This window comes from Lemur catta, chromosome 6, assembly GCF_020740605.2.
Source record: "Lemur catta isolate mLemCat1 chromosome 6, mLemCat1.pri, whole genome shotgun sequence".
NCBI classification, from domain to species: Eukaryota; Metazoa; Chordata; class Mammalia; order Primates; family Lemuridae; genus Lemur; species Lemur catta.
The window spans coordinates 89,757,382-89,829,470 of NC_059133.1; the positions used below are offsets into that span (position 1 = coordinate 89,757,382).

Sequence of the window (72,089 nt, forward strand, 5' to 3'; positions counted from 1 at the left end):
CAGCCTACCTTGTATTCTGAACCATAACGGCACGGGTACCCAATAGTGATGAAGTGATCAAATGGATGTATTCATCAGGGCCCTACATTACCTGTTACAAGGCAATATCATGCTCTTCTGATTTTTAACAACCTCAAAATTAGTACATTCTTTAATTCTTCTCATTATAATTTCTTTGTTCTAAAACCTTACCATAGACAGAAAACTGCCAGTCCCTGTTTCTTTCATCATCAATGATTGGAAATTATCACCTCTACAATTTTTTATAGCATCCTTGTTTAGTAACCATAGACCTTAATCTCTAGCTCTTCGATCATGTATAGCTTTTCCACTTCTCCGTAAGGCTTGAATAGCTTGATGCCGAAGGAAATGACTCCAGCAAATCAATGTCATCAGGTGCAGTGGCTCTCCGGTGCTTTATTGGCTATACTAGAATCACTTGGATATTTCTTAAAAATATAAGTTGCCAGGTCTCTCTTCCTAGGTTTTGGTTTCAGGCAATTCTGTTATGAAGCCTGGCTTGAGAATTATTACTAGAGTTTGTATAGTATGTCCTATGAATTAGAATACCTGGTTCTGGTCACCACCATTTAATATCTATGTGATCTTGTGTAATCATTTAGATTTATCTAAAAGATACTTCCATAACTCACCTCAACCAGTTCTTTTAGGGACAAAATGAGGTGATGTAAAACTTTATATAAATTCATTATTATGACATTCAATTTTGCTATGTGTTTATAACCCTATTTGGGGATTACTGCTAGAAATTTGGAACCTACCCCCTTTTCCAGTGTCTAGCTGGGTCCTGAGAGGAAAGTGAAATCAAGCAGAGGTCAGGGTTTGATGCAGAGTAGGAGATAACTCTTTCAAAATCCAGTGTTAATATCATTTGGATTACTTGCTCAGTTTGGTAATCCTAGACACAATGCAAAAAATGTCTGATCCATTAGCATACTTTGGAGGCAGTATGTCATTATTAATGAGACTTGTTCAGAGTAGAAAATGTCCTTGTCTTTCTGGGGATTCCTAGGACTGCTTCTCCATGTCTGTGACCCAAGTGATGACCTCAGACAGCTGATCATCTTTCATACTGTTTTGACAGGAATTTCTACAAGATAAGCATCTATTTCATGGGGATGTGGCAGCCAGGAACATCCTAATCCAAAGTGATCTTACTGCTAAGCTCTGTGGACTGGGCCTGGCTTATGAAGTCTATGCCCGAGGAGCCATCTCCTCTACGAGAACTATACCTCTCAAGTGGCTTGCCCCAGAACGGCTTCTCCTGAGACCTGCTGGCATCAGAGGAGATGTGTACGGTTTGTTCCTCCTGGCCTTTGGATTTCTTCCCTGCCTGACCTGGGTGTCCTCCCTGAACATGATTTGATCTGTTGCCAATTAGGTTTGCAAATGAAATCTCTACTTAGAACTCAGACATACTGTAGGCCAGTCAAGGTGGCTCACATCTGTAATCCCAGCACTGTAGGAGGCCGAGGTAGAAGGATCACTTGAGGGCAGGAGTTCGAGGCTGCTATGACCTATGGTCATGCCACTGCACTCCAGCCTGGGTGACAAAGTGAGATTGTGTTTCTAAAAAGAAAAAAGTCAGACATACTCTCAAGCAGAAATATTACGTGACAGAGTTCATGTCTGGCATCTGTCTGAAGTCCTTTTTAGTGCTGTTTCAAGTATTCTTTCAGTATTAAATTAGCAGCCTTAATTAGGAAAGAAAAAAGAAAAATGAAAAGATTACTCACATTCATATGAGGAATTAATCTAGTAGAGTCTCTTTTATCACAAGGAAGGGTTCTCAAAAGCCCCGTTAAAAAAGCATTATTAAAATAAAAAACCACCAATAATTTAACTTAAACAAGTAAATGTACACTTATCTAACAATCTTTTGAAGGAGGGGCAAGTCTTCTTTTTATGAAGATAGCCTTCATAAATGAAATTATATGTTATGTTTCCTGTATAAATAGCATTCGTAATGACTTATTTTTGAGTTCCAGTTTGGGATGATTCTAAGTAGAATGAAAAGCTTGAAAACAACAATTGTGAAATAATTTGATTTCAGATTTTTATTTTTCCCAATTTCCTACAGTTGTCTCACCCACACAAATGTGACACTACTTTCTTTTTAGCAGTGTATTTTTATGGACTATTTTCAAAGTATTCAACTTACTTTGCAGGGAGATAACACTTCTTTGCATTTATGTTTAATTTATATAATATTTGATTACATAATTATAGTTACATATAAAATTGGCATAAACAAGATTGTAAAGAATCACAATTGTTTTGATAGCCACATGACTCAACTGCTTGGAGAAGCACATAGATGTAATACACAATATCCTACCAGCATGAGTCCTACTAGTCATGAGCAGCAGAGGGAATTTAGAACATTGCTTAATATGATGAGTCAGTTAAGAGATTTCCAATGCTGCTCCAATGACATCTGTTTTTCAATAGAGATCTGGGAGTAATAAACTGTAAAATATCACTCGTTTAATAATGATATTATAGAACAGTGAAATATACATCTTTCAAGGCACACTACTTAGGCAAATACCTATTCCAACTATGTATAAAGCTTGCTCTGTCAGTATTTTTCCAAGGTTTGGGCAATTAGATCTACTGAGAAGATAATGGATAAATGATAAAACTCACTTAGTCTTGTGCTGTGAATAAAAGCTGGAATTTCAGCAGAGACGGAAAGGATGAAACACATGCAGAGGGGAATATTTCTTTATATTTAGGTAAATGTGTGTGCGTGTGTGTGCAACTGCATACACACACATTTACAAATAATAGTAAATATTTATTAATTTGAGATACAGAAGGAAAGAGACATAAATCCAGTCCTCAAATAGATTAGAATCTAAGCATATTGAACAGAAATGCTTTCTAATAGCACTATCACTTTGCTTATTTTATCAGACACTCACCCTTGATTCTCCCTCATTGCCTTCTTTATGGAGTTCTTACTAAAGGCTTCTGATATTTAAATGAGCTCTCTTTAGAATAGGCAGGAATAGAAATTAAGTAGATGGCTTTGTTTCTTTTACAGCTGGTCCTTTGGGATTCTGCTCTATGAGATGGTGACTCTAGGTAAGGATGATCCCCAAAGCAGTGTGTACCTGTATGCAAATATGCAAGTATGTTTATTTAAGTGGTGGATGACATATGCTTTGAGAAAGGGTTTTAGTTCCACTTTGAAGTTTGAACTGGGCTAACACGAAATCCAAGGCTGATTCCTGAGATAGTCTCATAAAGTGGTGCTTCCCTAGATACCCTACTCCCTCCCTCCCTGTCCTCCTCATTTTTTGCTCTCTTCCTCTTTCTTTCAGTTCCCCAAACATTACCAATTTCAAGGGATGTTTTCAATCCAAGGATAATTTCTAGAGTGATTCTGCATAAACATAAAAATGTTTTCCTCAGACTTATTCATCCATTTGATTGAGAAACTGCAGCACCTTCCATGTTATTGGGAATGGAGGACAGGTCTTATTTTATTGCTTTCCTTAAAGACTCAAGATTCTCCTAACTTATCACTTTTCTCCCCCCCAAACACCTCTCCCCCAAATTTACTAAGCTATATACTTGATCACCAGGGAGCAACTATATTATATCTAGTATTTTTCTTGTGGCTATACCTTTTGCTGGCAATTAGCCCAAGCCAAGGGAAAGCAGTGTTAGTTTCAGTTCATATTTTAGAAGACCCTAAAGTTCTCGTGATGCTGTCATTCTTTCCATAATGACAGGGGCACCACCATACCCTGAAGTCCCTCCTACCAGCATCCTACAGTATCTCCAGAGGAGGAAAATCATGAAGAGACCCAGTAGCTGCACACACACCATGTAAGTGGCTTTTAAAGGTCTATTCTTCTATCATTTCAAATCTTTTGTGCTCCCTATCAATCATGCCCTTTTCAAAGTGGCTCAGATGATCTGCAGCAGTCCTTATGTGCTAATGTATAGCTTTAGACCAAACCCATGCAGTAAAACACATCTATCATACACACACACACACACACACACACACACCCCTACCCCCCACATACACACAATGTTGGGGTAACAGAACTATATTAGGAATATAATTTTGATAAAGGGTAGTTCCACAGGAAGCTTCTAAAATAGGTAGGAATTGATCCAAACCTAATGGAAATACAGTGGTGTTTTGTCTAAATGTCAGTCTTCTGCCAGCCTCAGTTCAAAGACAACTGTCATAAAATTCACTGCATTAGAGTTACTCATTCAGAGTATACCGGTTCTTATAACTTTTAAAAATTACTGACTCCGTTTTCCCAGCTCTCAGTACGACAGAATCCAATCAGACGAAGGGGGTTAAGAAGAAATTAGAAAGGAAGGAAAAGAAGGATACAATCTTATTAGCAGAAACAGTGAACCAACCTAGAGACAGAAAATGGAAAATTTAAAATTATATATGGAATTTTATTATCAATGAAATTCAAACAGGCACTGTTACAGAACAGAAGAAAAGATTAAATTATGTACAAGAAGGCAGCAAAGAATATATTAACGTTTCTATTAGAACTGTTGCTATTCTGTAAATTTTTCAGCATTGAATGGATAAATTTCCAGCACTTGGTTTTCCCTACAAAAAACAGTTACTGTATGAAGCAGATTATAAAGTTTAAATATCTTAAGTATATATGTGTGTATATATACACATATACACACAGTTTAATAATGTGGCTGGATATACTGGAATGAAATTGTTGACAAACATTTCTAGGTGTTAAATGCTGTCCTTGACACTAGACGAGACACTAAACTGACAAAGTACCTAACCTTAAAGACCTTAATATTTTGATGAAGAGATTACCTCAAACAACATGAAATCAACATAAAGTATGCACAATATAAAATGATTAAAATCTCCATCTCACATTATATAGTAAAAAAGACATGTGTTCAGTCCTAGCCCTGTTCCTTTACTGTTCAGTGGTTACGATGCACAATAAACCACATATAGTGAAAAAACTGTCCTGTCATACTCTGTAGTTCGAAAAATTTTAAGTCATTCCCATTATAAAAGAGCACCTATTGAGAAGATGATATTAAGAGACTTGATACAAAGAGGATGAGACGGAATATCAGTCTCTGGGAAGAATATGAGAAACAAAGGAAACAGAAGAATAAGAATTACAGGGCTTTTGTTGAGGTTTTTTTTGGGGAGAGGAGACATGTTCCTTGGACATTTGGTTGCCAGAGAAGTCAGTTTCTCTTGTTTCTCTCTCAGGTACAGTATTATGAAGTCCTGCTGGCGCTGGAGTGAGGACAGCCGCCCCTCACCTAGAGAGCTACACTTGCGCCTAGAAGCTGCCACTAGAACTGCAGATGACAAGGCTGTGTTACAAGTACCAGAGTTAGTGGTTCCTGAACTGTATGCAGATGTGGCTGGCATCCGAGTAGAGAGCCTCTCCTACAGCTATAGCATCCTTTGAAGATCCCCAGGCAAGAAAAATTTAGGGGTGATTATGTTCTTGGAATCAATTCCTCCAAGAACAGATAATGGACTTTCTAGTGGGACATAAAGGCAGAAATGGGAGATGGATCCTGGATGTTCCTTTACACATTTCCCTAGATATCTGAAATGATGCTGAATGAGGCTCTACATACCATATACCCTGAGCTGAGAAACAGTCAGTCTCATTTCCACTGTCTCTGTCCTAGAGACCCTGGGTAGAAGTGGGGGACAGTGTCATTCAAGGGAGGTTTTAGAAATCTGCAATGTTTGTGGGGGCATGGCACAAACAAGTTGGTCCCTCATATCCTAGCCTAGCTTCCTCCTGAACCATGTTTTTATCTAGACTATTACAAGGTCCAGATAATTTGGGATGAAATGAGAGAATATTCGTGGGTCTTTCTTGTGCTGGTCCATGTGAAGCCCTGTTTTGAGTATTTCTTGGAGAGCTGGTCTTGTCTTGGTGAATTCTCTGAGTTTTTGTTTATCTGAGAATGTCTTAATTTCACCTTCATATATAAAGCTGAGCTTAGCTGGGTATAAGAGCCTAGGCTGGGCATTATTTTGTTTCAGAAGAGTGAGAATGGGGCCCCAGTCTCTTCTTGCTTGTAAGGTTTCAGCTGAGAAATCTGGCGTAATTCGGATGGATTTTCCTTTGTATGTAACTTGCTTCTTCTTCCTTACAGCTCGTAGAATGGCCTCTTTAGTGGAAATTTTTGTCAATCTAATAACTGCATGACGTGGTGTCTTCCTATTTGGTATGAATCTGCCAGGGGTTCTTTGAGCTTCTTGAACCTGTATATCTAGAGTTTTGGCAAGACCTGGGAAATTTTCCTCAATTATGTCTTCAAATAGCTTATCTAGCCCTTGCTTATTGTCTTCTTCACTCTCAGGAATGCCGATAACTCTCACATTAGGCTTCTTTACATAATCCCACATTTCTTGTAGGCTCTGGTCATTTCTCTTATTTCTTTGGTCCATCTCTGTGACTGACTTATTTAATTGGAAAGTGTTATCTTCGATCTCTGAGATCCTTTCTTCTGTTTGTTCTACCCTGCTCTTGAGACTTCCCCCGGTGTTTGGTAGCTTCCTGAATAAATTCTTCATTTCCAGGAGTTCAGTTTGATTTTTCTTCAATATTTCGATTTCTTTAGTGAATTTTTCTTCCAAGTCCTGGATCTTTTTTATGGTATCTTTGTGTTGGTTATCCATTTTTTCTTGTATAAAATTCAGCTTACTTATGATCCATGATTGAAATTCTTCCTGGGACATATTGCTATTTCGCGTTTGATTTGTGACAATTGGTGAAGAATTAGTAATCCTCTTCGAAGGCGAGGTTTCAGCTTGATTCTTTGAACTCCCAGAGTTCTTTCGCTGAGGCCTCCCCATCTGGATCAATCGTTAGGTCCCTTCTTTCAGCTAGCTTTAGGCTGGACAGAGGCACTCCGGGCACACAGATCTTGGGCTGTGCAGCAGCCCAGGTGAGCTGCCTCCTCTGTCACTAGGGGGAGCCCTTCGCGTGTTGTTCAGGATTTTGCTGCCTCAGCCGGGGGGCTACTCCTGTTGGGTCCAGCCCCAGAGAATTAATTTGGCCCGAAACTGGTTTGAGAGTCCCGTCCCTGGGCTGATTTAATTGCAGACAGAAAGCGACTTTTTCCTTGCCTCTTCCTCTCCTGAGGTGGTTTCTGCCTCTCTCTGCGCGAAAGACAGCGGCTGGGGGAGGTGGGGGCGGATGCCCGCGATCGCCCAGCGCCCCAGCTGCTGCAGCTCCCGGGGCGACGGTCCACCTGCCCCAATGTCCGCAAGATCCACGCTCCGCCCCCTCCCGACCGGGGAAGCACTCAGTGTTCACGCAAAGGCGGGGCTCCTAGTGGGGGTCCACGGACCAGGGGTTGGAGCCGCCCGGTTCCCAGTCGCTCCGCAGCGGCTAGGCTGGGGACCCCGACAATGGCGGCTGCCCACACGCTGGTCGCTGGCGCTGGGGGTGAATGTTCAGGGTCCGGCAGGGACCCGGGGAGCCGGGATTGCGGGAGTGCAGCCGCCCGCGTAAAGGAGACAATTCGGCGTCCCCCAGGTGTCTGTCGCTGCAGCCCAGCGCGAACCCTCCACCGCGGGTCACAGTCCGCCCACAGGGCTCCGGGGTCCGAAATGCCCCCCGCTATTGTCTCCTCTCCAGAGCCCCGCGTCTCCCGTGGTGATTCCGCACCGGCCTCAGGCAGATCCCGAACTGAGTGGGAGTGGGGGTCAGTGGGGACACAGGCCGCTTTCCTGTGGGGCTGAACTCCCCTCACTCGCCGGTGAGGCGGGCACAGCCGACCCGCGTTCCCCTCTCTATTGTCCGTCCGGCACTCTCCAGATTTTCCCGATCTGATTTCCCGTTCACCTCAGTCTTTTCTTGCTCTCTGTGTCCCACGCTGATTCTCCGTGGATTCACACCGCTGTTCTGGTGGGGGAGCGATCCTCTAGCGTTGTGGCAGACTGAGATCCAGGCCTTCCTCTCCGGGAGCACGAATCCAGGAGGTCACCGCCACTCCGCCATCTTTCTGAAATGAGAGAATAGAAATCCAATAAAGGAGTTGAAAAAAGAGAAAATTTAAGGTTCTACTTGTTCAGGATTATAGGTGTGGACCAAGACCTCCTTCAAAGAGAAGGTGGAAGGACATAAAGTTCTTCAGTCCAGGTCCCTATGTGTAGAGTTAGAGGAGAAGTATAAAGGAAAACTTCTGAGTTTCCCCTTGGATATAGATAAGAGAAAGATGGTTCCCTTCTATCTCATTCTGAGACAGGTAAACCCTGCTTGGTACTACTTTGAATTACAAGCTGCAGGAGTCATTTCATGATTAAGAACATTCAACATGTATTGTTCATCAGGCTAGCTTCCCAGTTCCTATTAGACTAAGAAGACTAAGCCCAAGGAGTCAGATCAATAATGAAAATGTGTGTGTGCGCACACGTGCCTGTATGTGTGTAAAAACAGGAAATGTGAAAACCAAGCAAGAAGGCTTAGTACCTCAGATGATTTTTAACACACCCCAGAAAAGAATGTAATCTGATACAGGATGGTAGCTTCTAATTTTCAATCATGCATTCATGTACTATGAAACTTACTTCATTAAATTAATATTTATTGAGTAGAAGTAGGTTTTCTGGTATACAGCTGCCAAAATCTCTACAATAGGGAGGATAAAAGTAAATAAGTGGAAGTTAATGTCAACTGAAAAATTCAAGAGACAACCCAAATTGTCAGAAAAGTGATTCTTTATGTGTAAAATGAGGATAATTCCTACCTCACAGGGTTGTTGTGAGGACTGAATGAGAGTATGTATTTGTACAGTATCCGGCACATAATATGTGCTCAATAAATGCTAGTTTTCTTTCCTTTGCCCTTCCTAATCCAGGACCTTTCACATCTTTTTCACTTAAAATCTACTGTGGCCAAGAAGAGAACCTCGGTCTGTGACACTGCAAGGCAGGACATGCCTAAGATGATGGTATGCTAGAAATACTACATGACTAAAATGATGAACTCATCATTTTGGTGTGAGCTTTTTGGTGACAGGAGTCCACTACTATTTCACAATATTGAAACTATCATGAGGGAAATCTTGTTGATCATGGTGATCTGTGATTTTAAAGAATATTCTGGGTACTCTGGAAGGGACATCTAAGGCTGCTGTAGGAAAGATGATTGGTAGCCAAAAAGGTTACAGAAATTGGAATCCTGATAAGTGATAGAAGTTGGAGTCATGATGAGTTAGCTAAGTGAAGAATACTTCTTGCTGCTGTGGGAATACCACAATGACCAGTCAGGATTTAAATGGGCAGTAAGAGGCAGTAGGAAGAAGGGAGATAGCGTGGCTTCACACAAAATGATAAAGTCCTACGGATTCCCACTGTTGCCTCTCAGCTGTTCATTTAAGTCAAATTACAAAGTATTTACTTATTTACTTGACTATTAAAAAAAACTAAATGTTAAGGCTCACTGTGCCAGAGACTGAGCCAGGTGTTGAATAAAAGAAACAAGGAGCTTTGGATTAAAGTCTAGAAGGTAAGAGACATTATCTATTTATTTGTGAGGGTACTTGTGCATTACAAATTCTATTAAGTGCCATAAAGAGAAAGTATAGGATAGCAGAAGGAAATATGAAATGAAGATCTCCCTGAAGAGAAATGGCATTTAACCTAAGATCTTAGGGATGGGTAAGTAAGCCAGACAAAGAGTAGGAAGAGCCTTCCATCAGTAGAATATACATGTGAAAACTCTGAGGCAAGAAAAAGCATAGTTTGTTTGAGGAACTGCAAGGAAAAATATGGGGTTGGAGCATAGTGGGTTAAAGGGAAAGTAGCATATAGTGAAATGGAGGGTTATTCTTTCATACTTTATGTTCATATTTATTTTGCTAAAGGCAGAGAAGCAGACAATAGGTATTTTAAATTTTGACATCTCAATTTTATTTATTTTTCTGGATATAGGACTAGAAAACTGGATACAGTTATTTTTACTCTAAGAAAATTGGGTCTTTCACTCACGTGGCCGAACTTTTTCCAGAAGGAGGATTGTATTTCTGGCATCGTTGACCTGTCAGCCAAACTAGGTATTTCCAAGCCAATGAATGAAAAAGGGGATTAGGATATTTACTATTTAATCAAGTTGAGTCCAAACAGATTTTATTGTTTTGATTGTCCCCTCCTCTAGTCTTGTTTTTCCAATCTATGCTTTATTGTTAAAAAAAAAAAAAATACCAACAATTAGGAAGTGAGCAGACATCCACCTAGATATAATACTCTGAACCAGCAGTTCTCAAATTATGCTCATGCAGAACGCTGTTTTTCACGCTAGATTTAGGTATTCTATTATTAAAATTGACTAATAGTGGTGTTTTTCACCATTTTAGAAAAAAGAAGCAAGTTAATGGATAGAATTTATCTTAACCACGTATTAATTTTAAAAAATTTTTGCTTTACCTGTTTTCTGGTTTTTAATCTAGAGTAAAAAAAATGTTGTTTTACCATACTCATTTAAATAAATTAACAAGAGGCAAATAGAATGGAAGACTGGAGGATAGCCTATTACCCTTGATTTGGCAGACTGTGTGTTTTGGGCATGAGAGTTAGAGATTATGCTTAAAGCATGTGTTTAAAGCATATAATATTGTCATATGCGAAACAAGTTCTTAGATTGAATAATGAAATTAAATGTATCATCATGTCATGATAATCTAGAAATAGCTCCAAGTGCTCACCATACAAGAACATCTGATATACAATGGAGTGGAAAGTTTGGTGTTTCTGCATGACAGTGATTCTCTTATTTAAAAAGTAATACCAATGAGTGGTAAAAACAACAGACATGGCTAAAATTCTTAAAGAAGTCCATTACAGAATAAAGGAAAGAAAGGTGAGTGAATAGATTTAGGACTGAAATAGACTACCACATTCTGGATTCTTAAAAAAATGTAAACCACTTAAGCATGCCCTTTTAGACCATATAATATGCTTATTCTTGACTTACTACTCTGATCCATTTAACTGCATGAGATAGCCCTGACCTTTGTTCTGTAAAAACAAAATGAGAGCTAATCAAAAGTTACTGATAAAGAAAATAAATAAAAAACATGAGACTATTATCTTTAGTATTTACCACAATAAAATTAGACTATGTTTCTGAAAACTGGAAGTAGGGATGATTTGATCATTTTAAATAGAGAGGCAAAAAGAGGTAGGAGGATGGTGCATAAAAGAGAGATCAAAGGAAGAGAGAATTTTAGATGCAGGAAAAATCAGCAGAATATTTTAAAGATTAAATTAATAAATATAAAGAACTATCTCTGAACATAGCTCCCTGACAGTTTCATCACCATGAAACTGAAAGAAATAAAGTTAAAAACGCTAGTGGGAAATCACTGTTTTGTCAATGAATATAGTGAATAAATCATTAAGTTTCAATTTCAATTGGAATTGGAAATGTTTATTTTTGACCTACTTCACTTAGGGTTTTAAAGGTGACCACTGTGTTAGCAAAGGTGGAAACAGTACTTTGGCTTAATTTAAGCAGCTCCAACATTTATTTTCATACGTAAACTGTGGTGATATCAGTAAGTATGTCCTAATTTGGAGCCTATAGCAACTGATATTGAAAAATGTTCACAAAATATTTTCACTATTAAAAGTGTATGAAAAGGTTCTTACATAACTGTGCTGACCAACAGGGTAGCTGCTAGTCACATGTGGCTATTTAAATGTTAATGTAAATTAATCAAAATGAAGAATTCAGTCCCACAGCCACACTAGCCACATTTCAAGTGCTCACTAGCCACCAATAACATTTCAACATCACTGTTGTGTAGCATCTGAGAAGATCACAAAACACAAATGCTTTAGCACTTTGTAATCCTTGTCACAATACAAGAGGTACATATTTTGGCACATTTTTGGCTTAAAATATGAAGACCTAAATAAATATAGTTTCATATTTTATCTTAAAAACAAGTAGGGTTAGAGAGAATTAGTCTTGAACCCATAATTCTTTTTAGGGGATCAAGAGAATAAGTGGCCCACTTTGTGCACTTCTAATCTCTATTTACATAGTCACAAATTCTGATATCCATAGCTCTAACTAAGTAAACATGAACACTGGCACATGTGCCAAAAATCTGAAGGAAATACATTAGGGGATCTAAAGTATTGAATGAGGCTTCCCACATAATTCAACGAAATGAATTACAGCCAATATTTTCAGTGATACTATGGAATACTGTGCTCAAATTTCAGTGAATTATTCTTGTGTTAAGTATGGTGACCACCTCATTCCAGTATTCCTGGGACATTCTAGTTTCCATTCCAGTTTTGTGGGACTGAAAGTCACACATCCCAGGAAACTACACAGTCCTGGGCAAAATGGAATGGCTACTCCTAGTGATAAGGCACAGTGTTTTATGTTTCTATGTATTTTCCAAAATGGCAGCCTACAGTAGGGCCTGGTTAATTTTTCTATATTAACAGTTATACAACTTGTTAATATAAACTCAAGATAACCTGGCTCAATTGCCTTTCTAGTCATTTTATGTCCATGAACCTCATGTTCTAGCTATGCTGAATTTCTTGGCTTTTCCAAAACATGTATTTTTCACACCACTGTTTTTGCTCAGGCCATTCTCTACCTGGAATGTTTTTTCATTCCGCTGAACATACACAGAGCTTACCCATCAAGGTCCAATTGAAAAAATACCTCTTTTCACACACTTTCTCCTCTCCGATACTCTCCTTTTTTTCAAATTTTCCTACTCTGCAATAGAACAGCTCGCTGCTTCTGCCGCACTACCAGCATGTTTTACATATATTTATTATAACAATTGATCCTTTGTGCTGGTATTTGCCTCACATGTAGACTACAAGTGCAAACGGCTCTATCTTTTTATTACTAGTGTTCAACTATTTCTGGCACATGGGAAATGCTTGTTAAAACTCATAATGTTGAATAAATTTCAAAGCTTATTTTACACATTACCTCATTTGATCCTCTCAAATATTCTGTGAGCTTGACAGAGTTGATTGCTCTATATTCATTTGGTTGACGAACAAAAAGGCTTAAAGACAGTGGCTTGACCAAGGATAGAAAGGATAGTTTGGGTACTGAATCCAAGGTCTTCTGACTACCACTTTCTGCTAAATCCCACCGAAGATTATCATCCAACAGACAGGATTGCTCTGTGTGTTGGTAACAAAAGGGTGATCAATAATGTTTTACATGCCGACTTTGTGTAAAAGCCCACCCTGTCATTGCCTGTCCTTCAAAATCATCCCATGGCGGACCCTTCTTTCACTTTCCCAACTTAATTCTATCAGGTAAGAAATGTCGGCTAAACCATCATTTGATCTTAAGTCAAATTGCCCAAACTTCACAGGCTACTAAAGGTTAACCCTTACTGAAGGAATGAAGCACCTTAAAAGTTCTGCTGTTAAAAGGTCCGCTTTTATATCATGACTGTCACGGCTTTTCAGTCTCAGGTGCTTTTTAAAACTTCAGCTGTCTCGTCTGATGGATTCTCTTTAATCTGTATTATTATAGGCTTCTAGCTGCCTGATAACTTGCAATCATTATCCAAAGGGGAAAGCCCCCTAAGAGGAATCAGGAAGAAACAGGTTATAATCCAGCTCAGCCATGCCGGGCTTTGTCTTTACTTAGCTCACCAGCTAAAGGGGGATAAAGCCACACCCACTTAGAATGCCGCGAGAATTGGGAGACCCGAAGAGTAAAAGCGACTTGCAAACCTTACTTGTAAGTCCATAAAAAATGCTATTATATTTTCACACTTCTGTTTTTTGCTAACAAACAATGCAATCTACTTAATTTTGAATATAATGTGTCTCCAAACCTAGCAAAGCGAAGGTCACGTCACCGCAACGCTCTCTCCGGGGACGCCGGGCTTCCACGTGAGAGGCCGAGTCCACGCTTTCCTCTGGGGTACCCAGGAGGCGGAAGGGAGGCGCCTGCAGTGACGCACTTATCTTGCGCGAATGACGTCACTGCCGGGCGCCAGGCGGCACGTTGGCCGGGATTTCGGCGGGCTTCCTGGGGATCAAAATGGCTATGGCTAGTGATTTCTACCTGCGCTACTATGTAGGGCACAAGGGCAAGTTTGGACACGAGTTTCTAGAGTTCGAGTTTCGGCCGGACGGTGAGCAGAGGCGGGGCCTCCGGCGCGCGGTGCTGGGAAACGGGAGGCGAGACCGAGAGGTCGCGGGGGGAGGCGAGGTGGGTTCGGGTGAACGAGCCCTGGTGGGCTAGGGCGGGCGGGCGGAGGCTTCTGCTTTCGCTGTAGTGTAGAGGGGCTTAGGAATAGAGGACGCCTAAGTTGGTCTTGTGGACTACCGGGAAAGTGATTGCTGTAAATTAATTTAGAAAAGTCAATCCAGCCACATACTGAAAAGTTGAACCTATGGCAATCAGAATCCTAGAGTCAGCGCACCAGAAGGGACTTTAAAGTTCTGTAGGTTATCGCCCTAATTTGAAATGCTTGAACGTTTTAAAAACACTCCCACCGAGCGGTGGGTCAGTGGATGCTTAAAATCTTTTAGTGACCAGTAACTTTCGGCCTATTCATTCATTTTATTAATTCAAGTTGTGTGTATTTTGAATGGGAAGAGCCCGACGTGTAAACAAATTAGTGTAATAATATGTTTTAGGTGCTTAAATACAGTTGTTCACTATGGGGTGCCTTAAAAGTACAAAAAAAAGGGGAGAGGTTAATTCCACAGGAGGCAATCAGGAAGAGTTTCCCAGAGGACTAGACTCTTGAGATGAGTCTTGAAATGAGAAGTAGGTATTTTCTTGGCCTCTGGGGGGGGGGGGACAGCGGTGGGGGGGGCAACAGACTGTGAGAGCAGAATGAGCACAGGGCTAGGTGAAACTGCTACCTGTGTAGTGTGCAATTCTCTTTTGACAGCTGTCTCTTTAGAGAGTGTTACAGTGCATTGAACTCATCTACGAGGAAGTTCAATTGGATAGATTTTTTTTAATGCGCATTATGTGCTGGGGAACATGTATTAATACAAAAATTGAGGGTACAGTAATGAGTGAGACTTTAATTTTCTTCATGGAGTTATGTCTTGGTGGGAGACAGAGACATGTAACTATAAAGCAGTATGCATATTAAGTGCTATATGCATGCTTTGGACAAGGTTCTATGACAGCATGAACAAACAATTAGAGGTGGATCATATATTAGGAAAGGGGAAGAGTATCAAGCATTTCACGCAGAACTCAAGGTCTACAGCTCTAAAATTACTCAGAAACCTTAATCACCTTATTCATTCTTGCTCTTCCCATGTCTCTTATGAATTTAGCTCAGGAGCCAAATTTACCAGAGTTTATCTATTCTTTCCTTATGTAGTATTGTTTTCAGTCCCCTTGCCTATGAACATCAACTTGTCTATATCAGTTTTAACCAGTCATGTCAATTAAGTACTCAAATATTATCAGGGAAATTTCATGCTAGAACTCATTCATTTATCTGCCTCCACACCATTCTGCATACTTCCATTGGTAATAGTGAGTCTCTTGACTCACTGTTATGTTTTGACTGATTTATAAGGGGTGTACCTCATTAGGGTAACCTATCATTTTAGCATGTCAACAGCACATTGTAGCTGTATCTGGGCTACTGACTAGCCGTAAGGGGAAGTGTGCATCAGGGATTACAAAAATCATGATGGATTAAAAATAAATATAAATCAGCTAACAAATTGGTCAAGTTTTATCCAGAAGTAGTACATAATTGTTTTGTATGCTTCCTTGTCATAACTCTAAAATATTAGCATTATCATAATTATATACAGTAATTTGAAGAAAAATCATTAAAAGAAAATTTTGGCATAATGGAGAAAGTGTGAGTATTGGAATAAAGTAGATCTAGATCTGAATCTTGTGTTTCCCTGGACAAGTTGTTTAACTGTGCTTTCTTGCCTGTGAATAGGTGAGAATAAAAACTGCTTTTTTAAGTTTGTTTCACAGATTAGATTAAATGCCCCAGGTAAGGCACTTAGTACCAATATAGATACAATAAACTTGAAAACAAATTTTAGTTTCTTTTTCAGATTTCATTTCTAGTTCATGACATAGCTTAAGAAAATAAGTCTTAAAATGACCTGTATATTGAAGGCATGGAATATTTAAAAATTTGGGTAGTTTCAACTTCAGCCAATTCACCATCAAATCTTTAGTTAAATGTCTGTGTCTAGTATTGATATTATACTAGGAGGGAGGAAATATGAATAAAAGTAGCAGTATAAAATGATCTTTACCTTCAAAATTGCTTACAATGACATTTATTTATTTATTTTGGCAGTTTTTGGTGTTATAGATTGACTTTTTTTCCCACTCCCTACAGGAAAGCTTAGATATGCCAACAACAGCAATTACAAAAATGATGTCATGATCAGAAAAGAGGTAAGTTCTTTTTGAATGTCTAATTTTTTACATTTAGTCCATTTTCCTTGAGTCTGTGTTAAATTTATAAAACTACATGAAAGGCTATATTGTAAAGAAGAAGGCAATTTATAGATTGAAAAGTGTTTCCATTTAAATTATAAGCTATATATAGAAAATTATTTTAAAATATTTATTACAAATGTATATATTTGCTTATTTATTACAATGTATATATTTTCTTACAATTTATTACAAATGTATACATTTGTTTATAATAAAAGCCTTTTGAAGTACACACAAAAAAGTAAATAGATATAATTGTGGCATCTAACAGCAAAAGTAGCAATCTGAATATATTAACTTGTCTCACATTTGGGTCTATCATTTAATTCATTTTATAATTAACTTTGTTTTTTTACTCTATTCACTGTTTAAAACTAATTGGTAATCGTGATAGTATAACTTTTAAATGAAAGGCCCAAAAGATAGGAATAAGAAAGTTCATTTTGATTCAGTGATTCGAGAAAAGAGAAATAAAGAATTAAAAAAAAAAAGAAAGTTTAAAGCACTGTGATACGTGCTTGCATTTGTTGCTGTTTACTTCATAGATCTTGTGTTGTCACCAATAACCATTTGGAGATATTTGAGTCTCCATGTTACAAAGGCAGAATATGGGGTTTTAAAAAGGGGCTAGGGATGAAAAGAGGGAAAAATATGTATTAAAGGAAAGAGTAAGAGATGAAAACTAATATAAGAAGGATGAATGATTCTCTTATTCTGTACTTTTGGAATCAGAATTAAATATTTCTGTGAGATTCTATGAATATTCAAGGTTTGTAACTTTTATTTCCTTCCTAGTTCTGGGAGACATAGGCGGGCATTATGAAATTTTATTATAATTCATTTTCAGGCTTACGTACACAAGAGTGTAATGGAAGAACTAAAGAGAATTATTGATGACAGTGAAATTACAAAAGAAGATGATGCTTTGTGGCCTCCCCCTGACAGGGTTGGCCGACAGGTTTGTATTTAGTGATTCTTTAAATGCATCAATGTTAAAAATTGACAACATAATTAATTATGTTTCCCATTATTAGAATGAATTCTCACTGATTCTTTGGTTTTCCACTTACTAGGCACCTGATAAATACTCTTGAGTTTTATTTCACTTAGCTTCATTTTCAGTGCTAACTCCTTGTAGTAAAGGAGTCAGTGCATAGCTCTAAATTTAGACATCTTTCTGAACAATCTTCTCTGTAGACATCCCAGCCAAAATTAGGATATTTTCATGCTGTTATGAGTAATTTCTATTGTATGTTAGTCATTTTTATTGGGAATAAGTACAAATGTTTGTTAAATTTGAGACTTCATATTCTCATTGACTATGTAAAATTCACTTTCTCCAAATTATAACTTTCAAAATTCTTATTTGCATCCTTATGTCCCAGAGAGACACTTGATTGGTGGTTTCTTTGTTCAAACTGACCGTTGCGTTTGCCTCTCGTGTTTTCTTCAGAATAATTGGTGTTTCTCAAAAGGCTTCTGAAGAACTCTGAAGGCCTAATTTCACTGTGTATAAAGAAATTTTTGTTTCTGAATTGGGTCTTTTCAACTCTTGGAGAAATGAGATACGACCCCTGGAAGGAAGAAATACTTAATTCACTTTTGTATATTCCTGAGGATTATACTTTTAGAAGAAAATGTGGAGAAATCTAACAGATGCTGACACTCTGTAGCAGTAACTTAACTCTTCTATTTAAAGAAACGTTGTTTAGGAAAGCAAAGGTAATAGTTAATAGGATTTATTTTATGCATTGTATCACTTTTAAGAAGTAAATTTAGACCCCAGTTTTATGAATTTATACATATGTACTAAAATACAACAGCAATTAACCTTTTCTATCTTCTACACTCAGGGAGAGCCTAGTGTTTCATGTAACCATATGATAATGTGTTCATGGGTTTTGGTTAGTGCGGAAGAGTAGGCATGTTCCAAAATTGCCCATTGGATCATTAAGTCAAAGATTTTGTGATTGTTAGAGAATCTTAGTTAATTCTCCATTTGGTGTGTGCCTTAAACTGCATAATTAGGTCTTTTGATTTAATATATAGCTAGGACTATCTTAATGGTGTGTTTGTTAATTTAACTTGAAAATGTGTTACAAATATAGCCTCTTAATTATTGGTTTTAGATTTGCAGATAAACAATATAGAGAAAATTCTATATCGATTATTTTGGGGAGTATTTATCTTACTCTTCTGGGATCAACTATCCGTACCATGACTGATCAGTGGTTGTAAATATCAACAAGTATTTTCTGCTTTATGAGTTTTGAATTACACATTTGTAAAATAGACTAATAAAGCCTACCTTACAAGGTTATTTTAGGGATTGCAGAAAATGTTTGTTAAGGTCCCTAGCAGCAGGGCCTGACATATATAGGTGCTAAAGTGGTGGCCATTATTATTATACATTTTGTTTGTGGAATTTTTGGAAAGGGAAAATGTCTTTGTATTATATTAAAAATAGGTTTATACCCATATCATTAATTTTTACATGTGCTTGGAAGAAATGTCTTTACTTTTTACTGACATTATAAGAAACATTTCTGTGTCATTTTATTTTATAGTGTCTTCTCTGATGTCACAGGAAAGCAATTCTTGGTTGGTAATAAAGTTGAGGGTAGTGCTGTAAGCAGTTGATAAGGCTTTTATTTTAAGGATATAGTTTACGTCTAATAGATCAAGTGTCTTGCCCTTCACTCTACCCCCTACTGGAAAACTTGTGACTAAAATGGGGACCCCCTTTGTAGCAAGAATATAGATATCTCTGGGATAGATTTTTATATTAACTACATTTCTCTGCTATTTTATTTTTTTCAGGAGCTGGAAATTGTAATTGGAGATGAGCACATTTCTTTTACTACATCAAAAATAGGTTCTCTTATTGATGTAAATCAGTCAAAGTAAGTATGTTAAAGCATTTTTGCGAGCCCAGCATTATTAGAGAGGCTAATTTTAGAACTGTAGTCAGTTTTTTAGCCAAGATTATTTCAGTGGCATCCTGTTGGTTTATTATGCAGATGCAATTTTGATTTTTACAGCATTAAAAACTTGTTATCTCTCACAGAAATTAGCAGGGTATTTCACAGATTGTTAAAAAACATCTTATTCCAACACCTCTGTGTAATAACACTCAAATTTTATTAGCTATTTTGTGTGAAAATCTGGGTACAATTTCAGAAAATTTGAAGAAATCCTTATTGGATTTTTATTAGCCTCATTAGCCCCATGTCATATCACTTCAATACTTGAAAAAAATTGAAAATATTTGATACAGCTTAAATATTCTTTCAGCTACCTACATTTTCCCCAGATCTATGTCTCTGGGCCATTGTAGCATATCCCATTGTCTTGGCCTGACCCCTCAAAATATCCCCATAATGCTCTCACTTTCCCCTGTCACATGAAATTATAATAATGTATTTGTGGGCTCTCTAAGAGCCTTGCTGTATCTCCAAAGTTAGCACAGTGTCTGACACATAGTAGCTACTTTATATAAATATTTATTAGAGGAAAGGAGAAAGGCATGAATGCATAATAACTATTGGGCACAAAACACTGTGCTCATAAAGACCAACCAGTTACTTTTAAACTGTCAAATTTATTTTCCTACAGTTGATGAGGGTGTGGCATTCAGACCCTACTGTGATTGTAAATTGCTAGTGTTTTCTGGAAAGCAATTTGGTATATGTATCAAAAACTGTTAACATTTTTATTCCACTTTGACATAGTAATTTCATTTATGAACATCTAGGGAAATATTCTCAAATACTGGAAAAGCTTTGTTATGGATGAAGATGCTCATTGAAGCGTTATTTATAATAGGAAAATAATCCAAACGTCTAACAAGGAGAGAATTATTTAGTTAAAATTATTAGTGAGTTATTTTTTTAATGCTGTGGGAAAAGTAATATAAAAAAGGGCAAATGGAGAATATTTATAGTTATTCCATGAGAGTGAGGCATTACAGTATTACAGGTATTTTTTTCTGCTTTATATATCTTTGTGATACAGTTATTATGTTCATAAGGAGATAAACACTTTAAATATAGAAATGAATATTGATGAAGAAACTATATTTTTTCCCCTACAGAAAAGATAGAGATATTAATTATTCAGTCTGTTCATTTTAGTTGTCAGCAAAATCCTTTCTGCTAAATTCTATTAACTTAATTGTTACAAGCTTTTGATTTTATTTGTTTTAGGAATTTATAACATTGTTTCATTCTAGAAACAAAAAAGTAACTTTTACCTTTTTAAATTTTAGGGATCCTGAAGGCCTTCGAGTATTTTACTATTTGGTACAAGACCTGAAATGTTTAGTTTTCAGTCTTATTGGATTACACTTCAAGATTAAACCAATTTAAATTTTATGTTTCTGAAGCTGTTTGTATATTTAATTAAGGGATGGGTAAGGGAGGGTTTATTTGTTATTTACAATTTTGGGATTTTTATGAATTTGAAGCAAATACTTTTTTTGTATGTAAACTGAAAATAAGAAAAATACATAAACAAGCTTAATGGTTATCATTACTTGGGTCCAACTGGGTTGGACAGTCCCCACACACATTAAATTCTGTAAATAAAAGCCACCTTTTGTTGAAGATTTGCTCCAATAAAACATCAAAGCCTGGATGGAGAGTGGTGTTTGTTTTGTTTTGATTTCAAGAGGCTATGTGTCTTAAGAAATTGTTCTATTAATAGTTTGGGTGAAGATGTTTTAGGTAGAAATTTGTAACCAGATTCCCATCCAGTAAAGACAATTGCAGATCTTCCCTTATTTCTTTCATATGTGATTGGATTGAATTTTTTGATGCTTACAGAAGTTGTTTACAGAAGGTTCTGGGTTTTTTACAGTTATCACAAACTCTTCAGGGATTATTCACATTTAAATATTTTTGGTATAAGCAATGATTTCTTAAGTGCTGCAAGAGTAAAGTCAGTACATCTTTGATTATGCTTTTATTCCTTATTTCACTATATATATTTTATGTGGGTGTGGGAACTAAATGAGTTCTCAGCTTTACAAATTTTCTAAAATTTAGACTTACACATATGTTGTGTATGTGTGTGTGTGAATGCATATATATTTTAATTCCTAATGAACACATCTCACTAAGTTTCCCAGTTCCCTTGAACCTCTTTCTGATAGATGGCATCTTTCATTACTTTTCTTAGCAATAACTGTGCCTTTGGTAATTTTACTCTTCCATTCGTACCCCACACTCTTTAAAAAGTTGTGTTGTCCTGGTAGTTATAACCCACTGGGACCAGTCAGTACTGACTTCAGGATGGAAGCATTAGCCTCTGAAGGCTTGCCAGGCCTCCCGAGCAGCTAGGCTCTAGAGCAGCTCTGTCCAATAACTTTTGCAATAATGGAAATGTTCTATATCTGTGCAGTCCGATAAGGTAGTCACTAGCCACGGGTGGCTACTAATTACTTGAGGTGTGCCTAGTGTAACTTATGGTGGTATTTAAGCATTTTTTTCCTAACATGAAAAATATCAAACATAAAGCTGTTGAGAGTTGTAAAGTGAACACCTATATGTCAATGTAGAATCTATACCTTTTTTACTGTGATGTCTATTACAATAAATCATCTTGATTTTTCACTTACGTGGTGTAATTGGTGCCAATTGAGTACATTTTTATGAGGTGCTATTTAATTTTGATTACATTTAGATAATCACGTGTCTAGTGGCTACTCTTTGGACAATGTAGCTCTAGAGCTGGCTTGGTAACCTGTTTGCCATGGTCCTTTTGTCTGCTGAAGAATGCATGGCCAATGCCTTCAGGTTTACTGTGGAAAGGCAACTGATCTCTACTTCATTGTGCAAGACTATACTAGCATCTTCAGGTCTCATGGAAATAAATATTTCTGTTCAAGTCGTAGACCTTGATGAATGTGCAGTATAAAACCCTCTTACACTGATGTCAACCTGAGGGAGAAAGGAACAATTGCTTTTTGAACCTCTGGGAGGCTTACCGTTTTTGTTGTTCCTCAAAATAAAGTTCATTCTGTGTCTTGTTGAATAAGATGATCCAGTCAAGACTGAGCAAGATTGGGGGGACGTAGTCCTTAGATTAAAAACTTTTTAACGTATTAATTCTTTGTCCCTATTCTCTGAATTCCCTGTAGTATTGATTTACTTATTTTGCTCTATAACCCCTAGCTATTAAGATTTGTCATATTCAAACCAAAATTGGAGAATATGAATTCTCCAATTCAAACCAAATTAGGAAAATAGTTGATACTGTTAGCTATGATTTTCATATACTTTGAACTGGCTCTTACTTGATTGTAAGCTACTGATGGAAAAATGATCATTAGAAATTAAATTTTGAATAGCACTAGTTTTATATGAAATCAGATTTTTACTACACTCGGGTCAGCAGATACATGTTCCCCTTGCTTCCTCCCTTGATAAAGAGACCTCTTGCAATAATCAAATTTCTTTTCCAAGTACTTGGTCTGCACCTCATCCCTCCTTTTCTCCTTCCATGGGATGGTGTTTCTTACCCAGAACCTAGCACAGTCTTTTCCATATAGTAGGTGCTTTTTAAGTTTGTTGAATTGTTTGTCTTTTGTTTTTGTTCTTATTGCCTTCACATTATTTATCTTGGATATTTCATTGACCTAAGGCTGAGTCTATTCATGTGGACATTTTAAATATGAATAGAAGTGATAGCTGAGATTATGTATTTTGTATATTCTATTGTTAGACTATATTTTGATTTGAAGTGTTGTGAGACCTGTGAACATCAGTTGTGCTATAAGTGTAACCTGTGATCTATATTATTTTAATAATTGGATTCCTACCATTAATAGATAATGAGCTAGAAAAGAAAATCCAAAAAATTTTACTAAAGATAAACAACAAAGGTAAATGAATGATTTGAGGGTGAGCTCAGATCTGCCTTGGGAGACTCCCCAGATGATGAACAGTAAAGTTGGAGAATTACAGCTCAAAATCTAGTGTCTATGTTGTGCCAATCTGAACTTTGTGATAAGGTGGAGAAAACACTGACTTAAGAATCAAAAGTCTTAATTGCGGATCAGTACTTAACTATTTTCATTTTCAGCCTGTGAGTGGACTTTATCCCTTAGTGGCACGGAGGCTAAATAGCTTATTTTGCCATTATTTTATCATGCTTGCTTAGTTCCTGAGGTGGCCCTCTCATTTGCTTACTTAGAAATTGGAGGAAGCATGGTTACTGTTTGCTTGACCTCTGGAGGCCCAGCTGGGATAATATAGAGTATTTTAAATGTAGAGCATTATAATAGCTTTTATTGTAAAGACAAAAAGGGCAAATGGAGTGATTAGGGGAATGTGAAATCTCAAGCTAGAGGTCATTTTAATTTTTACTGTAAGAGCCAGGAAATTTACTATCATTCAGTGGTGTAAAAACTAGGCATTAGGACAAATGGCCAGGTAGGAACCTGGCCAGGTGAGGTTACTCCTCCCAATGAAGTGACACAGCCCATCCTTCCCTGTGTGCTAGTGGTTATTCCAGACATCCTTACTTCAGCGTAGCACAGGAAGAACAGCACGCCACTGTGAAGTAATAAACCACTGAGGTTTGAAGGTGTGACCAGGAGGTTTGAAGGTGTGATTGGGAGGTTTGAAGCTGTGACCAGGAGGTTTGAAGGTGTGACTAGAAGTCGTGTGCTAAGCTTCTAGCTAACACAATTGTCAGAAAGAAATGGGGTAAAATGTGTGATTTGTCAAATAAAATAGGCTTTTGCAACAGAGCAACCAGAAAATAAGTAAGTGAATATTTTATATATACTCATGTTTGTATGTATGTGTGTATGTTCTGCACAAAAGTGAATTTGGAAGACAAAGTACAAGAACATTCAAAACTCTTCGGACTTATCTTTCTGTCTTATTAACAGTGGTTGTGATTGTTGTGGTAAAGTGTGGTACTTCCAAGCTTACGCTGCTTCCAATCTTGTTTAAAGGGCCATGTTAGGAGTTTCAATTAATCCTATCTGAAGTTACAGTTATCTTCTGGTGCTGATTGTTTCTTTGAAGAAGAAATTTTCCTTTTCCAGAGATTCATAGCATGGTAATAAAAAGAAAATAGAGCTTAGAGATAGCAACTATACAATTTGGATTCCCAATCATTAGCATTCTACCTCTTTTCAAGACTATGAAAAATCTAGATTTTATAGTCAATCCCTCTTTATCTACTTTGTTCGTCAAGTGCACTTGTAGGCATCATATCTCTTGCATGTGTTACAGTTACAATATGAATAAGACAGATGTAGTACTCACTCTTATGGACTTTATGTTATGATAGAAGAGACAGACAATACGTGAGAAGTGTAAAAGTGTGTTCTGCACTCGTCTAGCTTCCATCCTGAGAACCACTCACCCTCTCAGCAGCTGTAGGGATGTAAATCAAAATAGAAAAAACCCTCAGCATCACCACTATCTCCATGGGGCAGTAAGATCGGAGGCTACAGAATGGTCTTCCTAGAGCAGGGGTGGAATGCCTAGGGCAGGGGTGGAATGCTGCTGTGGTTCCCAGCTCCCGAACTGTGTTAGTGTACTATCCCCACCCCATTCTTCCAAACACCTGCACTCTAGCCTCACATGGTGGGATAGAGAACACAGCTCAGTGTGTCAGGACTTCTGGATTGCAGTCCAGTGCTTCAGAACCTTAGGAGAGGAGAAACAAAAAAACGAGAAAATGTGGACTTATTTTGAAGTGTAAGAAACCCTGTATGTAGTGCTAATTTCATTTAATTCTTCCAAGTCTGTGAAGTAGGTGATATTCTTATTGAACATGTGAAGAAACTAAGGCTTGAAGATTTAGAGTGACTTGTTCAAATTTTTACATATAGGAAGGATTTGAATCTCGGACTTCGGATAGCAATATTTAACATTTAATGGGAGCCTACTACATATACATATATGTGACAGGTTCTGGTTGGGCACTTTATAGACATTTAATCCACACTGTATCACCATTTTACTGTGGTGAATCTGAGACTTAGGGAAGTGAAGTGACTTGCTTGAAGTCACACACAGGACCTAGCGGCCTGCATTTCAAGCCAGATCTGCCTGGTTGCAGAATTCATGCTTTGTGGCAAGAGCTTTGTTGAAAGCCCAGGTCCTTCTGAATTTCCAGTCCTTCCACGCTCTGTAACTTTAGTCAGGCCTGATTTTAAACATGGGTCAAAATTAACAATAAAGTTTCCTTAGGCAAGTCAATGAATCTCTTCACATTAGTTTCTTCATTTGTGAAATGCAGACAGTAGTGAATACCTGCCAGTGCTGGGAGGTTTCTACATGGTTTTATACCCGGGAGGTATAAAATGACAGTGTCTCTCTCTGCCTGCCACCTTTTCAACAACCACCATCACTGCCCCCTACCACCACTCCCTGTCTCCTCTCAGCAGAAGTAACTTCCTTTATTTATTATTTGGGCATTGGGCTAGAGGGCTAGGGACCATCATCCTCTGATTGGGCTTGACAAAGCCAGTCCCCAGGATTAGGAGAAAGAAACGAAAATGCCCAGCAGCAAGTATCAAGTATTCCTGAGGCGTCCAGACTCTGCCCATGGAACTTTATGTACTTCACTGAGTTAAATTAGTCTCTGGGAGGTATTTCAGCAAGCAGCCTGCACATGATGACAAGTGGCAGACCTCAGTGGTGATTCAGAGGTTAAGGATTGTCAGGAGGCAGAAGTGGGCTGGATGACGCCCAAACAACAGGAAGCATGACCTAGACCGGGTCTTGGTGGTCAGATCATGCAGCTGGAGGAAGGGCAGGAGGCGTGAGCAAACTGAAGAAGAGGGAGGCCTTCTGAAGAATGATGGTTTAGCGTGGCTAGGGGTGGGTATGGGAAGGAAATAACAAGCAAGGGATTTGGTGAAACGGGTGGAGTTTGTCTCTGTGAAAGCAATTTCCACTTCTGTTCTCTACTTCTCTCACCATCCCACCCCATATGCCCTTTGATCCCATAATTTCATGTTTAAAAAGTTTTCCAAAGAAAATATTCAAAGGTACAGGCCAAATATTTTTCACACTAGCAAAAAATTTTAAACAACCTAAATGTCCAACATTAGGAAATTGCCGAAATAAATTATGGCACACCCATGTGGTAATAACTCTTTAAAATAAGGGAATTACTTATCCTTTATTAGAAAGTAATGGATTAAAAAACACTGTATATGGAATGAGACCAATTTTGATAGTAGACATAATGTACTGATAAACCCAGAAGAATATATACACCACAATTTTTATGGTAGAATTATGAATATTTTAAAATAATTTCTAAAGCACACTTACCTGTAATGAACATAAATAGAAAAAAGGAATAATTTTTTTCCAAATAGTAAAATATAAGGGAACATTTCTAACAGGCTATTATTTAAACTAAGAGCTAAAGAATTTAGCCATGACACTTCTCGTATATACATATATATATTTATACATAGATGTTTTAGTTATCTCTTCTTACTAGCAGTTTCTCTTAAGCATGTTAGTTTTTTGTTAAAGATATTAGTCAATTTTGAATGTTCTTTTGCAAAGAGGACTAAGTGGCTGGTGAGTTGAAATGGAGGAAGATATAGCTCACGACTGTCTTTCCGTTACCAGCAACATCAGCTTTCATCATACAATTTCCTTTTATCACTTTGGTCAAGAGGAGGGGCAGAAAATTTTGAGTTGGAGTATGATTCAGAGACAAATCATTTCTGCTTTTCATTTTACAGCCCCTAAGGGATCCAGGACTAGAAGGGCCAACGTCTCCCTCATCTCGGGGTCAGTGTTCTCCATCTGCATCACTCCGTGGCACCAGTACAGGTAATCCTCTGCTTTTATTCTCTCAGATCTTTCTACCTGATTATTAGTCCTACTTATTCTAGGAATAAGGCATTTAACTACAAATGACTTGGCATGAGAGTGGGATTGATAGGCAATCATTCTCTGTTGATTGAGTTAGAGCTGCCTTAACTCTGAAGGGTGTGAAAATTGTAGTTCAGCATTCACATAAAGTTATTTTCTCTTTCTCAATATGCTATGATTTTTGCTTTGTATTATCCAAATAAGAAAGAGAGGGAGGTTAATTACTTTTTACTTGGGTTTAATGGTTTACATAGTATCTATTTTGAAGGATTTTATTATAGAAAAGACTCTTTTTCTTAGGAAATTAGTGAAAATGTGAATAATTAAGTTTAGAAAATTTTGTAAATTAAAAAAATTAGAAAAAATATAGTCATGTGTGCAATTTTTTCCCCATATTTGTTGTGTCTTGGATATCATCTTGTCACACTGATTTATGTAAGAAGAAAGGTAAATTTTAAATATTTACTGTTTATCAAATTTTTCTATGTTGGCATCTATTAATAGATCGCATCCATTATGGCCATTAACTAATGACTACCTATTCACAAATTTTATTTTCACATAGGCTTCTTTGGCAACATCATACACTGGAATATTATTTCTAAAATTCTGATGTACATGGAATCATTTGGGATTAAAAATACAGGTATCTGGACTCTAACCTAAGAGATTTTTATTCAGTACATCTTGCACAGAGCACTAGAATCTGGAATGTTAACCAGTCTGCAATATTAACCCTCAAATAATTCTTTTGCAGATGGCGTATGGGATGCACTTTGGGAAGAGAGTAGAGTCACATATAATTGAAAGCAATGCAAAAACTTTAAAATATTTATGTGTATGTTGGAACATGTATAAGTCATTTTAAAGCCAAGATAATAATTTTTTTTAGCATGTAGATTTTTGTTTTTTGAATTGCTAGCTTAAAAGTATTTCAATGATTTCAGGCAGTACCAATTTCACCTAACATTTGTATATGTATGTTGAACAGTTTAAGGAAAATTGGCTGTGCAAATATGACAATAATCTACTGGTAGATTTTAAAAATTCTTTCTGTATTTTCCAGTAATCATGGTAATGATCACTAGGAGTAATCACTGTATAAATAACTTTAACATAAATGTTGAAAAGTTTTCCATTGCTTATAAAAATCAGGCTCAGTCATGCTTTAGGCACTTAAAGGAGTTAATAAACACACACCCACAGACACACAGACACATACATGGAGACACATACACGCACACACACCCCTCTCAGCATGAAATCCTGGTATGTTCCTATTGACTGACATTTTAATTTTTCTTCAGACAGAAATCATCCTGTTGTAAGGTTTTAGTGTGAAATATATTTCTCTTCTTATTCTAAAGATGAGTGATGAGGGAGTGATTTATTCAACCGTGAGATTTCTGCAGTCTCCTTCAGAGTCACGGAGTGGACAAAGGCCTGATGTTACTCCGAGACCTGGGAAGACTGGCGACAAAGGTATGTGTTTTAAGCATCCAAATTCGCCTGTCTCTTATGGATTGACAAACTTTTGATGTTTGAAAAATGTTTCCATCTGTACTTCTGGTTCTTAGCTGGTAATAAAAAACTATAATGGGCAAGGGTAGTAGAATAGATGTCTTTTTTAAGGAAAAAAAGATTGTGAGAATAGAAAGATTAATGAATTCCTTTAAATTTAAGAAGCTAATAAAATGTTTTTATTCAAATCTGATCACGAAGAATTTGTGAGGCCTTTAAATGTAAAGGACAGATTAGATCTGAAGAAAAAAACCACAGCATTTCTTAGACAAATAAGAGTCTTAGAGAATAAGAAATGAAAAATGTGTGTTAAAACGATGTTTATATTCAGACTAAAAATATTTTAGGTATCTTAAATACTTAGCAACCCTTAATGACAATGAAGCAGCAAAAATGTTTGAATTAAAAACAGTGTTCTAATTTTTCTACCCTCTCTCTTTTTTCAAATATTGTCTTAATTAAACTCTAAATTGAGAATAACCATTTACTCCTTCAGTTTAGTGATAATCAGACCTACAACTTTCAGATACTGAGGACCTCAAAAGCAAAAGCATAACTGTAGGATTGTGTAGAGAAAAATAGAACTTATGAAAAATAAAGGCCAGTTGATTTCTAGAAACTTTTTTAAAGATAGACCCCAATCACATTTACAGCTTCAGAATATCCACTATCGGCTACCAATTTCTCAAGAATATTGACTGCTTTTACCTTCCTTTTCATGATTAGTTGTGACCACAGTAAGGAGCACGTGTATCAGTTTGGATTCTCCTGCATGTTTTGTGTCTATTGCCATCAGTGCTCTTGTAAAGGATGTACTTTTGAAATCCTATAGAACTGTTCCCCTATTAGGATATCTACAATGGGTGTGTGTGTCAGCCAGAAATCCGAAACTTCAAAACTAATTTATAGGTTACAAATTTTATATTTATTTTTAAGACAGGCAATGGCATCATCATAGCTCACGGCAACCTTAAATTCCTGGGCTCAAACGATCCTCCTGCCTCAGCCTCCTAAGTAGCTGGGACTACAGGCACACACCACCACACCCGGCTAATTTTTCTATTTTTTGTAGAGACAGGGGTGAGGGGTTGTGCTCTTGCTCAGGCTGGTCTTGAACTCCTAGCTTCAAGCTCCTCCCGCCTCTGCCTCCCAGAGTGCTAGGATTACAGGCCTGAGCCACCACATCTGGCACTATAGGTTACAAATTAAAATCAATTTGCATGCTATATTTCTGCAAAATTTTTAGAGATGATTGTCCCTTTGTTTCACATGGTGTTCTGGGTCAAGGTTAGTAGTGAGCCATCATCTTCCCTTGATGATTGTTTTCTCCCCTTTTTTATTTAAAGTGTTTTCAGTGTCCTGGCATCTCATTGCAGTGAGTCTTGGGATCCTCTGTTTACTTCTGTTGATGATAGTCATAGTGTTGGTGACAAAGAGTGAGTAATTGAAATACATATTTCTTGTCTGGGTAATAGCAGTAAACACTAATTGTACAGATTTTAACCATGCTCCCTCCATTGTTCCCTGTCTATAATCAAGCAATGTCCCAAGTGGCTCTGGACTATGTAGGTGATTTTTTCCTGGTCCTGTCACATGTCATTTTCATTTTACTTAACCTTGACTCTGAAGCTGGGATGAGCTGTCTCATTCTGTTATAACACATGGTAATATTTCTTCTGATAGAGGATTTAGTAGTACATGTATTCTGCCAAATGAGTTTAGATCATTGTGAATGTAAGATTAAACATTCTTTGAGAAGCAGCTGTTCAAAAGAAATTATGGCTTTCTACTGAGTTTTTTCAAAGTATATAATGAAGAATGGTTCAGTAAAAGAATGAATCTATACATGGATGTTAGATCTTGAATTCAAGCTTTATCTTTTATTTGAATTCCTTCACATCTTTGAGAAAAATCACTGATTATACCTATATAAAATTACGTATTTGGATCTTACTCTCATTTCTCCTACGAACACTCCTTCTGCTCCAGTAATATTTATGCTATCTCTTCATGTTTCTAATAGTTCAGATACACACAAGATATGTTGTTAAATGTAGACTAACTGATTTCATGTTGATAATTACTTGTAAATAATGTGCTGTTAAAAATGAACTAATCTGAAAGATAAGGAGTTACCATCATAATTTTATTCAGATATTTTATTTATCCTAAAATTAGGTTGCTAATAGTGAGAAATTTATGTTTCCATGTCTATGGTCAGTTCATTGAGGTGTACTTTGTAAATATCAAATTACTAATCAAAGTAATGATATGGGTTGATTGTCAAAGTGAGACTTTTTTCTCTTGTCTTAAATTTCGATATTTAATTGTTATGAGCATTTCTTGTATTATATTTATACTATTAATTTTAGTGTTTCAGTGCATTCAAGAAAGACATCAGCAGGAAATTCTAAGAGACCTTAGTCAAAATGACAACTATTTAAAGGAGCAACTTTTGACAAATAAGACTTTAGAATATGACATTTTAAAAAATGAAAGCCTCCAGAAGAAAAAGGAACTGGACTCACTCTTTCTAAAAAAGAACATATGTCATACAAAAAATGAGATCTTTTCAAAATCTTTGGAAAATACAGGTATGGAGGAAATCTTGAATGAAAGACTGCGTGATTTTTCATTATTTCCTTCCTCTCCAGAAGCTTTGAAGTCAAATAAACAGGTTTATGATATGTACTAGTGATCTATGTGGTCTACTAAACAACTTTTAATTTGTGCCTCTTAGATGTAATGTAGTATTTGGGGTTGCTTATTTCAAATATCGGATTAGGACCCTAGGAGCCATGTTTGGATCAGTAGAATCCTATAGTTCTCATAACTCAATGGCAGTTCTTACACTCTTACTGCTCTGAGAAGGTGAAATAGCATGTCAGCTCTCCTGAAAATTCAGATCATTTTGGTCCTGTGGCAAATTAAAGACTCCCGCTCTTTGTTGACATAGAAAATGGAGGCCGGGCCCTCAATAAAAGTATATTTAGGCTAAAATGGGCAAAAGGGCTTTTAGTTGGATGCTGTTATAAAGAAAATTGTATGTGTGTGTGTGTTTTCATTCTGCCTTGACTTCAGATATTTGGTCTATTTGTGACCAACATATCTGCAGTATGTCTGAAAGATTTGCTATAGTATTGATGTTTGCGTAACTCTGTGTGATCATACCACTAAAAACACCCAAGAGATAAACATATTAAAGCTCCTACAGTGAACTCTCCTGTCTTGCATAATGAAAGAATGAATTGACCTAGTTAATCAACAACTACTGAGTATTTGTTTAGGATTTAGAGTTTACAAAGAGCTTTTGTGTATTTAATCTCATTTAAGTATGGTGGTAAAAATTTACTGTCTCTATTATTAAAGGGTCTATAATATTTTAAAAACTTAGTACATATTAAATACATGAAAGAAAAAGAACAAGTTCCAAAAAATAATGTTTCTATTACTTAGAAGGCATTCCAGAATTTTTTTAAATTTAATTTTATCATTTTTTAGGCAGCTTTATTAAAGTATTATTGATATACAAAAACTGCACATATTTAATGTATTCAATTGGATGAGTTTGAACGTATGTGTACACCTGTGAAATCATCACCACAATCAGGCTAATAAACATAGCCATCACCTCCAAAAGTTTCCTCATGTTTATTTATTTATTTACTTATGGTAAGAACATTTAACATGAGATCTACCCTCTTAGCAAATTTGAAGTCTACAATACAGTATCGTTAACTATTGGCATTATGCTGTACAGCAGATCTTTAGAACTTCTTGATCTTGCATAACTGAAACTTTATACCTGCGTTACAACTCTTCATTTCCCCCTCTCTTCAGCCCCAGGGAACCACCATTCTATTCTCTGCTTCTATGAGTTTGACTGTTTTAGATACCTCATCTAAGTGGAAGCATGAAGTGCTTGTCCTTCTGTGATTGCCTTATTTCACATAGCGGAATGTCTTCAAGGTTTATCCTTTTTGTTGGATATGGCAGGATTTAATTCTTTTTTTTTTGAGACAGAGTCTCGCTGTGTTGCCCGGGCTAGAGTGAGTGCCGTGGCGTCAGCCTAGCTCATAGCAAGCTCAAACTCCTGGGCTTAAGCGATCCTACTGCCTCAGCCTCCTGAGTAGCTGGGACTACAGGCATGCGCCACCATGCCCGGCTAATTTTTTCTATATATATATTTTAGTTGGCCAGATAATTTCTTTCTATTTTTAGTAGAGACGGGGTCTCGCTCTTGCTGAGGCTGGTCTCGAACTCCTGACCTCGAGCAATCCACCCGCCTCGGCCTCCCAGAGTGCTAGGATTACAGGCGTGAGCCACCGTGCCTGGCCTGATTTAATTCTTTTTAAAGGCGGAATAATATTCCATTGTATGTATATACCACATTTTCTTTATATTCATCCACCCTTGGACATTGAGGTTGTTTCCAGGTCTTGGCTATTGGGAATAAAGCTGCATTAACCATGGGATTGCAGGTGTCTCCTGGTATTCCAGAATCTTGGTGAGCCTCATATTATCATTATTGACAGCTACTGAGATTTTATTTAGTCATGCAGAGCTGATATATTGCTCTGGTTAACAGAATCCAGATGACAAGAAGTGTAATGATTCACCCGATGTGTTGTAGGCAAACGTTATGAAGGCCACTGGTCCTGTTGTGGATTAAGCTGTTATTATTTTACCATGGAAAATAAACACTGGAAGGGATGTAAACAGACTTGCCGAAGTTACAGATCATCCCTTTTGAAGATAGATGATGAAGATGAACTGGTACCGTGGACTTTTACATTCATTTTATTCTCTTGGACTCTGTCTTTCACCCTTGAACCTAAGATATTGAGGACAGGCAGGAATCCAGAAGGAGAGTGCTTTAGTTGTTGTTCGTGTTGTGTCTGTTGTGTGAGCAAAAACTGTATGGTTAAGAGTCTCATAGGAGATCCCTGCCTGGTAATAGAGTTGTGATCCTGCTACTTACTAAGTATCTAATACATATTATCTATTATGATGACCATTATTATTAAGGATGCAGTTTGGGTCTTTGCAATCATCTCCCTTTCCAAGGAGTCTATAACAGAGCCACTCACAGAGAAGTATGCTTTTCCTTCTTTGAAGTACTTAGCCCTTTGGTAAATTGCAGTTTGGAACCAACAGTTATTTATCTCTATAAGGTGGCAACTAAGAATTGGGATGCAGAATAGTCTAGTAGTTACTATTAGGGACCCAGGAGCCAGGCTGCCTGGGGTCAAATCTAGCTCTACCACTTATTAGCTGGGTGACTTCAGTAAATTACTTACCCTCTCTGGGCCTATTTGCAAAATGGAGATAATAATGAGGAACTTAAAAGTGGTAAGTTTTACAAATTAGCCTCATAGTGATTTTCATTGCATCTGCAGGTAACATTTACTTGATCAACATTCTTAAATATTATATCAAGATATATCTCCTTAAGACATAAAAAGAGAAAAATATAATGACAACAATATTGAATTTTAAAAAATTTATTTTTTAAATAAATAATAAAAATTATCCAGATTCACAAAATGTGTTTTTTATAGAGACATGTTTGCAAAGATCAGCCTGAAACCTCTATTTATCATTTAGGAAAACAGTACAAAATTTGTATGCAAATCTAATAAATGTTTAAAATCACAACAAAAAGAATTCCTGATATCAAGTCATGAAATAATTGTTTATGTTCAATGTAGTAAAATGTAGTTAAATTCAAACTTACATTTTAAAATATATTCAGTCATTTAATCAGACATTATGTAATATGTCACTTTGATATATCACATTTTAGATATAAGAAATACTTCCAAATACTGCCTCCTTTCCTTCACCCCTTCCAACTACTGAGTTACAGCAAGAGGCTAAAGATTTTAATGCACTGCGCTCACACAAACACTTTTTATTTTAACAAATTTGTTTTGAAGATTTCATCTTTCACTTACGATTGGGTGATGATCAATTTTCTACGTCCTAAATATTCTTTGGGAGCATGATTTTGAATAGTTTCAGAAAGCATCACAAATTATTTAACAAGTCTCCTATAGCTAGATATTTAGATTTTTTTATTTTCCCTATTTTAAACAATCTATGAGAGCAGCAGCCATTTTTAACATAAATAATCTATTAGGGGGAAATTGCTTTGGAAAATGAAAATACAGGGATTGAGGGGAGAGAGGTTAGTTCTCTAGGAAGGAGGAGTGAGGGATGCTGTTGAGAGTAGCAGAGACAGCTGGCCCTTCAGCCTGTCCTCTGTACTCCTCTAACAGGTGGGAGTTTAGTCACATGATGTGTTTTGTTTCCTTCCTAGGCCTTCGTTCAACTCCAGACTTATAAAAATTATTACTGGATTGGATTATCATATGATGAGAGGGAAAATAAATGGAAATGGCTTGAGAGTGGCTCATCTCCTGGACTGTAAGTTTCTAGAGTGCATTCAAACCCTAACGTTGGTGTGGGGTTGAAAGGACTGCGTCTAAAAAGAATTTTTTCTCATTTCACACAGCTTTATTCATTTCCAACTAGAGGTCATTGGTAAGAATAAGAGGGGTGAATAAGGAAGTGTTTTAGAAAGTATAGTTAAAAAAGGAAGAGAAGTGTCATACAGAGTTATTAGTAACAGTAAAAGAGTACTGGGCATAAACAAATGCCCAGAGGTACACAAAATGAAACAAAATCATAAAATAAGATGATATAAAGTGATTGGACCATCTTGACTTAGCTATAAGGATCTCTCCCACAATCACAAATCAGTATACTGAGCATTGCAAAAATTCATTTGAAACTCCTTTATATAATTAGTGTATACATGTATGTATTTATTTATGTTATTTATAAATATATATATACACACACATATTCACTATTGTTCTATTTTGAAGTGCAGTATTATGTAAACTCTTGTGTTTACCTTTAGTTCTAATCTGCTATTAAATAGTTCATTGATTTTTAAAAAAATTTTAACTATTATATTTTTTATTTCTAGGAATTCTGTTTTGCGTTTTCAAATATCCTTGCTAGTTACTCATATTTTTAAGCTGTCTTTTATTTCTTGAAAGATATTAAACATACTTATTTTACACATGGTATCTGATAATTCTTTTTTTTTTTTTTTTTTTTTTTGAGGAGGAGTCTTGCTCTGTCACCCAGCTAGAGAGCAGTGGCATCATCATAGCTCACTGCAACCTCAGACTCCTGGGCTCAAGTGATCCTCCTGCCTCAGCCTCCTGAGTAACTGGGACTACAGGTGTGCACCACCAAGCCCAGCTAATCTTTTTTCCTTTTTGTGTAGAGACCGAGTCTCACTTCTGCTTAGGCTGGTCTCGACTCCTGAGCTCAAGTGATCCTCCTGCCCCAGCCCCCCAGAGTGCTAGAATTACAGGCGTGAGCCACTGAGCCCGGCCCTGATAATTCTAATATTTGAAGTTTTGTGGGTCTAATCTATTATTTCTGCTGGTTCTTGTTCATGATGCCATTTTCTTTGTAGTATTTAGTGATTTATTTTTCTTTTTGAGCTGCTGTTGACACTATGTGAGGCCTGAGATGAAGGTGGTACCTTTGTTAAGAAAGAATTTGCTTTTGTTGGGTGGCTTGGGGCACTGTGAGTCTGGGCAACTTTTGATTCTAAGTTTAAGCGTTGCAAGTGTTGTAGTTCTGGGCTGCAAATCTACAAACAATGTCAGGCAGGGAATTATCTTGATGTAATTGTATCCCCCAAGCACACTCCCAGGAAACCTAACCCAGAGGTCACAGAACAGAAAGGCTAATAGACCAAATTAAGATGCTCAAATCATAGTTAATTAAATCACTTTAAAACCCATAGTACAATGCAAAAGGACAGCAATAGGTTAGGTTGTTGCACTCAGGTTAATGTACGAGAGGGTGAAACGAACACCTGAATCCTGGGTTCTGCAATCTCCATATTGCCTGACTCTCTCTGCTGCAAAACCCTCGCTTGATGATGTGGTTGTGGTTTCTAGGGGCAAACCTGAGGTTTGAGTAAGAAGGCCCAGCAGCCAGAAGGTTTTTGTGGCCAGCACACACATTTCCTCTACCGGGGAGGTGCAGAAGAAGCATGTAAACTTGGCCACAGCTGCGACTTTCCTATTAACCTGATAAGAAGATATGGATTTAATTTGTGTTTCTTGGGCAGAGGCCAGAATGGGTGGTGAACTGAAGACCTCATGAATGTTGAGTGTATATGTGCCTCATGTATATTTTGTGTATATTGAGTGTCTACTTAGTCCTTTCTTCCTTTTTTGTCTGTTCAGCACACACATGCTCTACTTACTATATCTCTACCTGTCTCATAGGTTACTAATTTACTAATTGCTACCACACTTTATGTGTTCTACCTATGCCTTGCAAGCTATTATACTTGGTTTCATTTATCCTCCTTATTTGTTTCTTTTTTTCCTATATGAGATTTGAATATTCTTAAGTAATACAGAAAATGCAAATTACGTGAGAGATGCTTTGTGATTTTGAATTCTCAGGTGAGATTATTTTTTTTCTCTTCTGCTTAAATCCAAGGTTCAAGACAGTTCTAGATGGTTGCTATTGTAGATATATCCCCTTTGGAGTATTGGCCCTATGCAGCTTGTGGAGATTCTGAATCTCCATGTTAGCAGGATTCTTCTCGGCCTATCACATCCATCACGGGAAAAACTGGCTTTAGTGCCTCACTTACCCTCCTGGGTCCCCGCATTTACTTAATCTTCAGCCTGAGTATGAATCTGCTTCTTATCAGTTTATGAATTTATTTTAGATGGTTTAAATTTTTGTCATTCAGCATTTTTAATTGTGTTCAATAGAAAGTTGGTTATGGCACCTAATCCGCCATTTTGCTGAAATAGAAGTCCTGCTTTAGATAATTCTCAATGGACTGTCATGTGTTGACTATGAGGAATAGAAACAATAACACACAAACGTGAAACAACCTCATTCCTGAGTTTATTCCAATTCTACTTTTTTCTCCTTGAAGTATATGCACATGAGGTGTGGATATCTATGTCACAGAAATTCAATTCTTCTTTTTCATCTCTCACTTTTATTGAAACAGAATTAACCTAAGAAGGCAGGTTTGGAATATCATAATCCCATTGCAATACTGTAAGGTAATTTTACCTTCTGACCAAAAACTGTCAGTGTGGAATAAAATGGGAGATTATGGGTGTGATTAAGAGGCCATGATTCTATTTAAGAGACTAAGAACAAAAGAAAATCTTTCAGTGATGAAGTTATGGTTAACACTTCCATATTCCAGATATTTAGCCAATAGAATTTAAAAAAAAATCATGATTTATGTAATTGTAAGCTTCAGAATTAAACAATTGGCCATGTATGTTTTCTGTTTTACAGTAATTTTGCAATAATGAATTTGCCTTCTGGGAGAGGACAATGTGCATTTTTATCCTCAACAAGAATAGCAGTTATTGATTGCTTTCAAACTTACAACTGTATCTGTGAAAAGAGAATTGACTGTATTTTCTCTGCTTCAGCGTGCACTGAGAAGAAAAGGTGAAAATAGAATGTTGTCTTTTCTTGTTTACTTCCTATAATAATTTCTGATTACTTTCAAATAAATATTTTTACCTGCAGGACTTAGTCCATTGTTGAAGCAGATGAAGATGAGCTGGAAGAGAAAGGAAATGTTCTTTTGGGCTATCCCTTAGAGATCAGATGTCATCTTTCATCCTGAGAAGAGGGGAAGATTTTGTCTTTGGAGAGCAGTTGCCCCTTTTTTAATGGCCCTGAGGAATTATTCATTCTTTCTGTTTCCCTCAGTCACCTACAGAACCAGTTAGAGAACTCATAAATAGTCGGAGTCTTTTCCTTATCAATAGGATAAATTGTCTCAATATCTTCTGGCTTTGATAGATAGCACAATTAAGAACTAGAATATAGGTTTTCTTTCTTCTCATTTAGAAGCTTATCTCATTTTTTTTTTTTTTTTGAGGCAGAGTCTTGCTTTGTCACCTGGCGAGAGTGCAGTGGTATCATTATAGCTCAGTACAACCTCAAACCCCTGGGCTCAAGTGACCCTCCTGCCTCAGCCTCCCAAGTAGCTGGGAATACAGGCACTCACCACCATGCACAGCTAATTTTTCTATTTTTTGTAGAGACAGAGGCTCTCACTCTTGCTCAGGCTGGTCTCGAACTCCTGACCCCAAGTGATCCTCTTGCCTAGCCTCCCAGAGGCCACCACGCCAGGCCTAGAAGCTTACCTCATCTTTTTAAAAAAATTATTTTGCTATAAAATATAATTTCAAACTTACTGGAAGTTGCAAGAATAGTACAAGGAACTCTCATATAATCTTTACCCTTAGTTACCAGTGTTTATATTTTGCTCTATCAGCTTTATAGTTTTCTCTCTCTCTCTCTCTCTCACAATCCTTGCTGATCCATATGATAATAGATTGAGGACTTTAAGTCCCTTTGTCTGAATATTTCCCAAGAACAATGGCTTTTTCTGATAGAACCATACTGCAATTATCAAAATCAGGAAATTTAGTATTGATACAGTACTATGCTCTAATCTATAATTCATGTTCAAATTTTGTCAGTTGTCCTAATAATGCCCTTTATGAGTATTTTTTTCCATGTTCAGGATCATGCAATGAATTTAATCATGGTATATCTTTAGTTTCCCTTAATCTGGAACTGTTCTTGAGGCTTTCTTTGTCTTTCTTAAACATGACATTTGAAAAATTAACTTTATTGAGTTATACTTTGCATACCATAAAATGCACACACTTTAAGTCATGAGTAACACAGTTTTAACAGATACATACACCTCTTACACACTATCAAATGCATATATAGAACATTTCCATCACCTCCAAGAAGTTCCTTCTGCCCCTCACCATCAAGTTGGCCCCAGGCAACCAGGGACATGCTTTCTATCACTATAAATTAGTTTTGCCTATTCTAGAATTTCATGCATAATGTACTCTTTTATATTTGGCTTCTTTTTGCTCAGCATATTTTTGAAATTAATCCATTTCTTTGTGTGTGTGTGTATCAGTATTTTATTCTTTTTGTTACGAGATAGTATTATATCATACAAATATACTATAATTTGTTCATTCACCTATGGACATTTGATGTGTTTCCACTTTTTATTTATTATGAATAAAGTTGCCATGAACATTTGTGTGCCATCTCTGTGTGGATATATATTTTCATTTCTTTTTAGTAAATACTTAGAAACCTGCTTGCTGGGTCCCATGGTGCATGTTTTCTCCCATCCAAGTACTAACCAGGCCCAACCCTACTTAGCTTCAAGGTCAGACACGTTCAGGGTGGTATGGCCATAGACCATGTTTTCTTTTATAAGAAAATTGTAAACTGTTTTCCAGTGTGGTTACATCATTTTACTTTCCCAGTAGAAACATATGAGAGTTCCAGTTGCTCCTTATCATTGTCAACATTTGATATTGTCAGTCTTTTTAATTTGAGCCATTATGGTGTATGTGTAATGGTATCTCATTGTGATTTTATTTTTGATACAGAGTCACACTCCATTGCCCTGAGTAGAGTGCTCTGGCGTCAGTCTAGCTCATAGCAACCTCAAACTCCTGGCTCAAGCAATCCTCCTGCTTCAGCCTCCCAAGTAGCTGGGAATATAGCCACACACCATGACATCCAGCTAATTTTTCTATTTTTAGTAGAGACGGGGTCTCACTCTTGCTCAGGCTGGTCTCGAACTCCTGAGCTCGAGCAATCCTCCCTCCTCTGCCTCCCAGACTGCTAGGATTACAGGCATGCCCAGCCATCTCATTGTGATTTTAATTTCCATTTCCCTCAAGATTTGAATCCACACATGTGGAATCCATGGAGACAGAGGGCTGACTGTATTTACAATTGTTATATTCTCTTGCTGAATTGATCCCTTTATCATTATACAATGACCATCTTTGTCTCTTTTTATAATTTTTGACTTAAAGTCTATTTTATCTGATGTAAGTATAGCTACTCTTGTTCTTTTTGGTCTACATTTGCATGGAATATCATTTTCCATCCCTTCACTTTTAGTCTATGTGTATCCTTACAGGTGGAGTGATTCTGTTATGGGCAGCATATAGTTGGGTCTTGTGGGTTTTCTTTTTTTTCAAATCCATCAGCCACTCTATACCTTTTAATTGGAGAACTTAATCTATTCATATTCAAGGTTATTATTAATAGGTGAGGACTTACTCCTGCCCTTCTGTTATTGTTTTCTGGTTGTTTTGTAGATCTTTTGGTCTTTTCTTCCTCTCATATTGTTTATTTTGTGATTTTGTGGTTTTCTGTGATGCTAAGCTTTGATTCCTTTCTCTTTCTCCTTTGTGCATCTGCTGTAATTTCTTTCTTTGTTGTTACCATGGGGCTAACATGGGGTCTTGTAGTTGTGGTAGACTATTTTAAGCTGATAATGACTTAGCTTTGGTCACATAAAAATCTCTAGGCTTTTCTCCTCCCCTCTCACAATTTATATTTTTGTTGCCTTAATTTTCATCTTTATATAGTGTATATTCCTTGACCACTAATTGTAGCTGTTGTCATTTTTGACCATTTTGATTTTTAACCTTCATACTAGAGATTTGATCAATTTCCATAGCACAATTAATAGTACTAGAGTATTCTGAGTTTGATTGTGACTTTTCCTTTACTAGTGAGTTTTATACTTTCATGTATTTTCATGATAGTAATCTTTTTTTAGAAAAAGTTTGCTTATATATATTTTCAAAATTTTCTATAGTTAATCTGTAATAAGAAGACATGATAATAATTTAAACAGATTAATTTAGCAACAAGAATAAAAGTGGTTTGTCCAGCTAAGGATCCCTTCCTTGAAGCACTAAGACAATCCGAAAACATATTGATACATATGTTAAAGAATGCTTTAGCATTCTGTTTATTGTTTTCTAGGATGGATATTGATTCTTTCAGAATAATTTCAATTATTAATAGAGATTTTCTAACTAACCTTTATGCATGTTTGTGTCAAACCATATATTAAATCTGATTATTAAGGGATTCTTTTTTTAGTTCAGATGAAAGTCATGTACATAAAATTAACCATTTTAAAGCAAACAATTCAGTGGTATTTAGTACATTTAGAATGTTGTACAACTATCACTTTTCTAATTCTGAAGCATTTTCATGGCTCCCAAAGGAGACCCCCATATCAATAAGCAGTCACTCCGCATTTTCCCATCACCTCAGCCCCTGGAAACCATTAATACACTTTCTATCCCTATAGATCCACCTGGACATTTCATATAAATGGAAACATATAAATGTGAGCCCCTGCATCTTGCCTCTCCCACCCAACACAATGTCTCTGAGCTTCCTTGACATTGCATGCATCAATGATTTTTATAGCCTTTTGTAGCTGAATAGTATGTCATTGTACGGATATATCACACCCTGTTTAGTCATTCATCTGTTGATGGACATTTAGGTTGTCTCCACCCCCTGGCCACTGTGAATAATTACACAAATTAGGAATACAGGATATATGCAGGGGTTGTCCATATGGCACGTTTCCACCAATAAGAGACAAGAGGCAGGAAAGTGGCTGCCAATAACTTTCTAGCCCCTTCCTCCAACCTGGTAGACTGTGTGGAGATGCCATGTTTGTGTAAGGTCTCCTCAGAGATGTTCTATGTGAATGAGTAAAAAACTCTGTTTTCTTGTGAAGCGCTAGCCAGCCTGAAAACATACGTCTTGTTCTTCCTTTTCTTCCTTTCCTGACTAATTTCCCTTTCCTTGTAGCTTTCACCTTTGCTTCCTTTGGATTCACTCCCTCTCCCCATTAGGTATTTTCAGGTAGTATTTGCCTGAGGCTCTGTTTTCAGTGAAACCCTGGGCTAAGACAGTGCTCTCTAATGAAAGGCTGGCTTGTAACCATCCAGGGGAATTTGCCATGATAACTGGTCTGGATCATGTAATAATATTTACAATATAATAGCAGGGAGAATTCTATATTATCTTCAGTCCCTTCCTTGGGATCCAAACCATACTAGAGAGGAAGTATAGCAATAGCTGGCCTCATGCTATCTTATACCTGCTTTGGAAGTGAGAACTTAAATCTCTTTCCTATAAAATGCTTAATTATTTGTCTTGCTGCCAATGAGTTGTCAAGTCATTTAGGGAGTTTAAATTTAATCATGAATTATTAAAAATTATTAGTGAAAAGCCTGTTGAATGTAGGAGTGCTAATAATATGTGACCAAACATGTGACCATCAGATATACATAGAAAGCAGGTCATCTGTATTGTGAACGGATCCTGAGTGTCTAGAAGGTATAAATTATACTATTTTTGTATAAGGGGAGGAGATAAAGGAAAGGCCAAGTCAGGGAGGCTGGATATTGCCCATTATCTGAAGCTGCAAAGCTGAGACTCACAAGTGACTCCCTATAATTCGGTTTGGATAGTGCAGAGGCGTGAGATGGAGGCGTCATGCTCAGGCATCTGTCCTGGGGGATGGTCCTCTGTGTGGCTGTGTCCTAGCTCCCCAGCAAGCCTAGTACGGCGGGATCACTTCATTGGTAGTTATGTCCGTGCAATGGCCCAGAGAGTCTGAGGTAAAGGGGGACATAATGAAAATAGTCCAATTAAATAAAACCTTTACGTAAATTAGGAAAGGCACAGTGGGAGGTGTCATTGTACTAGGTGAGGAATACAAATTAGTTGAGGCATTAGCTGAGGGAAATGAATGGGTGGTAGGAGTAGAAAGCGATAGTACCAACTGTGGCTTCGTGGCCTATTACAGAAGTGAGGTTCTTGGTAGCCAAGAATATCTTGTTATGTCCGTATGATAAGCATTAAGTATTTTTTTCCTCTTCCCTTTCCATTGCCTTTTTGTTCAGGAAGTGTTGTTGGCATTTATCATTGCGTTACAGGTTACCAAACTAGACCTGGGGGAGGACTGGGTATCATCTGGAGGCCCTATATTTGAGGTAGTTATAATGACAATTGGGACGCTGTGTCTTTTCTTGTTGGGGAGAGGGTGAAAGCCTCAGTTTTGTGTCTTAGCAGATAGTTGCCTCGAGTTAGGTGGAAGCTTGAAGTTGTTATGTAAGATTTAAATATGGATATAAAGATGGGAACGAATGTTGAGGCTAGAATCTGCCCCTCTGGGCCTGCTGGTGCTCAGATCTGTCCCTGGCTCTTCTCTTGCTCAGTTTTGCATTATGGGGGGATAACCCCCCAGGCAGCATTTCCCAGGGTCTTAACAAAACAAAGCCTGAAGCTACCAGGGAGGGGCAATCCCCAGGCCCCCCCCCCCCCCCCGCAGGGAAAAGGAGGGAAAGGGAAGGGAGGAAAGGAAGGATGCACAGCAAATACAAAGTGGTGCATTTCTGAGCTGGCCACTTGCCCTTGGGGAGGGTGGCTGTGCAGAAACACTGTAACTGTAAACAGTCCTTGGAAGGGAAGACTAGAGGGGAAATATCCCTGCCAATTCCTTCTTTTCCCTTGTTTCCCATTGGTTATAGTTCACCCCAAGTGAAAACAAATAACCTGTACTCCTAGCTTGTATAGTCGCTGGTGAACTCAGCTCCCATCTCCTGTGGGGTATTTCTTCCCAGAGTCTGGAAGTGGTATGCAGAGCTGGAGACTTTATTTGTAGGCTCCTGACAGTGGAATGATTTGGGTTCACATGCAGGTGACCATTGTGAGACAACTGTGTAAAATCAAGTGGTTGGGAAGCTGGTATATGATGCTGAAGCTAAGAATGTAAGAAGGTACGTACATAAAGTGTGTTCTGTACAACAAAGCTCCCAGATTCAAGGTAGGTTTTGTCAACAGGAGGTGCTAACAGGAAATTCTAGGGTGGGAGAAAGGGATATCCAAGGTTATTTTAATTTGTTATTTTTTCCTAGCAGAGAGTTCTCTTGTGCATTTTCTTCTTCGACTCTGTCACACTATGGGAGGTGCTGTCAGAACACTTTTATCTCCTTTTAGTTTGTGCTTGGGCTTCCTCTGTCATCATGCAAACATCAAGGAAAGATGAGCTCGTTATGGAAACTACATGTAAAATGATTACAGAGATTCTTAGCTGACTCATTATAGTTTTGACTAGATTACTTCTCATTTCCCCTCCTTTCTCCCTTCTTCCTTCCACTTTTCCCTTTTTTCTTCTCTCCTTTCTCATTTTCATTCCTTCTTTTCATTCTCTAGTCTTCTAAGGTATTATTTTTCCCTCCATTTATTAGTCAAAGATATTTATTTCATAGGTAGTTGTTTTTTGGGTCCATTCTCTTGGTGAAAAGAGGAGAAAAAGTTCAAATAACTCACAGGAGGAATGGAGTTAACTCTTCCGAGGCACAGGATGTTGTCAGGGAAGTCTTTTCAAAGAAACCCATTCAATAGAGTTTGGAGGAAGAGCAGGCATTTTGCCAGTTGGAAAAAGGAAGAATGGTGTTTCACTCAGAGTGATTACAGAACAAACGCATGACTTACCATGGACTATTAGCCCTGCTGGAAGGGGTAGGATGCTGGGCACTGTTGGAGGGGTTGTGCATACGGACAATCAGCAGTGTTTAGCTGGAATAGGCAAATAAGGGGTTAAACAAGAGAAGTAAGAACGTATACTGTAGAGAGTTAAAAAAATATCCAAAGATTTCTGCTCAGGCCCAAATAATTTTTCTTTTCTTCTTTGATGCAGGTCCTAGAACCTCATCCCTCTTTCTTTTTCATTTAAAATTGTTACTACCTATGGTGCTCCTTAGAATCGCAATTAACCCTCCACAGACCTCAGGGGAATTTTTCTAACTCTACTGTTTTTACTTACTCAAAGGCAATTACTTGGAGTTCCTTTCCTCTTAATTTTTTTTTTTTTTTTTTGAGACAGAGTCTTACTCTGTTGCCCAGGCTAGAGTGCCCTGGCGTCAGCCTAGCTCACAGCAACCTCAGACTCCTGGGCTCAGGCGATCCTCCTGCCTCAGCCTCCCGAGTAGCTGGGACTACAGGCATGCACCACCATGCCCAGCTAATTTTTCTATATATATTTTTAGCTGTCCATATAATTTCTTTCTATGTTTAGTAGAGACAGAGTCTCGCTCTTGCTCAGGCTGGTCTTGAACTCCTGAGCTCAAACGATCCGCCCGCCTCGGCCTCCCAGAGTGCTAGGATTAAAGGCGTGAGCCACCGCACCCAGCCTTAATTATTTTTTAAACTGATAATTGCTGCAGGTAAACTGGCAGAGGATAACAATGCCACACAAATTATGTAGCATAGGTTTTTCTTTATCTGCTACATACCATGGGATATACTACGGAATATCACTGCGAAGTGAAGAGCCCTCCTGGTGACCTGACTTGCACATTTATTTTGAGGTAAAAATAGCAGGCCCCCCAAATTTGTTGATGTCTGGTTAAATCTTGTGTAGCTCTTAGCCTAAGGTGGCAGGGACTGTTGGCCAATCCACGAGCCATTGCAAATCACCTTTTCTCCTGTCATTGTCACAATTACTCACTGTGACAGTGCCCCTTGCAGCCAGAGTGTCCGTGTGACCCACCTCTGGCCACTACACTTAAGACAAACTTGGCTAGAGTGCTTCTGGAATGGCTTACTCTGCTTCTATTCTCTTTTGTTGTCGAACCGATGTGGGGCTGTGGCAGCTTTATTGTGGACACATTGTCAACGTGCCTAGGGGCAGAAGATCAGAGAGATTTATAGAGCCAGTGGCACTGATGATGTTGAGCCACTGGACTTTTTGTTCTGTACGTCCAAATATATGCGTAAGAACCACCTACCCATGGTGGTTATAGGTTTCAGCGGGTCCTTCATCACACAGAAGAGAGGACTCACACTGAATTAAAAATACAAGCAGATTATCTGACAAGTAGAATGGACTTATAGGAGCAGCACAATGGGGAAGTCAGAATAATTCTGGATTTATTGCCTTGGCTATAAATCATGTCGTTATAATTTGGCAGTATACAAAGAGCATGCTGTGTTACAAAAACAAGATGGTTTAAGATTAAAAACAAAGCAAAATAAGGCCAAATAAAGTAGGAAACCCTTGTGGTTTGTGGTTTAAAAACAAACAGGGTCTTAAATCTCTCAGGCAGCCAAAGTGGCAACTTCTCAGCCTGCCCTTTTCCTGACAGCTCCTCTTTTATGTATTCTGATCTACGATGTTAATTTTCTTCTGCTCATAGTAGGAGGAGAGCCATGATAACATCTTATAGTTTTATCCCCCACAAATCAAAATATTTTCCATTCATCACTGACACAACAGCATTGCTTAGCCTGGGGAAGATCTCAAATGGTAGAAACTCCAATGTACACCCTACTTAGGAAGGCTCATCAATGGAATTCTTGTAAATGAAGAAAATCTACTCAAATATTATTTTTATTAGCAATCACTTCCAATATGTTGTAGGAGATGTATAAATTATAATAATTGTTTTCTTGAACTATTAAGGAGGAAATGCTCCTTTTCCCATATCTGATGTTTCTCTAGTCTCCAGAAATGACTGAGGACAGTTACACGTGAAATCTCATGACAAAAGAAAAAAAAATACAATATAGAACTACTGGCAGAAAATATGATTATGGTAAACATCTCTTCTCACAGAATCGTAAAGTTTTGGACAGGATCTTATATGTCCAATAATCCAATGAGTTTGTGTATTTCTCTTTATAACTTCCCTGCCAAGTACTTGTCTATTATGTTTGAACACCTCCAGGGAAATGTAACTTATTTTTTTCCCGAGGTAGTCAATCATAAACTTTGCTCCTAGAATATTTTTCTTTATTCTGAATCAAAATATTTCTTGCTGCATCTGATATGCCCCAGTCCCATTTATAAGACTTTTAGTGGTAAAGAAGAAGTAATCCTTGTCATATCTCTAATGACTTCTGAAACTGAGTCTGACATCTCAGAACAATAGCTCATCATCTCCTCCTGGATCTGTGAATTAGCCATAGTGTAGAAAATGCAGGAAAGACCACCTTCTTTTAGTTGACTTAAAGTCAGTGTATATTTGCAATTTAAGACTCTTGTTATTTAGGGAAAACTAATGTCAGGGAATTGTGTATGTGTATGCACTACTTGGCAACGTTTGGGCTCTTATCACCATTCTGTTAATTCTCTTTTGACATCCTTCTCAGTAATCCCAGTGAGTACTTCATGCTGGGCCTCGTTTCCTCCAACAACAGATGGCCAGACCAGTGGGGGAACTAAAAGAAACTATTTTGTCTTTTATGGCTTTGAAAAGCTTCAGGAAACATCCTGCATATAAAAGTCTAATTTGCAATTATTTTTGCTCTTGTAGGCATAACAGTTGCAAAAGAAAAAAAAAATCAAAGAAAATGAAAACACATGCTATAATTTGTAGTGAGCAACTTTAGGAAGGTCGTGAATCATAATATTCCACTTTAACACTTTATTAAATGTTAAAATTCTGCACATTGTTCATTTATTCTAGACAAGGTAGAAAGTCACTGTATGTGAAAATATAACTGTGTGTGTGTGCGTGTGTGTACAGACACTCCCATTAAGCAGCTTGAGGCAGAGACTAAAGCACGTGCATAGCATGTATGGATAAAAAGATTTTCTTAAACTTGTCTTTTATTTGGCAGTATTCCACATCATGCTGCTGCCATCCTCAATAATTATATGCTTCTGTAACTTTGTTTTGACCGAGATAAAATATTACAACATCATTTCAAACAAAACCAATATTCATTAATTTATTTGTTAATTTCTTTCATCTGGTTTATCACCCAATGTGCTCTTGCTTTAATGTAATCACAAGGCCAGGCACACTGCCTCACTTCTGTAGTCCCAGCTACTTGGGAGGCTGAGGCAGGAGGATAAGTTGAGCCCAGGAGTTTGAGGTTGTGGTGCTGTGATGATGCCACTGCATTCTAGCCCAGGTGACAGAGTGAAACCCTGTCTCAAGAAAACAAACAAACAAACAAAACATGACAACAACAAAAAAATAGAATCACAAACCGCTTACTTGCAGGTCAACCATGTTCCAGGTGCTGTGCTAGGTGCCAGTGATACTAAGAAGATCTGTGTTTTGTTGTTTTCTGCAATGCTTTCTTCCACTAGACTAAAAACTCCTAAAGAACAGAAATTATACCCAAATACCTATCTTGGTGCCTTTGAGATCTAAAGGAGGCCAGTGTGGGAGGAGACGATGGCGGTCGGGAGAGTCACAGAAAACCTAGATGAAGAAGCTGGTCAGAGACCAGATAATGAGATAATTTTGGATATTTATCTTAAATTCAAAGAGAAGTCATTGAAGCTTTTTTTAAAAGAAGGAAAGAAAGGGCAAAAATTGAATTTTAAGAGCATAGACTGGCTGTAGTATGGAGGATATATTTGATGGGGGTGAGTGGATACAATTTGAAATTTCATTGTTGTGGAAAGTCTTTGGGATTTATCAACCTCATACTATAGGAAAAGTAGGGAATGGCAACCTGTACATTAAATAAGCTTTAAAAACACAAATAAATCCATGATTATAAAATGCTCCCATCTCCCAGGGCTCTCACTGCAAAACAATGTCAAAATAACTGTCATGGCATTTTTGCCTACCCACAACTTATGAACCCTAGTGCCAAGGTTTTGGACACTAATGTTAGTAGCCTCTTCAAAGAACCAGGGCTCTTTGGAATTTAGCTGATTAATGTGTTAAAGAGGGAAAAATTAAGGTTGGACTGGGAATATTTTTCTGTTGTTAGCAGGTAAAAAAAATAGGCATCAACTTGATGAGGCTCCTTTTGGCCAAGTTGTAACAGTTTGAGCATTAATAATAACAACAATAGTAAACACATTAATTGAAATAAACTAGCTTTTTACAAGGCCATATGTTCACAATGATACTTGAAAGAGAAAAGTTGGTAGAGATGGGTAGGGGTATTTGTAATCTGAAAGGAGGAATATAATAGATTATATTTAAAAATGTATTTCAATAAGTTAATAATAATACTTAATAAATTGTGTTAACATATCTGAATAATTGTTTTTTAACTGCGTAAGTAAAGTAAAAAAAATATTGGAAATTGTAAGTCAAATAGTCCAGAAAAAGTAGAACCAAAACCAGGATGATTATATACATAAGAAAGAATTAATATAAAGGGGAAAGGAGAGTTCAATATCATGTTTTAAAATGATGAGTTAGCCAAATGTTTTAAAAAAGAAGCTTACTGTAAAACATTTTTTTTCCTTTTTAAGATGAATACTGTAGATGAATTACTGCAAAACTTTGATTTCTTTTTTCCTAAGATATAGAATTTCTAAATGGCCTTTAAATTTAAACAAGACAACAAATTAAACATAAGTTATAATAATGCTAACAGATAATATCGATATATAATAGAGATAGAATACATAGTGAAATGTTGGCTAAGAGAGACTTAAAAGGTATATTATTTATGGTGGAGATATTAGGTTTTCAAAATCGAAAACCTATGTGAAAGGTGAGAATTTAAAATGTCTTATTTTTGCAACAAATGAAGTTTAACTCTAAAACAAGGGCTAACTTAATGGCCTGCAGCTTGAGTTAAATCACCATGGGAAAAGCAACAGGTCCCAAAACTCAGCTAAAAATTAGTTGTTTAATCAGCCATGTCCTGAAATATTTTGCTTTTTTGGTCTTGGGAGATAATTGCAAACTCACAAAGGTACAAAAGGATGTATTAATGCAACTAACAGAAGGTATCAAGTATAATTATAGCCTTAGAGAAGAATTAAAAACTATAAGAATAACAAAAAGTAAGTTTGAAAATTACTGTTATATTTTAAAATAGGTTTAAGTATTAAAAATAGCAATAGGGTTTGTAATAATTTCATTTGTGTAATGTTTGCTACTTAGGGTGTTTGAGGTGTTCAAAAGAGTTAGCTAAACTAAATCTTTAATTGTAGTTTAAATTTTGTTTAGGACTTAATTTGAGTAATAATGCTGAAATTAATGTCAAATGTTTGAATAGGTTTTGAGTTATTTTTATTAGCAAACTAGTTAGCTATTTCTGTGTAACAAATTACCACCACCATTAAGGTGTGAGTTACAGTCATGTGAAGGCTCAACTAGGGGAGAATTCACTTCCAGCCTCACTTACACACTGCTGCTTGGTCTCAGGTCCTCATTGGCTGTTAATATGAGACATCAAGTCCTTGCCATGTGGACCACGCCACAGGACTACTCACATCATGGAAGTCTGTTTCCTGTGGGGTTGGGGGCAGAAAGGGAGAGAGAGAGAGAGAGAGAGAGTCAAACTACATGCTCATCAAGCTCATACTCCTGGGAAGAAGATTACACAATAGCATGAATATTAAGAGGTGGGATGATGATTAGGGGCCATTTTAGAGGCCGTCAACCATAATTAGATATTGTACATTTATTTTACAAATTAAGGATGATTCAAATTACAAATATTAGTAAATATTATTTATCATTTGTAAAAACCTTTGGTCAAGTTTGTACTGATGGCTTCACTTTTATGTATCCCCATTAAACCATAAACTCTTTGAGGTCGTATACTGAGACTTCATTTCTGTCTTTGGCACGGAATAGAATATCCACCCTGTGACAGGTGCTCCAGAAATTCAGATCAAATAGATGAATTAATGAGCGTCATTTGAAATAGTTTGTAAGCTTTATTTTGTATGAATCCTGAGAATTTTTAGAAATCCAAATATCAAGAATGCTTTGCAAAAACTTGTAAGACTTATGCTATTTGCTGTCACTTTATATTAATTTTGCTCACTACATTTTCCAAAAGATTTCATTCCTGATTTTGTAATTTTGTACTATGGCCACTAGATGGCACTACTGTATAAACCAAGCTCCCAAATTAAGGCTCTTAAATTTGAAAATGTCAAATTTTCAAAAATTTGGTCAGAATAAAGTAATAAATATATTCTCATAAACTGCTATTGAGAATGTTAGTACACAAATAGTGCCCATAAATTGAGAAAAATATATCAGTAGCCTGAAGAATGGTAGTACTTTTTGAGCCAATGATTCTACTTCTAGAACTCCATCTTCAGAAAGGAATATTAAATATATGTGGACAAAATGCTACACACAGATTTTTACCTTAGCATTGTTTGAATTGCCAGACACCAGGTAAAATCTTGTGTCCAACAACAGTGGAAGGTTTAAGTATATATGATACAATCATACACTTGAAAAATATGAAAACTTTAAAATGACTTATATGAAGTATTCAATCACATGAGAAATGCTTCTGACATAATGTTAATTAAAAACTTGGGTTCTTGGCTGGGCGCAGTGGCTCACCCCTGTAATTCTAGCACTCTTGGAGGCTGAGGCGGGTGGATCGCTCGAGGTCAGGAGTTCGAGACCAGCCTGAGCAAGAGCGAGACCCTGTCTCTACTAAAAATGGAAAGAAATTATCTGGCCAACTAAAATATATATTTAGAAAAAATAAGCCTGGCATGGTGGTGCATGCGTGTAGTCCCAGCTACCCAGGAGGCTGAGGCAGGAGGATCGCTTAAGCCCAGGAGTTTGAGGTTGCTGTGAGCTAGGCTGATGCCACGGCACTCACTCTAGCCCAGGCAACAAAGTGAGCCTCTGTCTCAAAAATAAAATAAAATAAAATAAAATAAAAACCTGGTTTCTAGTAAAATAATGTGTGATTCCTAGTATGTTCTATAGAAAATATAGGAGGGAAATATATTGATGTAATTTTATAAGGAGATTTTAAAGTTTTTTCTCTTCATATTCCTCCTAGTTGCTCCAATTTTCAACAATAACTTACTAAAAATAATAATGTTATTAATAAGAAGAAATCAAGGTGACAACAACATAGCAAGGGGATAAATTTCCTAGGGCTTTTTATAATTTAAAATTAGTATCCTCTACTATATTAAACCATAAAAATATTCATTCATTCAATAATTATTTACCTATTGTTTTTTATATGCCAGACATTACACTGGCTGTTGATGATTTAAAAGTGCATAAACACAATTTCTGCCTTTACTGAATGTATGGTCAACTTGGAAAGAGAAATAAGCAGATATTTTGTAAAATAATGTAACAAATGCAATGCTAAAGACTAATAATGGCATAATAAATTTTCTTTATGCCATTTAATAGTTTTGACCCTCCCAATTTGAACTCTTCTATTATATTTGCTTTATGACTGTGAGATACTGAACTTTGTACATAGTTTTCATCGTTTAAGGATGTCTTTCTTTTTTTTTTTGAGAGAGAGTCTCACTCTGCTGCCCAGGCTAGGCAGCAACTCCTGAGCTCAAGCGTTCCTCCTGCCTCAGTCTCCCGAGTAGCTGGGACTACAGGCATGCGCCACCATGCCCGGCTAATTTTTTCTATATATATTTTAATTGTCCATATAATTTCTTTCTATTTTTAGTAGAGATGGGGGGTCTCACTCTTTCTCAGGCTGGTCTCGAACTCCTGAGCTCAAACGATTCACCTGCCTTGGCCTCCCAGAGTGCTAGGATTACAGGCGTTAAACACTGCACCCGGCCTCGTTTAAGGATTTCCAAGAGCAAATATGGTATGACTAAAAATATATTTGCATTGGTTACAAGTATTTTTTTGTTGGAAAAGATATCTACATGAGAGAAAAGGATTATTGATGCCGTTTTTAAGGTAGATTATAGTAGATTATAATATAGAACATCATTAATAAAATATCTTAGTTGTTTGATTTTTCCAGCACTTGGATTGTGAGGCTGAGATAATTTTTAATAATATGGATTTCCACAAGATTTCCCCTCTTCTCTAGAACTCAGTGTTTTAGCACAACAGAATGAATATGTGAAGAGGGAATATGTGTATAAGTGGCTGTTTTTGGAGAGGAGTTACCTTAGGAAAGCTGCCTTTTGGGATGGTTTTCCTCTTTCCAGAAGCAGATGATTGAATTACTATGGACAAGCACTGAGGTTTGAAGAGTTATGAGTCAGCTAAAGTATTGCTCAGACTTTGAACTGTGGATTTAAGGGTGTGGTAGGGAGATTATAAAATCTCTCTTTTTAAAAAGAATGGAAGAGTTTATGCTGAGGGTCTGGTCTAGGGCCTTGAGCCAGTTAAACACTGAAAGTGCAATCCTGAGGAGGGAGACACTGACCAGTCATTTTGAAAGCTGAAAGTTGAGCGGAGATGCTTTCAGCAGGGCTGTGAGAGTGAACGCCTTTCCTTATTTAGGCTGCAAAATGACGCTGGAGCTCAGTGACTCTCTTCCCGTTCCTCACAGTTCTCCAGAAAACTCCCAATCTGCCTACTGCTTAGCTCTACTTCCTCTCTCTGCATTCATTTCCTGGTATCACTGTGAGCTCCGTTGGCCATCTGGAGGCAAAAATCTAGCTTGTCCTAGTTTTGTCCCTGTCTCTCATAATTAAATTTTAAGCGTGATATCTCTTAAATTTAAAAAAAAACAAAGTGACTTTGTGGAAAGACCATTTTTTTGGGAATTTGACAAAGCATTTTCTGTTATTAATTACAGAAAAGTAGGAGGAAAATAGACACATAATTTATCCTCTTATTCCTACCTCTAAAAATATAAGCAAAGAGGAAAATATGGTACATAAATACACAGATGTGCATTTATCAATTAAGTGTTCTTTTTTGAATCACCTAATGGCCCTAAATCTCAGTTTCTTCATCTATAAAATAAGGGTATCATTTTGGAAGATTAGCTGAGGTATATATCAAACACTAACAATAACAAAAAACCCCCCAAAACCCTAAAAACCTGTACTTGGCACATGCCTTCCCTACATATTGGTTTGATTCAGCTAATAAACCATGAAATATGGATTACAGCACAAAGAATTATCCCAGACTCATTTTTGAAGAAAGTCATTAATAATGAAGGAAATGGGTTATTTTCTCACTTTTAGTAAATAAAACCAACAAAGTAAATATTATACTTTTTACAAAAATATGGAATCTAAAGTACAGTCTCTATGACTATAAGGAATTGTAAATAAACAAACCCCAAAAGGGAGAAAAACAAGTTCTGAGTCCAAACTCTATCTTCATCATAGGACACTTTAATATAGTATCATATTCTCACGCGAATGTTTGTTATGGTAAACATACTGAGAGAATCCATACCCAGGAAGCCAAATTTAAAGTAAGCCAAGCATTTAAAGGTATACCTTGAACCAATGTTATTTTAAGATTTTTTTTTTGCCTTGTTCTTAGACCTTGGATGAAAGGGAGAAGAGAGGAGGTCCTTGTCGGGATCACCCTGCCTCACACAGAGAAATGTTCTTTGCTCTGGGCCTTGCAGTGTATAGTACATGAGCTGCTGTGTTTGAAACTTCCTGTGTGGTTTTAGCTGAAATACCCCAGGTCGCTCCAGCTACTTCTCTAGAAGGGGCTATATATATTGTTAACCTCTCAGGAAGTATCTGGGTCTACTTTTATGTTTTATTTTCATAGTGTTATTTTTTTTATAATGGACTTTCAGTTTTCATGATGGTGTAGGGGTGCATTGGCATAGTGATCCAGAACTCACTTATGTGCTATTTAATTATATTTTACTATTGGTTCGAATATGCTTTGACAATGCAGTATCAAATGATGACACTGGCTGGGTTTTAACTAAGTGGGCCAAGAAGGGTGGGGTGTTAGCAGGAAGCTAGGTGGACATGAAAAAATGCCAATGTAAATCCACTAGGCATTGAAGTACTTTGAATGCATCACGAAAATGAGTTTAGAGCTATATCTCTAGGCTATAAATTGATCCCCCTCTCGGTACTGTGCCTGCTCTTGGCGTTATTACCATCAGGTAAGGGGCAGCACTCTATCAGATTGTCTTTTTCAGGTAACAGAAATTGGGATCAGGGAAAAAACAAAGTCTAACTGTCTGTTTCTTATTCTACAAAAATATGAAGAAATCCTGCTATTTGTGACAACAGGGATAAACCTGGAGGACATTAAGTGAAATAAGCCAGACACAGAAAGACGAATGCTGCATAATCTCACTGACATGGAATCCAAAAATGTTGAACTCATAGCGACAAAGAGTAGAGTGGTAATTACTTAGAGTGACACTATGAGTGACAAAGAGTAGAGGGGTTCAGGGTTGGGAGAGGGGAAATGTTGGTCAAAGGGTACAAACTTTCAGTTAGAAGATGAATAAATTCTGGAAACCTAATGCACACCATGGTGACTATAGATAATAATAACATATCGTATACTTGAAATCTGCTAAGAGAATGGATCTCAAGTGTTTTCACCACACACCCCGCAATGGTAGCTAGGTAAGGTGATAGTTATATTAGCCTGATTATGGTAATTATTTCACAACGTGTATATATATCAAAACTTCATGTTGAACACTTTATGTACAATTTTTGTCAATGGTATCTCAACAAAGCTGGAAAAAAAACCAATGAGATACCAGATAAATGATTCAACATATTCCCATTTTGTATCTAGGTTAAGAAAGAATTTTATATTCAGGTACATCCTTATTTCTGAACACTTAATCTCTGATTGTTTAACTTTTTAGCTTCTCGTTTTTACTGATGCCACCCAAGGGTTCAATGTCAGGTTTCCAGAGCATATTCATTCTTCACAGCTGTGACTCATTTTCTTACAGCACTAGCACCAGTGGATTTCAGACTTTAGTTTGCATTGAGGCACCTGGAGAATTTGTTAAACTATAGATTATTGGGCCTCATCTCAGAGTTTCAGATTTAGTGACTCTAGGGTAGAGCCCAAGAATTTGCATTTTTAACAGTTCCCAGGTGATGCTTATGTTGCTGGTGCTGGGACCACACTCGGAGAACTTTTGCTCTAGTTTATTTTCAATTATTTCACAGTGAAAGTCCTAATTATGCTTAACAGTACCCTTTGGTCAATCTGAGAATTCCTTCCTTGGAATTGCTTTCTCTGATAGGAAGAAGTTGCTGTTCATTTCTTAGACAAAGTCCCAACTGGCCTTTCCTTTTCAGAGTCATATTTTCTAATTAAAATTTTCCCCCAATAGAATCTGCTCTCTTTCCTCATTAAAGTTTGCCTCTTCGTTCTGTGGTAGTGAAAGGAGGTCCATGCATGTAATATATATGTATGGAGTTTATTTAGAACATGTGTGTTTTAGGCTTTTTTTAAATTTCTAATCAAAGGTGATTAGAATTGATCTATGATACAAATGTACAGTTGTTTTTTAATCTCAGAATCACCAAGAGTTAAAATATATTTTTGGTGTTATACTTTATTAAACACATTTCTGAAGTTTCTTAACACCGTTCTCTAGTTATTGTGTGCTTTTTTCTACTGTGTTTACCTGATGACAGATATGACATATGAAATGAAAAGAATGTGTTTGTTCAACATTCTTAAATGCACAGATTAAATGTCTGGATGCCTGAATTAAATATTATTATTAGAAATTATTGTAATATATAAAAACACAAAGAAGAAAAATTTTACCATCTATAATCACTTAAAAATTCTTTTGAACACCTTTTTAGTTATTTTTTATTTGCTTGTTTAATTAAACTTACAATTCTTTTTAAAAATACATTATAGATTTTTTACAAAAACATAAAATTGCACGTAAGTACAAAGAAGAAAGTTTAAAAAAATTCAAAATGTTATATACTACCTAAAAATAATCATTATGAATATACAATCTATGAATGTATATCAGTAGGATATACAGAGAGATAAATAAGTGCATAGAAGATAGAAGAACATTTAGTAAAATAGGATTATATTATACAAGCTATGCTTTAATTGTAAACAAAGCATTAAGTTTAATTTTAGCAGGATCTAATAGAAAATAAGACATTGGAAATTAAACTACATGATTTAATACTTCAAATTAATGTTTTTTAAATATAAGATATATTTCCTAGATTTTACCTCTTAAGATTAAGAGAAGATATTTTATAAAAGATGTTGAAATCATTAGACTTTTATTCTATTAAGCATATGTTTTAATTTTAGTATGGCTTGTTTCCCTGGCATAAAAATGTTAGAACTTTAACATTTTCATATCTTTTTCCTCAACTTCCAAATGTATTAACTACATCATTTTTTATTGCAGTTATATGAACAAAATTCATGTTGAGTTACATAATCATAATTTTCAGATTTGTGTAGTATCAATTATATATTTAAGCCAACTTAAGATCACCACCATTAATTTTCTATGCCTGATTTCCTTATTTTGATTCAATTTTTTAATTAAGGAAGCCACACTTACTTAGCAAAGTTGCCCCTAATTCTTATTATTTTATAAGTATATAAAACAAAGGTATAAGTATAGCCTACAATTCACTTAGTAGAATACCATAATTGAAAACCATCCAGAAATATAGTTATTTTTACAAAGGATTTTATTCTAGCAGAGCAAGATTATAATGCTAACTCAGAAATAATGTTTTAAAAGAAACTGAACCAGACGAATTAAAAAAAAAAAGCATCTTGCATGGTCTTTTTCTGCTTGGAAAATAGAAAGCCAAAAAGTTGCTCTCATCTGACAACAAGAAAAATCCAGATAATCTACAAAATCCTAACTCTGAGTGCATCAGAGTGTTGAGGTCACAAGGAAACCAGGTAAACTGAGTTCCAAAGGGGACATAACACCTCTGAGGATAGATGGGACTCAAAAATGGTTTCATTTTGGCGGAGCACAGGAGGAAGAGATGGCTGTCATAAAATTAACAAACTCTTCAAGGCTCAGTGTGGGCTTTCATGTGTCACCCAGAGTCCTAGCTGCAAGGGGAGTCTCACTCTCCAGGTCTCCTTTTCAACGGGTCTCTATAGGGAGCTTATGGGGAAGCCTGGGTCAGGGCAGCTGGAGAAATCTCCTTAGTGATGCAGAGGCATGAAACCTCATCATTTCTCAAAGCCTTTTCTCACAGGAAACAAAAGCTTTAAGAGACTGAGAGAGGGCTGAGAAACCCTCCTGCTCCCAGGAATCTGGCAAAGTTTGACGGCTTTGGGAAGAGGCAGAAACAAAAGCTTTCTTCCCTTGGGGAGGGGGTGAGATAAACCTCCCTCATGCTTCTGACTGTAAAAAAAAAATAAAATGATGCAAAGAAAGAGCTGGAAGCAAAATCTCTTTGTAGCTGAGAAAAGAGGAGGAAATCGCCCTTGCTTCCACCACAAGCCTTGCACCAACAGCTTTAACACGTAACAGCAGGCTACTGCTTGAGGAGGAGCAGGAAACTCTCCCATTATTCCCCCTAGACAAAAACATTCTACTGTCCAGGGAAGAGTAGAAGATAAAGATGTTCAACCCTGAGAAAGGGGCAGGAAATCCTCTGTGTCAAAGATTCCACAGTGATGCAAGGCAGAGATCCCTATGCCTGCAGAAGAGAAATTCTTTCCTGCCTAAAGACTCCCCACAGATACAAGGAAGGGCTTGACTGCTGGGGAGGACAATCAGGAATGCTGAGAAAGCCACACTCCTGAGGCCAAGGCACACAGGGCCTGCCCAAGACTAAGGTTAGACCAACAACATTTAGAACTTCTCCTTCCTCCCAACACTATCATACTCCAACAACATTTAGAACTTCTCCTTCCTCCCAACACTATCATACTTCCTGTAACAAGCCACAGGAATCTACTAGTGGGGCAGGGGTAAGAGTTTAGAAGGAGAAGCCCTCAGGGGTGCAGGTGTGCAGGGCCTGCTGAAATCAGAACACTAAGAAAAACCTCCAGCTCCCCAGCCTCTGCACTGAGTGCAAGGTAGCAGCAGCACATTGCTAGAATTTGAAATCTGTGGTGTACTGAAGGTGACCACAGAAATAATGAGACATAAACCAGCCCAAGGCCCCACACTAATAGACTTACAGAAAAAGAGATGTTTCCAATTCTGGCCTGACATGCAATGTTTGCCATTCAGTAAAAACATTATTGGACACAAACGTGCAGAAAGCAAGAAAATGACCGATTGTCAAAAGATAAAATAGCTGAAACAATCTCAGGTATGTTCAAGATGTTGGAATTATCGGCGAGAAACTTAACATAACATTTTTAATGTGTCAAAAAACTAATGGAACATTTTAAAAAATGCATGAACATATGGTGAAATTTTTCAGAGAGATGAAAACTCTGTGTGTGTGTGTGTGTGTGTGTGTGTGTGTATAAAAGAGCAAAATAAAAATGCCAGGGATAGAACTATGATATCAGAAATAAAAAATTCCTTCAATGGACTTATCAGAAAACTAGACACAGGTTAGGAAGAAAAATGAACTCAAAGATAGTTTAACAGAAATTATCTCATTTAAACCACAAAGAATTTTTTTTAAAAAGTGAAAAATAACGTGTCAACCAAGAGCTTTGGGATGATAAGAATCATAATTTCTCATCTGAAACTATGCAAATCAGAAGATGATAAAGTGACATTTTTGTTATACCAAAAAAAATTTTGGCAATTATTACTACAGGGATAATGAAGAATATTACATAATGTTGAAGGGATCAATGCAATAAGATAACACATGATTCCAAATGTGCATACACCTAATAAAAGACCTGAAGATACATAAAGCCCAAACTGACAGAATTGAAAGGAAAATTAGGAAAATCCTCAATTACACTTGAACACAACACACCTGTGTCAGTAGTTAGAGTATTTAGACAAAAAATCAGTGAGGATACAGAAAATCTGGAAGAGTACTACCAACCAAATTGAAATAACTTACATATATGGAGGGCTCTGTTCAACAATAGAAGGAAACATTCTTTTTAAGTGCATATGGAACTGTCACCAGAATAGCCCAAATTTTGAGCCAAAAAAAGTCCACAAAGTTAAAATAATTAAATCATACACATAGCATGTTCTCTGATCATATTTGAATTAATTTTAAAAATCAACAACAGAAAGATATTTGGAAAATCCCCAAATACATGAAAATTAAACAATGTACTTATGAATAACACATAGGTGAAAGAAAAAATTATGATAGAAATTAGAAAATATTTTGAATTGAATGAAAATAAAAGTGAAATATAGCAGAGAAATTTTGTTCTCATTGGTTGATTAAATCTGAGATTTAACCTTTATGATCAGTGTTCAATCAAATAAAGAGATACTGCCCCAGATCTTTCAAACAGAAAGAGTTTGGGAATGAGAATGGTTTGTTAGTATCATTATATGTGTATCAAAAGAAATACAGTTTTATATTTACAGATTTGTTTTTTGTTATTTACATATATACAGATATTCAATAGAAAAAAAATCAATAAAAACCAGTTAGCTAGGAAAATATATAACCTTAAAATAAGATTTACCTTATAATTTGGCATGGTGTTAGAAAGAATATTTATTGAAAAACCAATAGTAGTATATTTATACATTTTATTATTATTTGACGATTGTTCAATTAATTCCCTTAAATTGCAAAGTAACTAAATGGTGAAATATTAAGACATTTTAAGGTTCCAAGAATCAAATCTACCTATGAAGAATGACATTCTGTTTCTAGTTACCAAAAGTATTGTTTTGGGAAAAATGCTTTCTTCTCTTAAATCACTAAATATCTCCTATTTCCTCAGTGATTTATTTTGTATAAACCATCCAAGAGTGCCCCTAAATATTTTAAAGTTATTTATATTTTGTCTATGTGATTCAGTGATGAAATACCTTTTATTCAGTTATTTACACATATTTTCATAGATTAGAAATTAATATACGTTTACAGGATAATATTTAGAAAATAAAGGAATGTCATTCACTCCACAGTCTTTACTGAACAGTGTGCCGTATACTATGCTAAGTGATGAAGAAGAGTTGAAAGGCAAATAAGCCCTTCCTTTATGAATGAGTCTATTTGAAAAGACCCATATTAAATAAAGCAAATTATTGATGCATCTATTTGAGCAAAAGCTGTGGATATAAAGCATGAGGAGAAATACAAAATTCTCCCATAATTGTACGATTCACAAATGACCAACTTTTATGCTTCTTTTTCCTTCTTCTATGAATTTATTTTCTATTTTAATATAAATGGTAGTTATACATTGCCAAACTGGTATCACACGGTTTTATATTCTAAATATTTCACTTTATTTATTTATTTATTTATTTATTGAGCCAGGGTCTCATTCTGTTGCCTAGGCTGGAGAGCAGTAGTATGATTATAGCTCACTTCAGCTTTCAACTCTTGGACTCGAGCAATTTTCCTGCCTCAGCCTCCTGAGTAGCTGGGACTACAGGCATGCACCACTGTGCCATGCTAAAATTTTTAAATTTTTGTAGAGATGAAGTTCTCACTATGTTGTCCAGGCTGATCTCGAACTCCTGGCCTCAAGTGATCCCCTGGCCTCAGCCTGCCAAAGTGCTGATATTATAGGTATGAGCCACCGCTTCCAGCAATATTCCACTTTAAGCAAGAGTATTGCCTCATTATAAATAGGATTTTAAATATGAATTTTGTACGATGTATAGTATTTCATTTTATGAATGAAACCTAATTTATTAAGATATTTCTTATTGTTAAAATTAGGCTGTTTTTCATACTGTTCTTGTTAATTGTTTAAAAAGGTATAATTTCTTTAGCACATGCATTTTGTCTTAATTCTGCTTATTGCTTAAGTATAAAAGACTTTTAAAGGAGTTAATAGTTCAAAAGGCATGCACATCCTTAATTCTGACAAATATTGCCAGATTGCTCTCCAGAATCATTGCTACAAATTATACTACCTCCAACAATGCGAAATTAAAGTGAAATATTTACATTATGTCAAATATTATTATCAAATTTGTAAAATGTGATAATTAGGAAATATTTTTGTTTTTGAATATTTGTATTTCTTTTTATTACAGAGCAGATAAAATTATGTGGGATTTGATTGTCAATTGTCTTCTTTTATTTTCTCATCTGTAAATTTTCTGTTTGCTCACTTTACCTAATTTTCTTCTGTGGTTTATTTTTTTTTTCCATTTTTATTTTCAAAGAACACTGAATAGTTTGGGAAGATATTTATAATACTAATTTAAAATGCTATATGATACATGTGTATAAGACAAGATACCAACTAAGTACTACAAGAATACATGTAGAAAGAAATGAAACAAGTCATTATTCTTGTGTTACAGAATTATGAGGTATCTGAAACATTTTCAAAATTTTTAATATGGATAGAATAATTGTATAATCTGGAAAAAACTCAATGCTATTATATAAGTTTTTGTTGATTATTTTTGTAACTCTTTTGTTGCCATTTGACATGACACTATTCAATAATGTCCTTAATATTTCCTTTCATTGAAAGAGTTTGCATATCTTTTTTATCTTCTATAATGTTTGCTATTCATGAAGATTTTAAAAAGAATCAACAGTATACAATTTTAGATTTTATAATTAGGCATTTTGATTCTTTTCTTTCTCTTTCCTATATAAACAGTAGTCACTAGGTATGATAGTGTAATTTATTCAAATATCAAGAAATTACTGACTGGGGACTGATAGACAATTTCAGAAAAAGGTTTTTGTCTTTATTTTTACTAATGTGGTAGAGGTAAAATGTTTTCTGACAAAGTACATGAAATAGATTGAAAATTAGGTAGGATTTATTAATGCAATATAACTTGACTTTTTATTGTTTTTAAACTTGAGAATTTCTTTATATCATTAAATTGAAGAGAGTCCACATTAAAATTAAGAGGCAAGTTTAGCTCATATTTAATTATATTTAGAAAAAGAATAAGATTCTAATACTATACAAAATACATACACATTTACACGTATATTTGTGTGTATGTATAATTTTATTTGTTCGTGTATTTTGGATAAAATTAGCATCATTTCACAAACTTGAACGGAAATAAATAATAAACACAAAATCCAGAGGTAGGCTGGCTGTGAACATGTGCAATAAGGTTATCAGGAGCCTAAATTGCCTTTAATCTCTCTGCCCTACCATAGTCAACATTTATTTCACCCTCAGACTGATTCTACTCATAGCTGGGATAAGGCTGTTACAGTTCCAGGCACCAAAGCCTACTCTTAGTACCCGGACCACAGACGGGACCAACTCTTCTTTTGTCTTTTTTTTTTTTTTTTTTTAAATGCAAGGGATTCTTTCCCAGAAGTCTGCTGCAGACTTCTGCTATGTCTGGGTCTCATTCTAATTTCTTAACCAAATCAGTGACAAGTGAAATGGGTGATCATGAATGACTTAGGCTAATATCTGGAAGAGAATGGATGTTGGAAAATCAATAAGTATGGGAACTACACTAACTTAAATCTATTTAGTTATAAGAAAAGACTGTAATGTTTTTCAAGATAGTTAAAATTCCCAGCTCCATTAATTAAATGATCCTTCTTTTTAGTCCCTGATTTGATGGCAAATTTATATTCTTTTTTAGAACAACTGCATGCATTATCTAATTAATCAAAGAATATAGTCATAGACATATGTATGACATAATACATACTAATTACATAACATAGTTAAAAGGATGAACAAGTAGGTTCAGAAAATTAAAATACAAACACGTTTGTACAGTATGACATGTTTTACACACTGAAAGTCAACTTATCACCATTTATATCTATCTTGGTTTTGCTTTAGTATTATAGTAACAAAGTTTTAGACACAAAATTATGCTTGAGATTGTTTAGTCTAATCTTGCGTTATTAACATGAGAAAATGGGAGAAGTCATTTTCTTAAGGCCATATAAGTAATTTGTGGCATAACGAGGATTAGGACTCTATCCTAGCAACTCTGCACAGTGACAATATTTTTTTTTCAATTTATAGGTGAGGAAAACTGAGCCTCAAAGAATATATTTAATATTCCCAAGGTCAGACAGCTAATAAGTGATAATCTTTAGTTCAAACACATGTGTACATATTTGTGTGTGTGTGTGTATGTATCCAAACGTATCTCTATCTAGATTCAAATTCAAAATTCTTTCAGAAAATCTTGAGCTCGAGTTGTTTTATGGAATGCTGAACATCAAAATATTATGGGCTGGGCATGGTGGCTCATGCCTATAATCCTAGAACTCTGGAAGGCTAAGGTGGCAGGATCGCTTGAGGTGAGCAATTTGAGACTAGCCTGAGCAAAAGCGAGACCCTGTCTGTACAAAATACAGAAAAAATAGCCAGGCAGGGTGGTGTGCGTTTGTAGTTCCAGCTACTTTGGAGGCTGAGGTAGGAGGATCACTTGGGCCCAGGAATATGAAATTGCAGTGAGCTATGATCATGCCACTGCACTCTACCCTGGGCAACAGAGTGAAACCCTGTTGCAAAAAAAAAAAAAAAAGATTATGACTTTATATTGTTCACACTTTCCTATGAAATAGCTAGCTTTCACTGCCTACTTTAAGTTTCAGAGTGGATTTGTCATCACATTCTTTAAATACTCTTTAAATGCTCAATCATATCTTGCTAAAGAGAACATATTTCTTTCCTTAGCACCACAAGTTAACTCAGAAAAGAAAATCTTTTTATTGATTCAGAATGTTTTTCTTCTTTTTGTTTATTTATTTATGGTTTTCTAGAGGAGAGAGGTTATTTTATATTTTTGTAGAAGTGTTATTTATATGAGCTAAGTGTAGGTGAAGAATTATACATTTGGAAATATACACACACACACAAATATGTACTCATGGATTTGAACTAAAGACTATCACTTATTAGCTGTCTGACTTTGGGAGTATTAAGTATATTCTTTGAGGCTCAGTTTCCCTCGTCTATAAATTGAAAAAAAATATTGTCGCCGTGCAGGGTTGTTAGAATTACAAGTGATGCCTAGCTCAGCTAATATTACTTCCTTAAACCTCCTTTTCTCAAATCACATGATTTCTTCATTTTCCTCACACTCTAACATAGGAGTCATAAACTCCAGTGACCATAAGATTAAAGGGATAAGGTAAATGAGTGATAGGGTCGAGACCCCGCCTCTTCTATAAATAGAAAGAAATTAGCTGGATGACTAAAAATATAAGAAAAAATTAGCCAGGCGTGGTGGCGCATGCCTGTAGTCCCAGCTCCTTGGGAGGCTGAGGCAGTAGGATTGCTTGAGCCCAGGAACTGGAGGTTGCTGTGAGCTAGGCTGACGCCATGGCACTCTAGCCTAGGCAACAACAACAACAAAAAAAGACAATATGGCAAGTTGGAACATTTGTTGAATTAGAGAGTGTGTGTCCTTGTTAAATGAGATGACTCCATTCAGTATCATTATTGGTGTCATTTGGGTCTAAAACAGGCACTAATCGATCAGATATAATTATTCAGGAGAAGATACAAATCTGGGTATTTATGTGCAAAATATATCAGTTTCTAAATTTTGGCAACCAATTACGTTTCTTTAAAAACAACCTAAAAATCTTAATATAATATGACCATAAGCTGTTACAGACCATTATTTAGCCATGTAGGATCTCTGTTCTAAAATATCACAAAAAGAAATTAAAAAAATAATGTTTCCTGATATTCCCAGAGAAACGGTTATTTGAATTCACTTTTTTAGATCATCATGCTTATCATTCATTTCATTCTCTCCATCGTGTCATGATGAATATTCCCATTTTTAATTGAAGTAATTATGCCTTTGAAAACATTGCTAAGGATTCTTGCTGTGTTCTTTGACTGCAGCCCTCAGAAATGAACGAGGAGAGACTGACATATACAGAGCTAAAATTCCCTTTTTCAAAGAAACGGAACAAAAGATGTCCAGCTCACAAAAGGAGAGGTAAAGTGTTTTCTGTTTATTTTCCTGTTTTCTGGAAACCTAATGTCAATTAAGAAAAAAAAGAAATCATAATAATTGTTTTCATATATATTTGATACTTTATGTCTGGTTCTTTACATACCAAGAGGTATATTTGTGTAATATTCAACAAGATTTGTGATCAGAGTAAATAGTGATTTTAATCTTAAACTTCAGAATAAGTTTTCATTTTGCTCTAATTCAGAGAGCTTTGCCATGCTCACTGTATATGTTGCCTTTTGATTTTGTACAGGATTTCCGTAGCATATTATTGCAGTAATTCTGGGAATAATATGTTTTTTTCTCCTGCTGGCAACTGAAGGCTTAGGATGTGTGTGCAAGTATCAGCTACACATATTTGGAGAACAATAAGCCAGGATGAAAAATGAGATACTATATAACTAGTGAACCTCTCCTGAACCTTTGTAAACTGTAAAGTTCTATAGACGAGTTAGCAATCATGATGGTAATGATGATAATATTGATATGATGATGATTTCCATATATATATGCATATGATCTCTTATACATGGTTAAAGGGAATATACATTGGTACAACGACTTTGGAAAACAGTTTGGTATTGTCTTCTAAAGCTGAACATGACTCAGCAATTCTAGTCCTCTGTATATATCCAAGAGAAACACTTGCATAAGTACTGCAAAGCACATCTACAGGAATGTTCACAGCCCTGCTGTTCACAACATCAAATATCTCAAAACTACCCAAATAACCATTAATGGGAGAGTAAATGAAATCCCTATGATGTATTCACAAAGTGGAATTTTTGCATTAGTCAAAAAATGGTTTACAGTGGTATGTGGCAATGTGGATGAATCTCAGTATGCTATTAATAATATGAGGTGAAAATAAAGACCCACATTTTCTGTACACCATTAGACAATTTTATAAGGTTAAAATATTCAAAACAAAAAAATAAAAATAATAATTTTAGGAATAAAGAGGCCATAAAATTATATATAAAACAGATCAAGAGAATTATAACTAGGATTTAGTATTATAGTTAAATTTTTGGGAGAAGTAGGAGGATGGCATGCAGTGAAATGTATAAATAGACTAATGTAATGGTTAAGGTCTTAGCTACAATTTTGGGTAACAACTAACAAATTGAGTAACTAAACAAACAAACAATGGTTCCTGGAGCAATGTTGAGAGTGTCCTGTGAATGAAGGACTGTAAATAATCCTATCCTTGGCACCTGAGGTCTAAAAGTTTAAAGGAGACAACTCTGTTATAAAGGATAGAAAAATATAATAGGAATTTGGGGAAAAGGGTGATGAGATTATCACGTGCAAGAGAAGAGAAACATTAGAAAATGTTAAGGATAAAGAAGAGAAAGGGAATAGCTAGAAATCATAATTACTTAGAACATAATAGGGGGTGAAATTCACACTAGACCTGTGTGTTTCAGACTTGTTCAGTGGGAAGAGAAATTTTTTTCTGAGTTGGATGGACCCTGTGTGTTCGTACGAGGACAAGCAAGGTGAGAGGATTTATGCCTGATGGTCACATTTTTATATAGCAGGTGAAGCTGCCTTCTGAGAGGGAGAATCAAGAAGGTGGAATGGATCACTTAGGAACAGACTAAACAATTGAAATAGCCATTGAATTGAGAAAAGGATGTGATTAGACAAGTATGCTGTGTATTGTAGAGGGGCTAAATGATGGTGAAAACCATAAATTTTGAGCAGCCTTAATCTGCACCTGTACAGTTTTGTGACTGTTTGTCATCTGGCTTTCAGATACTTTGTGACAATGAGGTGGTGATAGAATGTTCTAGAGCTGATTGTTTTTAGATGATAGATGTGCATGAACACTATGGTGCAAAAATGTTGGCTATCCTGGCAAAATTATGGTTAATGTGCTGCACTATGTGGGCTTGGGTGGGCAATAAGGAAAGGAGAAGAGAATTGATTAATCAAAAAGAAATGGTAATATGTAGAAACCAGATGTCTCTGGTGTGTCCATTTCATGTCCAGAGTATGGACACTGGAGTGGATTGTTGAATTGGAGCAATAGTTACATTTATTATAATTGAAGGCATTAAGAGATTGTGCAGTTGATGTTGGTAGATTTTTACAAGTAGACATTGAATTTGACTGAACAGTGGTGGGTAAGAGCAGAATTGAAAATGGAGAGACTCAGTTATGTAACAAATTCTTGATGATTTTTTTAACAGAGCTGTACACTTTGTGTTTTACATTTTTTTTGTTGTTGACTTTTTGGAAGAGACTGCTGTTTCTCTCAGAGAATTTGAGCTTTCCTTTGACACAGTAGGAGTAGCTGTGTGAGCTCTTTCCTCATGTGTATTCAACGAATCCATTATAAACCTACAGAGAACACACAAGCAAATCCCTTTAACCCTAAATACAAATACTGAATGGAATCACAACTTTGAAGCAGTTATTTAAAGAGAGATGATATAAAAACCAGCTACATTTTTATTTCCAGGTTATATCTTCTGTTTTATAAATGTTGGCTACTGTTTTATATACTTTTAGACATATTAATAATGTATTGCAAGTTATAAATTGTTTTACTTAAAAATCCATTTTGAAACCCTGCATCATGGCTCACGCCTGCAATCTCAACACTTTGGGAGGCCGAGCTAGGAGGATCGCTTGAGGCCAGGTGTTTGAGACTAATCTGGGCAACACAGTGAGACCCCATCTCTTAAAAGAAATAAGAAAATTAGCCAGGAGGCATGGTAGTGCATGCCTATAGTCCCAGCTACTAGGGAGTCTGAGGCAGGTTTGCTTGAGCCCAGGAGTTTGAGGCTGCAGTGAATTATGAAAATGCCACTGCACTCCAGCCTGGGTGGCAGAGAGAGACCTGACTCTTAAGAAAAATAAAAAATAAAAATACAAATCCATTTTATGTCTGACACTTCAAAATTTTTTATCTTTTTTCCATTTCATCACAATATTTTACCTAACTTTACTTCTATTTCATCAACATCATTTACTTTAGAATTTCAGTCAATAATGATTATAAAGTGATCTTCTATTAAAGCCATTCATGATCTTAACTCTATAATATTAATATGAAGTTTTAATATGAGGTCCTTTAAAGGCAAACCACAAGATATGGAAGACACAAAAGAAAAATATCTCCTCCCTAGAAGTTAAAGATCACTCAGTTTTACAACCTAATACAGGTAGGTACTGAATATTTAAGCTGATGGCTGACAGATATTTTCCCCAAGGAATTACCCCCTTTTGTCCTATTTCAAATATGTAATTTTAAAAATCCACATTTTTGGCTCTCACATATGAGTGAGAACATGCAATATCCATCTTTCTGTGCCTGACCTATTTTATGTAACATAATGACCTCCAGTTCCATTCATGTTGCTGAAAAATGATGGGATTAATTATTTTTTATGGCTACATAATATTCCATTGTGTATATATATCACATTTTCTCTATTTATTCATGGACATATAGATTGATTCCATATTTTGGCTATTGTGATTAGTTCTGCAATAAACATGGGAATGTAAATATCTCTTTGATATATTGATTCCTTCCTTTGGATATATACTCAGTGGTAAAATTACTGAATCATACAGTGGTTCTATTTTCAGTTTTTTGAGGACCCTCCATACTGTTCTCCACTGTGGTTGCATTTCCATCAACAGTGTATGAGCATTCCCCTTTCTCCATATCCTTACCAGCACTCTTCATTTTTTTGTCTTTTTGATAAAAGCCATTTTAGCTGGGGAGATGATATCTCATTGTGGTTTTCGGTTTGTATTTCCTGGATGATTAGTGCTGTTGAAAATTTTTTCATATACCCGTTGGCCATTTGTATGTCTTCTTTTGGGAAATGTCTATGCAGATCTTTTGCCCACTTTTTAATTGGATTATTATTATTTTTGTTTTTTACTATTAAGTTGTTTGAGTTCTTTACATATTCTGGTTATTAATCCCTTATCTGATGAACAGTTTGCAAATATTTTTTGCCATTCTGGAGGTTGTCTTTTCATTTTGTTGATTATTACCTTTGCTGTGCAGAAGTTTTTCCGCTTGATGTAATTCTGTTTGTCTATTTTTACTTTTGTTGCCTGTGCTTTTGAGGTCTTATCCAAAAAATCTTTGCCCAGTCCAATGTCCCTAAGCATGTCCCTGATATTTTCTTCTAGTAGTCGCATAGTTTCAGGCTTTAGATTTAAGTATTTAATCCATTTTGATTTGATTTTTGTATTTTGTGAGAGATAGGGGTCTAGTTTTATTCTTCTGCATGTGATTATCTTGTTTTCCCAGCACCATTTATTGCAAAAAACTATTTTTCCTCAATATATGCTCTTGGTGACTTTGTTGAAAATTACTTGGTTATAAAAGTGTGAATTTATTTATGAATTCTTTATTCTGTTCCATTGGTCTATGTGTTTGTTTTTATGTTAGTACCATGCTGTTTTGGTTACTATTGCTTTGTAGTATACTTTGAATTTAGACAGTGTGATGCCTTCAGGTTTGTTCCTTTTGCTCAGCATTGCTCTGGCTATTTGGAGTCTTTTGTGGTTCCATATATATTTGAGGGTTGTTTGTTCTCTGTGAAGTATGTCATTGGTATTTTGATAGAGATTGCACTGGACCTGTAAATCACTTTGGATAGTATTGACATTTTAATAATATTAATTCTTCCTATCTATGAGCATGGAACATTTTTCTATTTTTTTGTGTGTGTCCTCTTCAATTTCTTTCATCAGTGCATCTGTGTTCATCACGGATATTGGCCTATAGCTTTTCTTTTTGCTGTGTCCTTGTCTGGTTTTGGTATCAGGGTAATGCTGGCCCTATAGAATGAGTTTGGAAGTATTCCTTTTTCTTTAATACTTTTGAATAAAGTAGAATTGGTATTAGTCTGTCAATGTTTGGTAAAATTTAGCAGTGAGGACATCAGGTCCTGGGCTTTTCTTTGATGGGATACTTTTTATTACTGCTTCAATTTTGTTACTTGTTAGGACTTGTCAGGTTTTCTATTTCTTCATGATTCAATCTTGGTAGATTGTATGTGTCAAGGAATTTATCCATTTCTTCCAGGTTTTTCAATTTGTTCGCATATAGTTGTTCATAGTATTCTCTAATGATCCTTTGTATTTCTGTGGTATTAGTTGTGTCTCCATTTGTTTCTGATTTTATTTATTTGGTTTATCTCTCCTTTTGTCCTCATTAGTCTAGCTGAAGGTTTGTTGATTTTGTTTATCTTTTCAAAAAACCACTTTTTATTCTGTTGGTTTTTTGTATTGGTTTTTTAGTCTTAATTTCATTTATTTCTACTCTGATCTTTATTATTTATTCCTTTCTACTAATTTTGTGTTTGCTTTGTTCTTGGTTTTCTAGTTCCTTGAGGTACATTGGTAGGTTGTGTATTTGAAGACTTTCTACTTTTTTCATGTAGGTGTTTATTGCTATAAACTTCTTTCTTGGTACAGCTTTTTCTGTATCTCATAGATTTTGGTATGTTGTGTTTCCATTTTCATTTGTTTTAAGAAATTTTAAAACTTTCTTCTTAATTTTTTTCATTGACCCAATGATTGTTCA

The 72,089-nt window shown here is 36.3% G+C and overlaps 3 protein-coding genes across 4 annotated transcripts in view; all 3 read left to right on the forward strand.

Moving 5' to 3' along the window:
• STYK1 (serine/threonine/tyrosine kinase 1) overlaps positions 1 to 5,474 on the forward strand; it is a 20,567-nt gene extending 15,093 nt beyond the window's left edge. Inside the window, exons 7-10 of the mRNA XM_045555192.1 lie at positions 1,106 to 1,314; positions 3,071 to 3,111; positions 3,765 to 3,861; positions 5,270 to 5,474. Of these exons, the coding sequence (XP_045411148.1) occupies positions 1,106 to 1,314; positions 3,071 to 3,111; positions 3,765 to 3,861; positions 5,270 to 5,474 (552 nt within the window). The remainder of the gene's footprint in view (positions 1 to 1,105; positions 1,315 to 3,070; positions 3,112 to 3,764; positions 3,862 to 5,269) is intronic.
• An 8,524-nt stretch (positions 5,475 to 13,998) lies between these two features.
• MAGOHB (mago homolog B, exon junction complex subunit) lies at positions 13,999 to 21,122 on the forward strand. The gene is made up of 5 exons (XM_045554323.1): positions 13,999 to 14,172; positions 16,384 to 16,442; positions 17,335 to 17,445; positions 19,308 to 19,390; positions 20,755 to 21,122. The coding sequence occupies exons 1-5, from the start codon at positions 14,079 to 14,081 to the stop codon at positions 20,852 to 20,854; spliced, it is 447 nt and encodes a 148-aa protein (XP_045410279.1). The 5' UTR covers positions 13,999 to 14,078; the 3' UTR covers positions 20,855 to 21,122.
• Positions 21,123 to 27,199: 6,077 nt separating this feature from the next.
• On the forward strand, positions 27,200 to 38,831 carry LOC123640007 (killer cell lectin-like receptor 2). 2 transcript variants are annotated; one of them, XM_045554324.1, is made up of 8 exons: positions 27,200 to 27,307; positions 28,717 to 28,831; positions 30,217 to 30,306; positions 31,243 to 31,464; positions 33,504 to 33,646; positions 35,193 to 35,299; positions 38,243 to 38,401; positions 38,483 to 38,831. In XM_045554324.1, exons 2-8 carry the CDS (start codon positions 28,717 to 28,719, stop codon positions 38,487 to 38,489), a joined length of 843 nt encoding a protein of 280 aa, XP_045410280.1. In that variant the 5' UTR covers positions 27,200 to 27,307; the 3' UTR covers positions 38,490 to 38,831. The 2 variants fall into 2 exon arrangements, with proteins under 2 accessions (XP_045410280.1, XP_045410281.1); XM_045554325.1 differs by lacking the exon at positions 30,217 to 30,306.
• The last annotated feature ends 33,258 nt before the right edge of the window (positions 38,832 to 72,089 follow it).

Coding starts and splice junctions, on each gene's coding strand:
- MAGOHB (XM_045554323.1), top strand. CDS start 14,079: ATGGCTATGGCTAGTGATTTCTACCTGCGCTACTATGTAGGGCACAAG. Junction 14,173..16,383: donor GTTCGAGTTTCGGCCGGACG/GTGAGCAGAGGC, acceptor CACTCCCTACAG/GAAAGCTTAGATATGCCAAC. Junction 19,391..20,754: donor ATTGATGTAAATCAGTCAAA/GTAAGTATGTTA, acceptor TTTAAATTTTAG/GGATCCTGAAGGCCTTCGAG.
- LOC123640007 (XM_045554324.1), top strand. CDS start 28,717: ATGAGTGATGAGGGAGTGATTTATTCAACCGTGAGATTTCTGCAGTCT. Junction 31,465..33,503: donor AAAATCTTTGGAAAATACAG/GTATGGAGGAAA, acceptor GATGTGTTGTAG/GCAAACGTTATGAAGGCCAC. Junction 35,300..38,242: donor AGTGGCTCATCTCCTGGACT/GTAAGTTTCTAG, acceptor TCTGTTTTACAG/TAATTTTGCAATAATGAATT.